We start from the raw sequence: 72,089 nt of genomic DNA, 5'->3' as shown, positions 1-72,089 counted from the left end.
GTGTGATGTTCATTACCACCCCAGGCCTTGCCCATGCTCTTCAGCCAGACAGATCTGCTTTCTGGTACAAGCTGAAAGCTTCAGATTCACTTTTCAAGATCAAAGCAGGAAGAAGCAGGGCTAGCATGTCAGAAAACTGAACTAACAAACTGCTGGTGTGCTAAGATCAGTGTGGACAGGCCTACCTGGATTCCTGGATACTTCCCAATACAGCCTGAATGCTGTTTTACAGATCAAAATGCAAAAAAGCTCCCCCGTGTCAGTGTATGTCTGTATCTTCATCCTGGTTGCTCAAATACAGTACGATGAACAGTGATGTCACTTTTCCAACTCCAGAAATGTGTTCTGCTAAACATCAAACATAATAAGATGGATGGTTATAGAGTTGTATCAGATATAAAGCAATATTTTCCCCATTTTAACATGCAATCAGTTCTGACTGGCTTTGAGCATATGGTAATGCTCAACTTGGAAAGTTTTTCAAGAACAAAGGTCTTCTTTTTTGACATTGTAGGCTCCAACTTACATTCTTTTCTGCTGCTATAAAAACATAACTTCTAAATGCTCTCTTTAGACATGATTTAATGTTTAGCCTACAGCCATTGTTAAAGTCAGAGTATCACATCACAACCGAACCTTTCTGCAGCTTCTCAGTACAAACAGACAGTACAACAGACAAGTCGCCTCTCTGGGGCATTGAGAGAGCCATGTGGGCCTGGAAAATACAGAGAAGCCTCACACAGGGGCAGATACAGATAGCCTTGCATGGCACAATAATTAATCAGACAGCAAGCTAATGCTAACATGTAATGCATCAGTGTGGTGGAGACCTGGATTATGGATGATGGGAAGAGAGAGCTGCTCTGGATGAGACAGATCTGGTGCACCTGGGCAGAAAATCACATGTGCTGCTCCTCGACGCCAGGCCCATGAATCACATCCACACTGAGTGTGGACTGCACTGCTTCCATGTCATTTTCTCTTAGCCAAGCGACACACACAGGCCACAGACTTAATAATGTGGGATGTGTGTAGAGGAAAGCAAAGACACTTCTCACTTTCTTGTTCTTAGCTATTTTGTAATTTAGTTTGTAATACAGTTTTTGTAAATAAACACCTTTGCAAAATATACCATCCATATTTGTTGTATTTAAACTATTAAAAAATATAAATAATAGTAATAATAATATATAAAAAATGCATTTTTAGCTTTCCTGTATATATATTTCTAAATTATTAAAAAAATAAAAAACATAAACTTTAAATAAAGCTTGTAATAACTCATTGAAAAATTATTTATTAAAAATGATTATTTAAAATAAATGCCTTTTTAAAAGGAAACTACTTTGCTATGGAAAATGTAAAAAGTAAACACGCACACAAACATATACAGATTGTAGGAATAAACATCTATGCAAAATACACTATGCTATGTAAGTTATTAAAATATATCTCAAAAACACTGGTCAGTATAATACACAATATAATATCTGAACATTTTATGTATGTTTTTCTGTTATCACTGTTTGTCCTTTTAAATTTGAAAAACAAAAAAACAAATTAAATACAAAGAATCCTGCCAGAAACTGACGGTACTAATTAACTAAAATGCTATTCTGTTTTGTGGTCTATCGACTTGCTATCTTATGCATGATCATCATTTGCACAAGGACAAGCATCCTTTTTAGCCAGTAGGAAAACGGATTGTGTGTCAAGCAGGTGTGTGGTTATCTTCCAGCGACGATCTAACAGAAGGGCATGCTAAGCAAAAGAACAACGATACACACAGATTTTCTGCCTGCTGAGTAAGTGGATACAGAGGCTTTTAAATAGGTTATTGAGGGCGGTCAGAGCCTAATTGCTTTTAATTTCACATGGGGTGTCCACTAGCCCAATTAATTACAGTGCAAATGAGTACTTTATAAAGTCCTTTATACCCGTTGTCCTTGATTTTGAATCATGTAACTGATAAAGTATTCAATGGGAGTGAGTGGCTACTTCTCCAATTCTAATTAGAGCTTGAAAAAGAGAGGTGAGGGTTGGAGGCAGTCATCTGTATATGGTTTTCCTCCAATCGCACCCTCCGCATTTAACAAGAACCAATCTTCACTGTCAGGAAATGAAGCATTACCATTTTAAATGACCTAGGCTATTGCGACGGGGAGAGAGGCAGGATGTATTTGTATGCAGGACAAGTGCCAGGCGCATGACAATGTCAAACTCGGTGACAACACATTGGAAATGACTAACAGAGAGAGAGAACGCTCAGGCTTAGGGCAGCTCGCGGGGTGAAAATAATCCTTTTAGCAAACATTCAGCAGTAATGTGGAGATAATTACTTGGAAATGTCATGGTTTTATCGCAGCCATGCACAGAAATGTAATTTCATTCAGACTGAAAATGTGACAACATTTTTAAATGGGGTCGCTTACACTCGAGTCATTTCAAATGTATTTTGCTGAGGTCTTCTTGTGAGCCTTCAGTGTCTATTCCAAATATTATTCACAACACACGTTTCTGTTTTATTTCTTTATTTAACAAAAGCATTTTGTCAGACTTCACAAATAATATGCACAGAATACATACAAAACACTGGCTATACTTACTCCGAGGATGATACTGATTTGATTTGACTTCACACAATCCCACAGAGGAAGCAAAGCACAGACCAACATATCAAACACAGATGGACAGGTTATTTAATACAGACCATCAAAAGCATGCTGTGTATGTTTGATAGTATTGCAACAAATTGCTTTCTTATGTGGGTCAAATGAAAAATTGCTCCTCAAACACAGCAGCAGCAGAAATAGGGACCATTTGCCCTGCTGCCCTGTTTGAAATCATTTGCTAGGCCTATATCATATCTCACTCCTGTACTAGAGTCCCATTGGGCTGCCCTCTATCAATGCTCTTCACTGACTGAAACCCTTGTATCTTCCCCGTAATGATTTGCTGTAAACAGGCCATGCTGCAAAGACGGGTTCTTATTAAGAACCATTTCCATTATCATAACAAAATCACTGGAACTGAATGACGCTCGGTTCTTTTAAGGGATGTTCTTCTATGTGTTCTTCCTTCATTTCCTTCTTTTTACTTTTTTAACAACAACGCAACACCACTACTGGAGCATGAAACGGCGCAAAAACAGATTGCCTAACTAGCCCCGAATTAATGATTTAATGAATTAATTATTTTGAGAGTGATCTTTTAAGTGAATCAAAAACATACAACGCAATCAGTGTAGTCTGATTTCTGAATAAATGACTCTTATGAGCCACTTCTTAATTGATTACAGAGATAGATAGTAAAATGTGTATTCTGTCATCATTTACTCACCCTAATGTCATTACAAACCGAGTTACTTTCTTCTGTTGAGCACAAAAGATGATATTTTGAATTATGTTGGTTAACTAAACAGTTTACTGTAGCATTGACTTGTATTTTTAATTTTTAACCTGTCGAAAACAGGATAAATGATCTATATATGACTGGAGGTGATCTATATATGACTGGGATCGCTCATCATATTTTAAACTGACAACTGGCAGTGAAGCCACCGGAAGTGTTCGATCTGTCATTTAACTAATCCCTACCAGCAGAGAGGACCATTGAGTCACATTCTAACTGCTTATCTAAAATTACCCGATTTGAAGCAAATCAGTCAAACGGAATTATTTTTTATGTTATGTATATGTAAATAAACTTTTACTTCAGGTGTTATCTGCAATGTTTATGGTCTTTTTTGGGCAGGTTAAGAGATATATTTAAAGCGTTTAGGTGGGTGTGTCTGCTGCGCACTGCTGGTACAGGAAACTGATCCAACACAAAATATAACCAATTTCTAAATGAACATAATTCTTTTGGAATTATTAAAGGGGGAGTGAAATGCTATTTCATGCATACTGAGTTTTTTACATGCTGTTTTATAACAAAGTTCGGGAGGAACAGTCGCAGTTCATTAACCTGATTAACACAAGTGGAGACCAATCAGTAATCAACTCATGACAAGGTATAAATGACAGCAGAACCTATCTCTGTTCATTGACCGTTTTCAGCATCCCGGTTCGCGCTGTCTGTATTCTCATCACAGACACGATTTTCCTTCCAGCAAGGAGATCCATACCGGGGATTTTTTCAGAAATGCTACTTTTTCTGACACCCATGATCATTAAACACGGCAGTTGAGCACCATCAAACGTCATCGCGACAGTTGCTCTTCTCGCCAAGCCACACGTCGTGGCCAATAGACCGTGCAAGCCGAGCTTACCTCGCTCGACACCACGCTCGATCCGATCAAGACCGGGCTCTCTTTGAGCGCTGGAATCGCAGCTCCAGCAGGCACCCAACCAGCCCGCTCCTCAGTTCCTACTGCAGCAGCAGCAGCAGGCCTCTCTCACTTCCCGCCGCGGCTCAGCCCTTCACCGCGGCTTTTCCGGCCGAGGCGCAGTTTGAGGCCGCCTCCTCTAGCGGCACAGACCGTGCATCATAAATTAATACATTTTCAGGTGAAGACGCTAAATACAGGTTTTCGGCTAGAAAGTAGTGCGGGAGCCGCGTGGAGATTCGATCACATACGCATGTGGAATTTCAGATCCAAATTGAGTCTCGGATGCGTACAAATATTTACACTTCCACGATTAGACCGTGGGCGAACGCCCGACCGGATGTGATGTATTCTAATCAGATCTATCGGTGCGAGGTCAGAATTACCTATATCTTGTTAACTATTATTAAATGTATTTAAATTATAAATATTAGAAATAAAAAGGAAAATAATATATTACAATATATCACAATAATCGTAAGGGGGACCCTGTTAATTTTTACAAGCAGCATCTGAAAACATATTTTCTCTCTGTTATCTCGGTCAGTGTCATGTACTTGTCGAGGTACGGCCACGGCGACTCACTCCTCGGGATTAAATGTTCTCCGACCCCATCCTATGCCATCATTTCATCAAATAATTTTTTGCGTGACTGGCCAAGGAGTCGTACCATCCGGAGCAGAAGGCGGTAATGCATCATAAAGATGATTGGTTGCTATCCACCTTAAACGCGAACAAGAGCGTCACTACTGATCCAGGATCAGCGATATTAGCAGTTGTATTTCCCGATTTGAGTTTGAGCTTCAGAAATGCTTGCGAAATGTAGCTTGTGTGGAAGCTACCGCACTACTTGGTAAAAGTAGCTTCGCTACTGAAAAGCTATTCGATTCAGAAAGTAGCGAAGCTACGACCAAGCTACTGAGAAATGTAGTCAAACTAGCTTCGCTGCTTGTAGCGACGCTACTACCCAACACTGATTATTAATTTTACCATGTTGAACACGTCAAGGTAACAGTTGCTGCACGACCAGTATGCGACAATCGTTTCCAAATGCCGTGTGCTGTGGAAAGGAGGCTTAAAGCTGTTAAATGAGGCTATGACGTAGTCATCATCCACACGGAAATGTCCAAAGATATTACCTGCCTTACCGTGCACGTTTAAACCTCACTGAGGTTTTACAGACATAAGTTTCATTCAATTATTCTGGCAGGACCAATTTATTTAGGGGCTTATTTCACCATCTACTGGCGTGATCACTACCCTCGTTTTGCCGCAGGACAGCAGTGTGAGTAAAATTCTGTTGTCTTTCTAGGACTGTAATATGAAAAGCATGCAAGTAAATATCTTTAGAATTGCTTGGAAGTGAATAGCACATAACTGCAATTAATGTTATTGCCATAATCATGTCTTGGTATGTTTTACAGACATAATGATATTCATTGTATAATGACATTCATAGTTTTCAGAAGCCTCTGTTTCCACAGTCTATACTACAACGTGAAACCAGAGTTCCAAATGTATCCATTAGGACTAGTGACGTGTCGTCCATGAACGAATCGTTCTTTTGAACAAATCTTTTAGCTGAACGAATCTTTTAGGTGAACGAATCGCTCATGTTATCCACTGACTCATATTTCTCGTTCAATAAAGTTTCTCCCTCCATAGCAGCGCGGCGCTATAAGCAGCGCATGCGCAGCTCAGTGAACCGGGTAACAACCATTTCATCCTGTCAAAGAATTACTCAACCTCGAGCCGATAGCCTTCGAGTATGAGGTGACAGAGTATGTGATTCGTTGAATGTAGTAACGAATACGCCCTTCAATGAACGAGTTTCATATGAGTCTGAACTAGATCTAGAGATCTTATCGTTCGTGAGTGAAATTACTGAACTGGCACACATGTCATTCGTGAACGAACTGAATGAACGGATACATGTCGTTCGTGAATGAAAATGAACTGGTGCATAGCTTACCTTGTTCGTGAACGAAATTAGAGTAAACCGGGTTAGTCTGCTACTTAGCATGTCAATCTCGAAAATGCAAAGCGCAGTTATAGGTACAGTACTGTGCACAGACGCTCGTTTTGATATTTAGCAACTCCACGTTTAATCCATAGACCGTAAAAGAAAGGTTTAATCCCCGATTTATGGATGTGAATTTATAATATACAAACTGTTTGACCAAACAATTAAAATGCTAATTAGGCAAGAAACCTTGTGCTTTGTTCATCTGAACAACTCAATTAGACTTTATATATCGAATGCGATTACACACACATTTTAATAAAGCCAGATCAGCTTTTGTAACAAGTGAACGCGTTCGTTGACTTAAGACATAATACACTCTTTTTTTTTTCCCGCCTGGTGGCACATTTTGCGTAAAACGAAGAAATCATCACGGGACGAATCTGAATGAATCATTTTGGTGAATGAACTGAAAATGAACGAATCTCTAGAAAGAATCATAATTTCCACCACTAATTAGTGCTGCAACGACGCGTCGACATCATCGTTTACGTCGACTACAAAATACATTGACGCGTGTGAAATGCGTGAACGCGTCACACTGTTTACATCTCGCATAATGGCATACTGCGAATAATAGAATGCAACTTTCTTCACAAACCGAGACCACTGTTATTAAAAGTATGAGAATACTTTAAACAGAGGACAAATAAAATGGCTCTTTGTTCCCTTTGCAAAACCGATATGGTGTACCACGGCAGCACAACTGCGATGAGCGAGCACCTCAGAGAAAACATCTAGGCGCTCTCCGGTGTCTCCATGCAGTTTAACTGGTTACCCTGTGATCTGGTGACCAACTTCCTGGTTCAGGTCTGATATTCTTGCGCTGCGGCATTCTGAAAAGTTGAGATATTTTCAACTCGATGCGGTGCGGACGCGCTGAAAAAAAAAAAAAAAAAAAAAAAAATAAATAAATATATATATTATACATATATTATCTGCTCTGTTTTCCCCCGTATGTCCAGCGAGCACAAGTTTGTCAGCAGACGCAGTAAATATTTATTCGTTTCCACTGCCCGTCCAGCGAGCACCAGTCTCTCAGCGGACGCAGTCAATATTTATCCGTTTCCACTGTCCGTCCAGCGAGCACCAGTCTCTCAGCGGACGCAGTAAATATTCATTCGTTTCCACTGTCCGTCCAGCGAGCACCAGTCTCTCAGCGGACGCAGTAAATATTTATTCGTTTCCACTGCCCGTCCAGCGAGCACCAGTCTCTCAGCGGACGCAGCAAATATTTATTCGTTTCCACTGCCCGTCCAGCGAGCACCAGTCTCTCAGCGGACGCAGCAAATATTTATTCGTTTCCACTGCCCGTCCAGCGAGCACCAGTCTCTCAGCGGACGCAGCAAATATTTATTCGTTTCCACTGCCCGTCCAGCGAGCACCAGTCTCTCAGCGGACGCAGCAAATATTTATTCGTTTCCACTGCCCGTCCAGCGAGCACCAGTCTCTCAGCGGACGCAGTAAATATTTATTCGTTTCCACTGTCCGTCCAGCGAGCACGAGTCTCTCAGCGGACGCAGTAAATATTTATTCGTTTCCACTGTCCGTCCAGCGAGCACGAGTCTCTCAGCGGACGCAGTAAATATTTATTCGTTTCCACTGCCCGTCCAGCGAGCACCAGTCTCTCAGCGGACGCAGCAAATATTTATTCGTTTCCACTGTCCGTCCAGCGAGCACGAGTCTCTCAGCGGACGCAGTAAATATTTATTCGTTTCCACTGCCCGTCCAGCGAGCACCAGTCTCTCAGCGGACGCAGTCAATATTTATTCGTTTCCACTGCCCGTCCAGCGAGCACCAGTCTCTCAGCGGACGCAGTCAATATTTATCCGTTTCCACCGTCCGTCCAGCGAGCACCAGTCTCTCAGCGGACGCAGTAAATATTATCCGTTTCGACTGCCCGTCCAGTGAGCACCAGTCTCTCAGCGGACGCAGCAAATATTTATTCGTTTCCACTGTCCGTCCAGCGAGCACCAGTCTCTCAGCGGACGCAGTAAATATTTATCCGTTTCCACTGTCCGTCCAGCGAGCACGAGTCTCTCAGCGGACGCAGTAAATATTTATTCGTTTCCACTGTCCGTCCAGCGAGCACCAGTCTCTCAGCGGACGCAGTAAATATTATCCGTTTCGACTGCCCGTCCAGCGAGCCTCAGTCTCTCAGCGGACGCAGCAAATATTTATTCGTTTCCACTGTCCGTCCAGCGAGCACCAGTCTCTCAGCGGACGCAGTAAATATTTATTTGTTTCCACTGTCCGTCCAGCGAGCACCAGTCTCTCAGCGGACGCAGTAAATATTTATTTGTTTCCACTGTCCGTCCAGCGAGCACCAGTCTCTCAGCGGACGCAGTAAATATTTATTTGTTTCCACTGTCCGTCCAGCGAGCACCAGTCTCTCAGCGGACGCAGTAAATATTTATTTGTTTCCACTGTCCGTCCAGCGAGCACCAGTCTCTCAGCGGACGCAGTAAATATTGATCCGTTTCCACTGTCCGTCCAGCGAGCACAATCTCTCAGCGGACGCAGTAAATATCTATTTTCATTATTATTTTTCTTTCCTCTGTCTGTCCAGCTAGCCTCAGTCTCCCAGCGGACGCAGAAAATACCTATGTCTCTATCAGTCCGCGAGCACTAGTCTCACAGCGGACTCAATAACATCTATTTTTCCTCTGTTTGTCCAGTGGGCCTCAGTCTCCTAGCCTGGTAATACCAGACTCTGTCTACGAAGCAAAGTGAAGTAGCAGAGTCGGCAATGGCATAATAGAGAAGTGTTTTCTCTCTCGCTAGGGGGCACTTGTCTGAAGTTTAAAATCATTGGTTACCCGTAAGCCAATCAGATACGTTTAGTTATGACGTATGTTATGCGCCTGTACAGCCGCATCGAAGCACAGACATCATGCATCGAACTCAAATCTATGATTGAACTTCCACTGTAAATCTGTTGTTAAACACTCTTCTTGTTCTGGCTTCAGTTTGAAAAAGAGTTGAATGTTCTCCATAACAAAGCGAATTGCATCCCGTGTCTCGTTTCCCATTTCCGCGGTCGTTTCAGTTTTCGATTTCTCTAACCTACAATTTAAAACTCTGTGCTTAGCATCTACGTCACGGCTCTCAGCCCGCCCTCTGCTCGTTGATTGGCCCGGCTGTTTCCAGACCGGTGGCAAACCGAAAGCTCTGACGCTGTATCAGACTGAGTACAGAAGCGAAATAAAATTGAGCGGAAGTAGGAAGTCTGTCGTAGTCAGGCTATCAGTCTCCCAGCGGACACCGTAAATACCTATTTTTCCTCTGCCTGTCCAGCGAGCACTAGTCTCTCAGCGGACGCAGTATGCATCCATCTCTTCCTGTTCTTCGTCCAGCAAGCCCAGTCTTCCAGCGGACGCAGGGACATAATTCGTCTCCCATATCTGTCCAGCGAGCCTCAGTCTCCCAGCGAAAGCAGTAATATCTATTAGTTTCCCCTGCCTGTCCAGCGAGCACTAGTCTCCCAGCGGACACAGAAATATCTATTGGTGTCCCATGTCTGTCCAGCGAGCGCTAGTCTCTCAGCGGACGCAGTAAATACCTATTCATTTCCTCTACCCGTCCAGTGAGCCTCAGCCTCCCAGAGGACACATTACGCATCTAGTCAATATATCATTACACCTCGCAGGCAGACGGTGGAGCTTGTCTTCCCGACATCGTAACCGCTTCTTCCTCAACTATTAACCAACAGGACCTGCCTGCTCCTCTACTTCTGCCAGAGGCAATGTGAGATCTCCTGGTCAAACGACCATACTTCTAAAAACGTCAGCCCGCCAAATCTCTGCGTTTTGGGGGGTTCGTAGTCCGGCGGCTGTCCTTTTGCTCTCTTGTTTTGGGGGAGTACTCTGGGTTCGGGCCACTTCCCGAGCTCGGAGCCCTCCACCCGGACAGCACGCCAAATACGCATAAACTTACGGTATTAATATACGTAGATGTGAACTCGTGAAATGCTGTTTTATAACAAAGTTCGGGAGGAACAGTCGCAGTTCATTAACCTGATTAACACAAGTGGAGACCAATCAGTAATCAACTCATGACAAGGTATAAATGACAGCAGAACCTATCTCTGTTCATTGACCGTTTTCAGCATCCCTCCTCCACCCCATTTCTCCTCACTTATAGATCCATCTACTCTTACCACAACCGGGGGGAGTACTCTGGGTTCGGGCCACTTCCCGAGCTCGGAGCCCTCCACCCGGACAGCACGCCAAATACGCATAAACTTACGGTATTAATATACGTAGATGTGAACTCGTGAAACTGTTAAAGAGTTGGATTCCCATGCTAAACATGGACAAAGTTTCAAAAATGAAGTTGTACGTTTGAAAGAGTATTTCTTACTTCTTCAGGTTTTGACGCCGGATTTGCATATCGTTTATTTCTTAAGGATGATGCAATCACAACGAAAAAGGGTCACGATCGTGTGTTGGAACCGTAGGCGGTGAGTAAAATTGCTTCAAATATCTCTGTGTTGTTAACTTGGCTATCGGCGCGTAAGCACATCAAGTAAACTACATGCGATGTTGGCATCAAACTGCACTTCTCACATGTAACGTCACACCTTTAAAAAAAAAAAAAAAAAAAGACGACATGAAGTGGAACTTAGTAATTTTCCAAAACCGCTAAGCAAATATATACAGTTTCAATACATACCACATAGAGACGTCCTGCTATAGTCGTTGCTGCTGCTGCTCTTGTTCAATTTCAGCCTCGGGATCTCATTCTGGATCATAAATATACAGCTGAATCTGACTGTTAGCCATGGTTTGTTTTGGATGATGGTTTTTTTCCTCCAGACGCTCTCAACGCAAAAGCCTACTCATGCTCGTGATTCTTTAGCTCCACCCACACGTCACGCCTCTAGCTGCTCGTGTTTTTCCGGAAAAAAAAAAATCAGTACAGACTATCTTTCTCTTATGAATGTAATAAAACTAAAGACTTTTTGAAGTTATGAAGGATGCAGTACTACTCTATAGGTACTCAAGATTAACAGGAGATTGAGTGAAAATTAGCATTTCACCCCCCCCCCCCTTTAGACATAAACGTATTAGTATCAGGAATGGATTTGAATATATTACAATTAATAATACGGCATCTGTTAATATTGCTATATTCTGAAATGAAAAGATTAACTTACTATCTTGGAAATAAAGCCTTTAAATGTCTTTAAATCCGTCCTGTATATACTAAGTTATTTCTCTGAATAAATTATGATGTGCATATTTTTAATTTCCTGATTGAGCAACATCTATTTCAGACTCTCCAAGATTGTGCAAATATGTTTACTAGCATTAACGTTACCGTTTCCATGTAAAATATACTCTATCCTAAATGAATCATAATAATAAATAATAAAATAATGAATTATAAATTTAACCACCGTTTAAATCATTACCTGCTTCAAAATGAATGCTGTTAATGAAATTTGCACTTAACGCCGGATTAAGAATAAAAACACTATAACAAAATTATATAAATTAATGAATAACTGTACAAGGCAAATAAAAGTATACAAATCTTTCTTCAGATTTCAGAATGAGCACTTTGTCATTTGTTATATATATGTTGAGGTCGTGTCCATCTGATGTTTATCATGTTCATTTTTTTTAATGAATAAATAGATTTTCAAAAATATACATAAATGCTAAAATATTATACAATATATACAAATATATTGTGAAACATATTTTAGCAAATATATTTCTTGGCCATTTTATATGTATAATTATATTTAAAAATATATAAAAATAGGCAAAAATATATTACATAAATATATTTTGAAATGTGTCATTTTTTAAATAATGTTTTATAAAAATAAATTGTAGTATTGATTTTTATTTTCTTTCATTAAATAATCATGAATAGAACTATGCAAAGCAACCATTGAGTTCAGTGGTGGTCCACTGGAAGTGACTGATAAGATACATACTAAGACAGTACATTTCAGTTAAAAAAACTTTTATAGCAAGCTAAGCAGAGTACACACACACGCCCTCTTATTCTTTCTTAACCTGGCAGCTACCTTTACCAGGAGAGCTCTGGGTGATGTTTTGAGACCCTGAGGGCAGGAATCTGTCAATTAATGGAAGGTCCTGTCACGAAAGACTTGTCAGGCCTCTGCTAATCAAAGACCTGTTCCTTAGCAACAAGTCCGGGATCTCTTCCATCAAGACATTTTCATTTGAGCACATAACATCACAAAAACTTTAAGAGGTCAGAACAGACCCCACAGTAAATGAGCTGTTGGCTACTTGAGATTGAAAAGTGGGAAGAAAGCTGAGAGAGAGTCTGTAAGTGAAAAATGTGACCACTGCAGTGATTGTAAAGAAAATGAAACAAACAAATGAAAAAAAAAAAAAAAATGATTGGTTGGATAAAACAGATGGGGCTCCATGCTACATTATCAGACTGATCAAGATTCCTAAACAGAATAATATTTAGTTTACACCCAACATGAAAAGCAACCAAGGTACTAATCAGTAAGTGAGCTATTCATTTCTATATGCTGTTATAAAAGGCACCAAACACATTTTTCATTTCTCATCCATTCTCTTCCTGTCTTGTTGGCTCTTGTTCTTCATGATTGTTTCCACACATGCAGCTACAACATGGGCTTTTGTAAACCATTTTGAGCACATTATCATGTGGCCTGCATCATGTGACCCACAATCTAAGCATGGACATGTGGCAAGACTCACACTGTAAATAGCCTTTCAATGTAGAATAACAGCAAACATGTAAATAGCCAAATGGAAATGAGCAGATAATCGCTTGAAAGCATTTCAGTAATTTGGGTCATACCTTCAAGTGCCTTTACATGGCTAAATGCTGTCAGAGCTGTTTGCATCAATCTCTGGGGGTTTGTTATGCCTGCCCATTTGAATGCTTTTAATAATTTATCTGTCGATATTTACATTCATTCTCTGGTTTTTGGAGTAAGATTAAGAAATTATCATCATTTTAATGGAAAAAGACTGTAAAAATGTTTTGGTAAAAGCCTGTTAAATGGTTAAGTTTTCTTACTCTAAATACTTCATGTAATTTCACACTAATATATTGTTAAATATTCAATTTATGTAAGTGAAAAAGAAGTCTTCTTATAATTTACTTAACTTACATACACAGATTTTAGTAACACTACAATAATCATATACTAATGCCTAAATTAACACTTAATTCATCAAATACTAATGATTATGATTTGATTATCTATCAAACAGGGGGGGGGGGGGGGGGGGGCAAGTGCTGCATGTTTTTCTATTGTGAAAGCTTTTACAACACTTCTTTTTGCACTTGTCATTGGACATTTGCATGCTAAACATATTTGCCACATTGCATTAAAATTGATAGTCATTATGGCACATAAATGTGTGTGTAAATCTAATAAGAAATGACATTGAATGAAATGTCAGAGTGTCCTGAGGATTTCTTGTCCTTCCACAGCACTCCACTGAAGAGATATTTAACCTGCTAGCAGTAACAATTTAATCTTGATGTTGCATGCTTATCTGAAAGAAGAATAACTGTTACCAAAGGAACATCCAAAGGCCAAATGTCTGGACCACCTTGTCTGGGTAAGGATATCTGAACTAAGAAGAACATACTGTCCTAGAGAAGCACATGGTTCTGGGTTGAGGATAAGGTTGAAGGTAAGTGATGTTAATGATGATAATCACAGTGATCTGGCAGTTAAGACCCAGCTGCACAAACAGAGAACAACCAAAGAAAGCTGTTTGTGGGGCCAGCAACAGGATCTCTACTTCATAGTGCCAAGTTCTATTGTGAGAGCTTTGATAAGAAACACATGGAGCAAATCAGCCTCGTCTTCTCACCTTCCGATTTCAACATGACCCACATAAGATGTAATCAATAGAACCAAAATGGCTGCTTTGATTTATTTGATAAAGAATGTTCCCCGGTATATTCTTTTATCACATTACTTTTGGCCAGTAGTGTATACTATATATGTGTGTATAAACATATATATAAAATGAAAATATATAATTTCCTGAAAGAACTTGTGTGCATTTGTATTAATTAACACACACACACACACACACACACACACGCACACACACACACACACATGAGAAATATATAAATCATTTCAGCAAGTGATCACAGCCATTAACAAACAGCTATATCTATGTGACTCTACTACAGAATGGCATTTTGAAGGATCTAGTCTCAACTTCAACCTATATTGGCCCCTGACCTCTAGACTATAATTATAAGGCTGACCTCTGACCCAGAAGACAGACAGAAATGGAGCAGGATGGGGTGACTATAATTATAGACAGGATGCCCAGCTCATCAGCCAAATGCACATAAGGACAATGGAGACAATTTTTTCCCGTCTATGGGCTACATCAGTCTTGACTGTTAAACTAGCTGGACAAGAGCCCCCAAGTGGGTAGATGTGAACTGCTTGATAAATGTTCTGATAGATTCCCCCCAAAACAAACATCGAACAAAAATAGCTTGGGCTTTATTGCTGTAAGGCAGGACACTTTTTTGGCTGGAAAGGATTTTTATGTGCGCTTCAACAGCTGGAGCCAGCACATTTTTAAACAGTTAAAGATGCGTTTGTTTTTGTTACAGGTAAATATGAAATGCAACAAAACAGGTAAAGGTCATTCCCCCATGCAGTCCAGACTTTGAGAAACAAGCATTAAATATAATTGTATTTTATTTGTATAGTCTAAATAGTACACATTTCACACGCATTCTTTGATCATAAAGCCAAACCCAGAGTTAAAAGTTAAATATCTATAAAACCTTGCATGGTTTTCCAGGAACACACAATCCTGCCTGGAGTACCATTCCAGAGTTGCACTTTTGGACGAAGATGTGTTGTTGAGGAGGCCGGGGAGCCGTGATGGTCCCTGTAACAGTCTTATCCTTTCTGCACAACTGATCAATGCCAAGTTCATACAAACTAAGCTGTCGGGCTGAAAATTTATAGCCGTTCACTGGATTTTCTTCTTCCTCCTTCCATATATTTTTTTTTTACCTTATGGCCCACAGGAATCATGCTAGCCTTGCATGTGAATGACCCATTCTTTACCGAGAGGAGGAAGGATCAAACACAAGCAGCGTCCCAACAGTCAACAGCACTATAATGCAAATAAATTATAGCCGGTTCACCGATTTGGGAGGTCAACAAATTTTAATGGCTGTCAGAAGGCTATTGACAAGCCAGTGACTGAAAATAGGGATTGTCTGAGGAAAAATCATGCTCAGTTTTATCCTATGCAGCCTTTATGGCAATACTGTTTCACGTGTGACTTATGGCCACTCGAGCTGTTAAAACAATGCTACAAGACTTTCCAATATAAATTGAGAAAGCCTTTTAAAGACAAGGTTAATTAAACAATATATGGTCTCTGACTTCATTGACGGCTGATTTGCTGTAAAATCGGAGAACAACTGCTGAGCAGTTCAAAGCAGAAAGGGCAGGTGGGAAAGAAATGATGAGGTTAAGGGTCTTCAGAGACAGAGGGGATGCATTTAAGGTGCTGCTTTAATGCACATCGATGTATTTGTTCAGCGTGGCCTTCATTTCAGATTTGGTGCAGGTGGAGGCACAGGGGTCAACCCACATCTGGGATTGGATGGATTGTGGAAGGGGGAATTGGGAGCCAGCGATTTTTCTCCATCTAGTCTTTAGTGAATCAAGCCTGTGTTTTATCAAAGCTTAGAGGAGAGTGAGGAAGGGGGAATAAAATATTGGCAATTTGAAACCAAAGCTCCATTAGCTTTTCCAAGTAGACTTGCAGATTTCAACCACCACTTTCCATCTCTTTCTTCACTTAGCATCTTCAAGCATGCTTTGGTTGTGATTACGAAGTGAGTTTGTAGTTTTAATTTACTACAAATATATATAGATTTGCCAAGACAATAATAAATTACATATTTAAATATTTTTAAAATAAATATATGTACATATGCTTTAAAAGATTTTGTTAAAAACAGCAATGTTATATATATTAAAAAAAAACTCAAGCCAAGTAATGTAATAAAAAAATATCAGAGAACTATGCTATGAAATGCCATTTTTTTGCTATGAAATAAATGAAAAAGTTTCTCATTTCTCAGTCTCAAGTACTCATTTTAGTAATAACTTAGTTGAAGTTGAACTTATTTGCGTAGAAAGGATTCGTGCACATTTAGCTTTAAAAACATAAAATATTGTGACTTTTTTGTTAGATTAAATAAAAATGTAAGTTAAAACAGTCTTCTTATTTTTATGGTGAATTTATTTTATTGATAAAAATAGTAATACTGTGAATTAAGATTTGAATATATTAGAATTAAAACGTATTTTATGGTAACACTTTACTTGAAAGCTTTATGTATAATGCTCTGCACACATCTGAATGTTTGGGTTGAACTGTTCTGGAACAGTGTTTTAAATACAACTTAACCTCTGATTTCTAATTACGTCTTCTTTTGGAAAAACAAAGTTTTTTCACTTTCGCAATTAAACACGCAGCGTTTTTACGAAATCGCGGCAGCAACAATACTACAGCGACAATCAAAGTTACACCTTCTCTCTTCGAATGAACATTTGGGCGGTTTTATGCAAATCGTCCCACACAGTGATGTAGATATGTGGGGGCGTGTTTAAACAAGGAGTTTTAGGAGGGCATGGACGAGTCTTAACTTTTAAATATAATATCTCTTTGGATTTGAGACTTTATTCTTAGCAAATTTAGGGATCTTATCTATTCAGAAACAGCTTGTAACACTCCAAAGAGAAAGGAAAACTTGAAATTGTATCATATGATCCCTTTTATTGTGATTGCAATTATTTATGAGATAGTGGATTAAAAGTGCATTATATTGCATAATTAATGCAGTAAAACTACTTTTATAAAGTGTTCACTTAATTTTATATTTGAATATTTAAAAATGTCATTTGTTTCTGTGATGGCAAAACAGAATTTTTTGAAATCATTCCGAAATTATTGACATGCTGATTTGGACAAAACATTTGTTAATATCATCAGTTTTGAAAACACACGGTCAGTGAAAGAGAGCCATTAAAAAAACTAAATTAACATTTTATGTGTGTGGCAAGTAAAACATTTTAATATCATTATCCCACTGGACATACTACAACAAAGTGTGTCACTTTTAATCAAAAGTATCAGATTAATAAGCTACACAACATATAAATGGTCACAAACAGAAAAACACAATGCTGTAAAACATATTTACTGTGCAATAACCTATCACAAATTGAGCCATAAAGCTGTCTGAATTTGTCTGCGCTCCAAATCTTGCCTCCAGGAGAAAAGATGTGTGTTTACAAGCACAATTTGTTGGTCCCCCGAAGTATCTCACCATCTCAGATTGTTTTTTCAAGCAAATGAAACCATTTACTATATTTTAACTTTTGCATTTCAGCATTTGGCCTTACTGATAGCAAAAGCAAAAACGCTGACTGGTCAGGCTAAATAAAATGTATATGCTCAGTATATAAATAATAAATGTTTAGTGAAGAAAAAAAATGCTCCAGCCACCTTCGGCTAATTTTGTTTCACCAGACTGTGAGAACGGAACCCCTATTTCTCAATTATATTATACAACTCCAGCAGGTCCTCCTGAATAACAAAACCCTGAGGCCACATCTGTAGCCATGTGCCCTCCCTCTTTCTCAACATGGTTTCTATTGATCTGGTGGTCGCAATATCACACTCATCTTCAGCATGGGGCAAGGTCCTACTCCCACCTTAACCCCCTGCGGTCTTAAGCAGTGGCTGCCAGCAGGAACCCTGAACCTAAGGTCGCTCTGAGTTCTTCTACATCCATTGTATTCCCTCCTCCAAAGCTCCATGCCCCTTGTGCCTGTGTTTCTGTGGCCCAGCAGGGCCCCTGCTGCCGCCGTCTTCCATCTGCTGTGCCGTGCCTGGTGCCCTTCCTCTCAGCCACATTAGCAAGTCAATGTGGAGCAAATCGTAGCCTCATGAGAAAGAGAAATCTCCATTTTTTTTGTGTGTTGATTTGGATGCCACTTTAATAAGCTGACTATTTTTAAAAAATATCAACTGAAGTGAATGGGAAATTTTAGCCATGGAGAAAAGTAATTCAACTGAACTGAAATATAAAGTGAACAGGGCACAGCCTGTTGCTTAAAAATTTTAGTGTGCAAATAAGGAGTTACAGGTAACTAGCACTTGCCATCTGCTGAGATATGCATAGACAGAGAGAGACTGAACGAGCTTAACTGACACCTGTGGTCTCTCATAAGAAATGATCTCAGCGTATTCATTCCAGCCCCAGGACCACGACTGCAGAATATTGATTAGAGTTGAGATTCAGTGTGGAGACAAAGACAGAGATGTGATGAGGCCCTCAGAGACCTTCTCGAATGTTTCCATCCTGTAATGCACGAGCTATATCCATGGGCATGAGTGAAGAATAGGAAGGAAAACCAAGAAAAAAGAATAGAGGATTCTCCTTTTAAATATTTCATTGGACAAGAGACCAAACATGCAACTTTCATCATATCCATGTGATATTTGCCGCTGTGCCCGTGCGAGGAGGGAATAAGACTGGCATGTGGCACATTTGTATCGTGGCATCAGGAATGTGGAATGATCAGGTCATTCCATGATAAACAATCCAGCTTAGACCTGTATGTGTTTCCATACGCTAGACTGGTTTATGCTGCTTTAGTTCTAGTCTAGCTGCGCCCGTGTCTCCACCAGGTTCCTTAAAGGGATATAGTTCACCCAAAAATGTAAAACCTGTCATCATTTATTCAGCTTTATTAGATAACATGATGGTAAGTAAATGACTGAGTTTTCAGTTTTGGGTGAAATATACCTTTAGAGGAATAGTTCACCCAAAAATGGAAACTAAACGAAATTTACTCTGAGGCCATCCAAGATGTGAATAATTTTGTTAGCACATTGGAATAGATTTGAAGAAATGTACCATTACATCACTTGCTCACCAATGATCCTATGCAGTGAATGGGTGCCGTCAGAACGAGAGTTCAAACAGCTGATAAAAACATCACGATAATCCGCAAGTAATCAATACAACTCCTATCCATCAGTAAATGTCTTATAAATTGTGCGAAAAGCTGTATGTTTGTAAGGAACAAATCCATTATTAAGGCATTCTAACTTTAAAACATTGCTTCTGGCCAAAATATCACTTTATAATAAATCTCCGATGGCACCCATTCACTGTTTCCTTTGGTAGCAAGTGATGTAATGCTACATTTATCCAAATTTGTTCCAATGAAGAAACTCATCTCAAATGGCCTGAGTAAATTTTTTTTTTTTGAGCAAGCTATTCCTTTAACTAGCTTTGCCAACAAGACTTCTTTGGTATATTAGCTTTAGGAAAAAGGTCATGCTTTTCCGTTGACCAAGGAAGTCTTGTTGGTTAAGCTAGTTAGAAAGACAACAGCACACAAGCATCATTTAAACAATACATCCATTAAACAGCTGCTTAAATGAGGCAGTTCACAGAGTTTGTTGCTTGTTTAATTTAAAAACAAAGAGATAGCAGGGGTTATAGTTGAATGATGGAGATAATGAGCAACCAGCTTATACAAAAATGCAAGGATCGTGGCTATAACAAATTGGACAACATGGAGTGTGTTAACTCACTTGGTTTTCCTGCTAACATCCTGGTACAATTGTAGGGTGAGCAAGTATGACCTTTTCGTTCCACTGACAAATGCTGGTGGAGAGGAAACAGGGACAGGATCGCTTAAAACAAGACTGTATTTTCAAAGATATACAATACTTAAAGATTTACTGCACAGGACATTGTTTTGACTGCTTGAGTGCTGAAAGGTAAGGATGAACGATTCAGAGTGTGTCTGTTACAACACTGGCCATAACCCTTCACAGAAAACACTATTTTCAAGTGTTTTTTCTCGCTCTCTCCGCAGAAAGTGTCCTATAAGTGCACTTTATTGGTTTGATTTCACTAGGACTACAGCTATAATTTGTCTTTTTGAAATGTAAATGCTGATTTCTAAATGAAATCATACCAGGTTGGTTTTGCAAAGTCAGACTAACAGAGACTTGAATGCTGGCTTCTCCCAGCATGCATACCCAACATGTTTGTGTTCTTGAAAATATTTGATTATGCATTTTGTCATGTATACTTGACTGACAAACGAAGACTGTTGTTCCACTACACAAATACCTGCTGTCGCTTGATTAGAGCTGAAAATATAAACATGCAAAGTCTATATGTGAAGATGATGGATAAAACTAAACATTAACATTACATACACAACTGTTCAAAATGTTTGGGGCCTGAAAGACTTTTTAATATTTTAAATTAAAGTCTCTTATTTCTGCCGAGTCTGCATTTATTTGACTTTTTAGATTTTTATGTAGCTTATTCCTGTGATGGCAAAGCTAAATTTTCAGGAGTCATCACTTCAGCCTTCAGGGTCACATGATTGTTCAGAAATTATTCTTATATGCTGTTTTTGGTCCTCAAGAAGCATTTCTTATTATAATTTTTTTTAATCAGTGTTGTACTCCTGATCCACTTTTTGATGAATAAAAATAACTACATGTGCTTAAAATATAAATCCTTAATTGTAACATAAATGTCTTTACTATCACTTTTGATCAGTTTAATGCAGTCTTTGCTGCATGACAAAATAAAATAAAATTCATTTAAAAACTAATAAAATGGAATCAAGAACAGAGACAGAAGAATTGTAGTGTTTAGTGAGTCTGGGACTCTTTTCACTAACAGGAAGTGAGCAAGCAGTCGAGCCACGAGGCAAACATACCAACTGCCGTCATTCAATTAAAAGTTCCTGAGTTTATTTTCACTGTCTGATAACCACATTAAACAGCGATATGCACAAGTTTCAGATGTTTCATTGAGGTGCACAAGAATTGCACATTATGTTTGCTGTAGCCACATTCTGGTGCCTTTTAATAAGACTGCCTCCCTCGTCTTTACACCGCTCCTCCTTTCTCATCTTCGTATACAGTTTTGTTTATCCAGCCGGTGAAGTGTAACCAAACAGGACTCTCACAGCCAGAGGGGGTGGTTGAATTACCGAAGATTGCAGGGGGTCATTGGCGGACACACTGTGTGGATTGGAGCCTTAGTTCACCTCCTGCTGCCCAAGAGGTTTAATTACCACAGGCAGGACTGTGTGGCGTTCACATTCACACAAAAAACCAAGTGGTGGGGGCAAAGGCCCGCTGAGCTCCACTAACAGATAAGGCGAGACTGCCAAAAAAGTCAACATGGAAAACGACCAAAACAACCCCATATACCTCAAGTGCAGAGACTGCAGACAAGGAACACAGTATTTATATAGGGAAAAGAGGGGGGAGAAAATCTGCACTCCATATCTGGAAGCTGTTACAGACTCATCTCTCGAGTGCCGATTGACCGAGCTGGTGATTGAAGTGCCACAGGGCATGAGAGGAGGAATTACTGAGCACTCTGACACGAGACACCCAACAGTCAAAGCCAACGCCGACATCAAAACACGAGCATCAAACCCCAGGCTTGCGGCAAAACGAGGGAAAAAACCTAAACAACACTTTCTCGGAGCAAGAAGCTACAGATGTAACCTTTTTCCGAATGCCAGGGGCAGGAGCGAGAGCCGGCAATGGCCGCAACAGATAATTTTCGAGCAACTGCCTGGGATAAATATTTAATAGAGTGCAGAAAATATAAAACTGTAGAAACAATCAAAGGCCTGCCTCTGTGTGCAGGTTATCTGTCTGCCGGGTGTTATGTGAATCACTGACCGGCAGATACTGGGGTCCCAGAGGGTCCCTTTCATTATCACACAGAGAAGAGCAGGAACACGGCCAGACCGATGAATTATTCAAGTCCACCTCCAGTCTGCACCACTGACTTCTTTTTCCCATCTCTTCACAACTAAATACTTTTAGAAAAAATACAAGATTTAGCCAGCCTGTACTAAAGCAGTAGAACGACACTGAAATAAACAGGAGTTACACAGGAAACTAGACACAGGTTTTGAGGGAATTTAAAAACAGAATTCATTCAAAATATACAAATTCTGTCATAATTTAGTTCCAAACCTGTACTACCACAAAACAGGGGTTTTATTGTTAACTAAAACTAATAACACATGTTCATTTAACATGTTATTTAGAAAAATTATGCACACCCGATGATGCGGCCATGATGCGAAGCAGAGTTTTAAATATGTGTACATTATAAACTGTATTTGTGATCAAATTCATTTAAAGTATTAAGAAATACTATAATGGTATATTAATGTTACTAAAATGATAATGAGACAAAAGCAGTTAAGTTTTTAAAGCTTTCACATGTCAACAAGACAGAAATTTTTCATAAAAGCTGTCCATTTGACTTACGTTCCAAATCTTAAAACATTCTTTCATGAAAAATCACTTTCTGTGTTTGAGCCAAAAGGTAATGTCACCTAAATTTGGAACAATATAAGGGTAAATAATGGCAACATTTGCAAACATAGGAATTGCATCATATATGAATTATGTGACTCTCTCTATGTACTTTGTTCTCAGAAAATAAAATGTTCAGCCTAGAGGCCTCTGGGCATCATTCAGAGTACTTCTGATTTAATCTTGTTTTGTTTTGTGCACTGATGAAATAAGAGCTTTCAGTATTCTGTCCTGATTGGTTCCTCGCCATTGAGATTTTAATAATTTATCAGTTTAACATATGCAAAAAAGGAAGGCTACTTTCCTCCACTGAAAGGGGGAATGTCATCACATCAACCATTTCAATTTCCCTGCTTGATTGAGCAAATAAATGGCTTATTTAACTCTGTGCTCCCTACATAAATGTGGTTCATAAAGCAGCATGTATTGTAGACTAAACCAGCTGCTATGCACAAATTCTCAATCAGTTGTTGAATTGAAATAAGGGAAGCAAAGCACAACCAAAATGCATGTGCCAAAAATGAATCTCAAAAATGAAACTTAATTTTTTATAATTGCAACTTCATCATTTACAATATGCTTGTTATCTCAATTTCAATTAAATTTTTTTTTACTCTGAGGTGGAGGTGACTTCCATGAGTATGCCTTTTGGCAACACTTTACAGCTTTTTTTTTTTAATAATTTTGTGTCATAAACAGAAAACATGAACATTCATATCATCAGTTGTTAGCATAATGCTAGTTTGGGGTTGACAGAGTGCTTTTTCTACCCTGTCATTAGCTTCAGAGGTTAGGGTGGGGCTTTCCAGCTCTGTCCTGTGGCCTCTATGCTGCTTCGTTATTGTATGAAGGAAAGTTCAGCAGGAGACGCTCAACACAGATTGGAAAAATGACTCCAGCATCTGAGGCTAAGCACATGAACAAGTAGTGCAACCCACCATTTGGCTCAGAGCACCAATGGCTGATTTTAGAAAACATATGGGAGACGTTAAATTTTCCTGCTGGACCTTTTTTTCCCTCTTTTCCCAATAGCTTAAGTACAGCTAATGACCGAGATCTTTCTGCACTGGGTAGCAGATGGGCTGTAGTTTTGAAAGGTAAAAGCTAAATGCAGAAAACAGTGTCTACTCAAAAAAGGAGACCTTCCTTTTCAGATCCTCATCTATAATGCGCACAAAAAAGTGTGTTTCGGTCTTCCCCTGGGCTGTCAGCACTATATTAATGAGACCTTAAAAAATAGGGGATTAAGTCTGTGAACGCTTGCCAGAAACAGGCTTCATAGAACCAACTAAAACGTCTCAAAAATCAATGGCTAAATAGACTTTGCGTCAAGTGATCCATGTTCGTGCAATGACAAAAATTAATTAACAACACCATGAATCTCTTTCACGAAAAGGTGTTTAAATACTTGGCAGTAACTTTGAAATAAAACCAACCCAGGCTCATTGGAAAAACATGCCTGTTCAACATTTCTGCAAAGTGTTATAACATTGCTTCTTGCATGTTTCACAGCACTTTCGGAGTTAAATGGTCAGTGAGTGGCACTAAGTGCATATTCAGTTTTCTCTGAAAAAGAGAAATGTGAATTTGGCAACATTTTATTCCCTTGGTTGTTGTACATTACGGCAGCTTGTAAATTAAATGTCCAGTTAGTGGTGCTAAAAGATTAATGTACTATTGCTCTTAAAAATAACATACCACCTACACTAAATGCTACCCTTAACATGACTGTGTTAACAAAACGCTACCCTTAACCTTGTTAGTGTTAACAAAAGCAAATGTGAGATAAAATGCATTTTAAAATCCATTTTGCTTTATAAGTGCAGTATTGTACCAGGTGAGCTACTGAGCAAGTATGCTATGTCAGAAAAGCCATTCATTTGTAGCTGGTTATGATGAAAACATCAAATGCATATTTAGCTACAAATAATGCACTATAGTAAAAATGTAATGACCCGCCGATTCTATCCCTGTACTCATGATTTGTGTGAAAAGGAATAAAAGTTGCTTTTGTTTTACTTTTACTAGTGGTCATTTCATCTGTAGTTATTTATATGTATGTGTATATATTTGGAGTTGTTTTTTGTTTTTTTATGTACAGGCATGTATTTTATTATTATTGAATAAAACTCTGTGATTCAATTGCATGCTGAAAGTATATGATGAATAATTAAGTGAACTACCAAGCATAGTGATAAATCGACAAGTATAAACAGCTCATAAAAACATCCAAACAGTCTGGGATTAGAGAGCGAAGTACTCCAGGATGTTTGGGCCAGAGAGACGCCCCGCTCCCCATCTACAAACAAGTCCATTTGTTTTGAGAAAGGTGGTTTGTATGGGGTGCTGATCATCCTGTGGGGAGATTTCCCTTGTGAGCGGAGCATTCGATCACATCAGACAAGCAGAATCTGCCTCATTTGAACCAATCCCACCTCACCGCATTCATCAGTGAATGTGCCCTACATTAAGGGTTTGGATGTGATTTTGAGAAGCCTCGTAACACTGAGCTGTTTGTGTTGTTGCTGACTGGGTCCAGAGGGCCAGGGCCCATGGGCTGAAGGGATCACACTGGGGTGTCTGTTGCTGTGCACATGACCCTGCCGAACCCTTGCTCTCTCTGAAGAGGTCAGCCATCAGCAAGCTGATCGTAACGTTAGGCAGGCGAGCAGGGAGCAGGGAGGAAGGGTGTCAGGTGGTGGGGTTGGGAGGTGTTCAGGAAGCAGACATTTGGCCCTGTCTGACCTTGGCTGATTTCTCCCCTCTGTATGTTTTGCTCTGTTAAGACTCTATTTTTCTGACTGCATGCCAGCCCTGATGAACTGTTACACGACCTGCATTCCCGCTGAGGAAAGCGTAAGGGGAACGCAAGACTCCCATGATGCCCTTGAGGCCGCCGTTTGGTTCTCACATTGTTTGTGTGAACACTAAAACAGCTTGAGCCAAACAGGGCAAAGTATGCTTTTTCATAATGACAGAGCTGTGGGTGTTGCAGTGTAAGCTTTCAAGCCTGGCCTACTTAGTCCAGCGTGCAGACGGACAGATCACAAAAGCCTTCACAAGGTATATTTCACTTGTTCCACTGGAGGGAAGCCATCGGAGTGTCCTCTGCTAGTAAGAAAATTAGCAATTTATTTAGGCTCGGCCTAAAATGGATATCACAATCTGTACAGAGCCCAGCAGATTAGCTCATTGGCCTTCTGGGAAATGGGAAGTCTCAAAGCAGTCAAAAGATCTCATTGGACCTTTATCCTTCCAAATGTTTATTCTACTTACACTGGGATACAAGGTAATGGAGAGTGCTCAATTGCCAGCCGGTTGGTTAGACGGGCAGAAAGACAGTGGACAGATAGATAAACAAACAGACAGGCAGGCAGACAGAACATAATATATATTGTTTGATGCATTCAAAAAATGTCTATTTAAAAACTGTTGATAATTTAACAATACATATGTTAAAGGGATAGTTCACCCCAAAATGAAAAAAAACTAAACAAAAAAACATTATTTTCTTACCCTCATGTTGTTACAAACCTGTATACGATTCTGTCTTTTGCTCAACACAGATGAAGATACTATGAATAATTTTGTAGAACCAAACAGTTGTTGGTCCCCATTGACTTCCATTGTAGGGAAAGAAATACTATAGGAATCAATTGGGTCCATTAACTGTTTGAGTACCAGCATTCTTCATAATATCTTCTTTTATGTTCAACATAAAAAAATAAACTCATACAAGCTTGAAATAATGCTAAATTTTCATTTTGGGGTGAACCATCCCTTTAAGATGACACAGTACCAAAAAAGAAATAAATTCCTGGCAGTGTCATTTTCCAAAGCTTCCAAAGCGTCACTGAAAACATTTAGGCATTACTTAGACTGCGGTCCAAAAATTTTAGACCAAATTAAAAGTAACTTTTCAATAAAACTGTTATTATAATTTACAATAAAAAAAAGTAGAACTAGCCTTATCAGATGTTTGGACTTATCTATGTACTGTATATTGCAATAACCCATCTCTTAAAATCAGATCCAAATTCGAAACTAAACACAGATACCGAAATGAAACCTTGTGAAAATCTGATTTAAAAATCTCATTTGTGGAGGCAGCGGCAGCAACTGTTCATGCGAGGCCTCCAGCACACTTGCTCGCTCGCTCACTCACTTACAGGGCATCAGTCGACTCCTGCGCCAGCATGCAGTCAGGCAGCCGTGCCTTCTGAGGTTATTAATGGGCCGAGCAACGTGCAGACTGCAGCCCTGCTGGAAGTGTATAGTAGAATCATCTGTAGCCATGATTAACATGTCTGCAAGAGCAACCACACCAAAGCCAGAGTCTGCGCCAGGGACGGCTGCTCTGAGAACAGCCCTTAAATCAAACTCTCATTAATCGCCAACCCGCCAGTCAGTGGCACCACATGCCCCTCTGAAGCAGAATCAAACCCAGAGTTCTTCCCCTTCCTTCCTTTAGCCTTTATGTCACTCAATTTCCTTCCATCCACAGACTCATGGCTGGCTGGTTCTCTACCAATGTCTCTCTTTCTTTCCGTGTTTTTCTGGAGTGCTTTTAGTCTGTTCTTTCTGTGACATCTGATGTTGTACTTGTGAAACAACTGTGCATACAAGAGCTATCCTTGCATCTATCACATTAGCTGATTTACTTCTGGGAAGTCATTAGTCAAGTATTTTATGGTCACTATGGAGGGAATGATTGTTAAAGGTACAGTTCACACAAAAACATATAATTATTTTCTCAAAATCATGCCATTCCATTCTGTATGATACAGCTTTCATTTTTGGGTGAACTATTACTTTAAAACTAAAAAGACAAGAAATATATTTTGGATTCAGTTTTTCTAGTACACATACATTTTTGAATGCTTGCTATGCAAATAATAGTTTGATTTAAATGTATGTATTCAATGATTTTAATAAAAATGTTCAATGCCATCACATGTATTCAATGCATTGGTTACACTTTATTTTTAGATGTCCTTGTTACAGTGTAATTATACATTTAAGTTCTAAGTAATGTTAATTAACAACATGTTCTTACTAGCTAGGGTTAGGGTTAGGGTTAGGGTTTGGCTTAGGGGTACTTGCATGTACTTATGCATAATTTATTGTTATTATAATAACAAGTACATGTAACATGTAACAAAGACACCATAAAATAAAGACATGACTTTATTACAGTTTCTTTCTGATCCGGGGCTGTATTCCAAACTCTGAACCTTAAAATGTTCAAATGAAATGGACTGGTATTTCATAATTACATTTTTAAATTATAAAATATATTTTTAATAGCAACATTTAACTAGTATATTTATAATAATAATAAAAACATTTTGAAAAATTGTTGTCTGTAAATGTGTATTAGTAAATTACTTAATACGTCCATATTGTATGTTCCAGAGGAAATCTTAACATAGAAAAATGTACGTGTAAACATAACGTACAAATACTTACAGTATAAATACTAATGAAATCAGGTTTCTTTTGCATAAGCAACTCAGCCTGCAAAGAGGAAAGACTGGCCAACAAGCTTGCATATTTCCTGTATATAAATATAACCTTTTGACTTGTAAACTTGTGCATTGTATCAAGCATATGTTATCAACAAATTCCAGAACAATTCATTTAGAGACATGAAATCTGTTTGTGATCATATTTTGCGATAATAATGTCTGATCAAACCATAACAAACCAGTAACTTTAATAATAATAATAATGCTTTTGGCAAATGTATAAGGCAATAATATTCAGACTGTCTCACTGAGTTGCTAACAAATGTGCATGAAATGCCTCTATTGATAACCTCTCACTGAAATTCAGCCCAATTAGAGGCACGGCACGGTACAATTGGCTCTAAGGTATGCTACATAATTCATCTGAGTTTCAATACAAGAGACTAGCAGTGGAAACAGCTGTTTTTCTACTGAATATAAAGCACAGAAATTGAACTGAACCATTACTGAGAGTCTAAGGCTTTCTATAATGAGTTGTCATTCCCAAGATTTCAAGGAGAATCAAGATTTAAGATCAAGGCTGTTCAGCAGGAAGGAATGACAATAAGCCTCTCTATACTGATATCAGTCATTAATATAAACCTCAGAATTACCTCTACATCTACATCGTTTGCACTCAATAGCTTTTATGATGTTATGCTGTATTAAAATAATATAGTTCCACCTGAAAATGATAGTTCTGTAATAATTTACTTACTCCCTTGTTGTATGTAAAACCTGTATGCATTGTTTTTGTTCATAAAACAAAAGTCAGTGGGGTCCAGTGCTGCTGTTTTGGCTCCCATTGACTTTGAGTGCATTGAAATGGTTGTGTTCCACAGAAGAAAGTCTATCATTCAGATTTGAAACAACCTGAGGGTAAGATGACAGAATCTTGGGTGAACTGCCTCTTTAATTGTATATGTGATAGCCTTCATAACATATCGTCTCTGTGTGGTCAAAAGGCTGTGGCAACTAATGATGAATCATGATGAATCATAATCTGAAAGTTGTTTTGAAAGTGCAAATGGATGGATCCACAATATAGATGAATTTTGAATTCTGTTTCTATGGAAACAGATTTACATCAATTTAGCATTACATCACTTGCTCACCAATATAATCTTAACTGAATCAAATAGGAATATACACAGATAAAGCACAATTTTCACTGGAGGAAGCATTATTATGGAATCATATTTTGGCCAGAAGCAATGTTTTTAAGTTAAAATTGCTAAATGATGGATTTGCTTTTCACTTCACAAGACGCTAATTGATGCTTAGCACTTGTGGATTACTGTGATGTATTTATCAGCTGTTTAGACTCTCATTGGGATGGCACCCATTCACTGCAGAGTCACTGTAAGTGATGTAATGCAAAATTTTTCTAAATCTGTTCATATGAAGAAACAAACTCATCTCGGACAGTCTGAGAACTATTCCTTTGTTCAACAGCAAGCAATTTGTTTGCACCCATAAAATAGACACCAGAATCAAAGATGTGTGAACTAAAAAACTAAACAATGTTATCTCAGAAAAGGCATGCCATGGTCCTGTTTTTCCTCTGAGAATAGCTAGTTGTTGTTTGGAGGCTTAAGCAGCCTGCTGTAGTAATATGACAGCTTTAGGAGACATGAAATGCCATGTCACTGACCTATGATGTTACTGGAGAACCTTAAAGACTACCCTTCAGCAGCACTGTCACCACGGCAATTAAGTGCAAAATAACCTCTCACTTACTACAGCCTCCCATGGTGCATTGAAGGTCATACGTCATGCTACAGAAAGAGAGAGAGTTGTGGATGTAGAGGGAAAGAATGACAGCAAGGAAGGAGAAAATTAGACCTACATTTGATAAAAGGAGAAAAGGAACACAGATGCAATAAATCCAAACACAAGGTGAAAAAAGTGTCTAGATACAGATCATTAAGGGGATTCTGACCACTATATTGATTGCACTGAATGAGCTTCTTTCTCTTTCTTTTTTTCTCTTTCAACACTCCCTGAACAAAGATATCTTCCTTTCTGTCTCCCCACTGTTTCTATTGACCTAACCGCTTTTATTGATCATGTTTTAGGTGCAGATGAATGCACCCTTTGACCTGACCTGCATCGGAAAGTGGTCATGTGGATATGCTGATCTTTCAGTAAAAGCACACACTTGTTTTTTGGAACAAACTAGTCACAGATTTCAAACATCAAAGGGTGATGATCTTACGTCTCGTAGTGTGGAATTAGCTTTACTATACTGCAGCAACTGATTTAGCTTGAGGTAAATAAAGCACTGATCTCAGGCCCAAAGCTGGAGCATTATTCGCATCTGTCTTCGATCATTTAAATCTGCAGAAATGCCAGTCTGCGGGTATTGACAGTACTGCTGTTAATGTAAAACCTATGAGTCTGCTACATCATGGAAAATATTTCACAGAAATGGGAATTATGATTGGGAGTCAGTGTAGCATCATGATTCTGCTTCAGTCTAGTGTGTATGTGTGTGTGTGTGTGTGTGTGTGTGCGTTAAGTGATCCGATGCGCTGGTGGGAGAGTCAGACTTCTGATCCTTTGGCTTTCTCTCTAGCCCGTCTTCCTCTCTATCTGTCTGAGTCTCTGATAACACCTGAGACATGCTGACATCACCATTTGTGGTTAATGCCACTGCAGAGGGCACACCAGCAGAGGAAAAATAGCACAGATGGGGGAAGAAAGATGCTCTCTCTTTCTCTCTCTCAATTTCTTTCTGCATCATTACTTACTCTTTAATTTTACAGGTAGTTCTATTCTTTTAAACGTTCTATTCCTCAAAGAATCTTGAAAAAATTATGTCAGTTTCTGCAAAAATATTAAGCACAATTGTTTTTAACATTGATGATGATAAGAAATGTTTCTTAAGTCTAAAATCTGCATATTAGAATGGTTTCTGAAGGATCATATAGAAATAGCTGCTGAAAATTCATCTTTGCCATCGCAGGATAAATTCCTTTTTACAAACACACACACACACACACACACACTGCATATACATATATACATATACATATATATATACATATATATTTTTTAAAAAACGAACCGTTGTTTTTATTGCAGTTTTTTTTTACATGTATTTTTTTATCAAATAAATGCAGCCATAAAACAAAAACTGCACCATTTTATTGTATTATTTGTTAGCTCATGTTAACTAATGCATTTAACTAATGTCAACATACAAGCATATTGTAAAGCGTCATTTATTTCTCTTCTAGACCAAAGCGCATCTGGAAATCAAGATTTTTCCTCTTCTCTCTCTGTAGGTCCAATACATAAAGCTAATGAAGGTGATCATCACAATCTATCAACACTGACAGTAATGCCTCTGTACCCATTGACCTTTAGGAACATGCTAGTTTGCCTCATAACAAGTCTGTACGGAAATCCAAGCACACAGAGACATCCACAGCTCCCTTCCCCTCATCTGATGACAAGAGAACAGGAAGGAAAGCTGTGTCCATGGGGGGATGAACTGCTTTAACCCTGATATGAATCAACTAATTTTGCAATTGTTTAGTTGATTCATGCATCGTGTGCGTTATAATCACAACAAATCCATGCTGCCCACGGTTCTAAATAGTCTAACTCAATTTTAGAGTCAAAAATGTGTGCTTGATACGCTCGGTGAACTGATTAGCGTTGAAGTGCTAAAATGCATTTTAGATTTGTAGGCGCACACTAAAAGCGGAGATTGAAGTCAATAAATAAATAAATAATCATACTGTTAGTTGCCTGTAGCATATGATGATGATTTAGATTGATTATTGTAGATATAAACAATCTAAATCACACTTTGTTTTTTACATTTGATCAATCCAATCAAACTGCATCTTTGCAGATACATCACTTTAAACTGAATATTTTATCAGCATACCATTCAAAACCTATATGGCTTTTTTTTCATGTGGGAAACAAAAAAAAAAAAACCCTGCAGTCAAATTTAATTTTCCAGCTCAGTTGCAATTTTGCTTGGTTTATTAAGAATATTATAAACAAGATTAGGATTTGAAGCCAGGTCCCCTTGCACGCTAATTGAAAAGTGTTTTACTAAAATATCTTACATATCAATAATAAAATACTAAGATGTTATCGTGGCTCAAAAGATTGGTGCATGACGTGCCTGATTCTCCACACCAGTATTACTTCTCAAAACAAGCAGAAGGAGGAGACCGTCATCCAGCAGAGCTCTGATAGGGATGATAATTAACAAATGTTCTTCATTCATATAAAATCTACTCCAAAGAATGTTCATATCAATCTGGCTCACAGAAATGTCTCATCAGCGCTACAGCACATTCAAACGGCCCACTGACAAGAAAGCACCAGAATCCACAATCTGATAAAAACAGGGATGTGATATGTGGTGATAAGATAAAGCCTCTGCACAACCACAACCACGGACAAACAGCCACAATATCTCAGAATTCTGCAGCACCGATCAGTCTGTACTGAAGGTTATAAAAGGATAGAACCTGTGAAAAATCTCTTGAGGTAAGTAATCTGAATTGGTTGGCAATAAGACGTTTTACACAAAATAACTGATCTGTGACCAGAAAATTATTGTGCGTGGAAAAGCACAAGAGACTTTACTGGAAGTGAGCTGAAGAATGACTCCTTGTCATGTTTAAGCGTGTTAAACCCTGCGCTGTAGTCTTTTCATTTAAACTGTGGTTTCTGTACTGGTGGCCTATAATCTCTAGGTTCCTTTCGGTTTAATTTGTCTGTGAGGTGGATCGTTTAGCTTCCTGCTACAGGAACACACACACACAAGCCTTGGAAGTTTTCATTGACATCTGCTGGATTGCCTGAGAGGGTAGACAAACTTTCTCCAGCTTTTGCAGAGCAAAACATGTTTATCTGTGAAAAGTAATGGACCTACCCCCCTTTTTTTTACTGCTGAAACTTGTCTCTCTTTCTTTCTTTCTTTCTTTCTTTCTTTCTTTCTTTCTTCCTTTCTTTCTTTCTTTCTTTCTTTCTCTGCCTCTATCAACTCAGTATTCCAGTAACTTTTCCTTTCCCAAACATAAATGCAAAACCATTACAGATCTGAAAAAGCCACAGTCTGCCTGTGGATAAACACAGGCCTGGTAAGACAGGGAAGGGTCCCTCCCTCCTCATGCCCCCAAAACCTGAGCAAACAAAAAAACACACATGCTCCATGAGTCAGCAGATGAAAGACATTGGGGGCATCACTCACACATGCTTCACCATGACAGTGACATGCACTAACGGGCAACGTGTACTCTTAAGTCAAAAGCAGGTTGCACTCATCAACCTTTTTTTCTGAGTTGTCAAACAGAGAAACATGCCGTTTTTCTTTTGGTCTGTGTGTGTTTTGTGTAGGTGGTTAGGAGACCACAGGTGCTGAGAAGATCAAAAGGCATGAAAAAGTCTGTGTTCTTTGTTTCTAAACATGCCCAGAAACCTCTGCAGTCAGAGTACACTAATTTCTCAATGCTTTGACACCAGAATGAGAGGAAGTGAAAGAACCATGGCCCCTCAGGACAGACTGTTTTTAAAACCCTCATGTTCTGTTGAGACTTAACTATTTTTATGTTTGTGGACCCAGAGACTTAAATGACATATTTACATTATTTAATTGCAATATTTAATGCAAACACAGACATAAAATATTTATATGGAGGATGATTAAAGCAAATTATATAGTTAAGCTATTAACAAGGACCTGGCTTGGACCACAAACAGAATATAAGTTACAAACTTCAATAATATATAGATTTTTTTTTTCATGTTTATGAATATCATAAATATTTTTATGGAATAAATATTAAAGATGTTTAAAGCTACTAATATTGACCTGGCTGGAACCCCAAAATGTAACATATGAAATATTTTTTAAATGCATATGAAACAGTATATAAGAAACATATATTTAAAAAATATATATATTTCTTTTTTAAATAATATAATATAATATAATATAATATAATATAATATAATATAATATAATATAATATAATATAATATAATATAATATAATATACATAGTTACAATAGTTTATTTTACAGTGGTTTCTTATAATTAAGGTTGATTTTATTATAAATTAGAAAATAATAATAATATTATGGATAACCCTAACATATATAGGACTGGACATAAAATTTAAGGAAAAACCATTACAACACATTACAGAGTGACATCAATTAGTGAAGTTCATCAATTATTACATAAGTCAGTTGTCAACTTCTAAAGTAACCCATCTAAAAATTGTGCTGGTGGCTGAGTGTTTGTAACACCTGGAGGAAAAGTGGATTTTTTAGTCTCTTTTTGACTCCCTGCAGATGCGCTCAGGAACTTGAGATGATTAATCCCCTTCATATATGAACTAGTGTGTAAAGGATAGTAAAGCTGTTCTGTTTAAGCCCTGTTTTTAAGATTCACTGAGAAAAATGTGCATGTGTGTGAGAGAGAGTGCAGAGGCTCGTTCAATAGTCTGCCTTCTTTTCCTGTCTGTCTCTTCTAGCCTTTTGCTATTGTACGCTGCTCGCAGAACCACGTATTACCCCTGCAGCTCATTTTTTCTCTGGATCAGATTTCTCAGAACACAGATGCTGCAGAGACTCACAACAAAAAAGGCTTTTAAAATAATGCATCCTTTGATTTCCAGGCAAGCACCGGCCTCCTTGATTCCAGTTTGACCTCGCCCTTCCAAACAGCTTTGAAAAAACAATTTGGCTAAGAAGTCAAAGCCTCTACGCACACATGAAAAAGAATGCATTTGTGATTGGGAAACAAGAAGCGCCATGTTTGTTTGGGGGCAATGTAATGTTAGTTTACCAGGGTCATCTTTGCTGCATGATCAAATGAGGAATGCTCTCCCTCGGTGCCTTTATAGTTCGAATTGTGCTGGTGAAGTATCTTATTACGACATCTCGTTCCTTGGTCCGAACACGTCTGCCGGCTTTGATATGGGCTACGATCATGTCATAATGAGATGGCATCATAGGAAAGGGATCGGAGAGGTACTACATCTGGGAATGGAAAGTATTCACCACTATAACCCAAACATCAGAGCCTGTAATCTCCCGCCGTGGTATAATGTTTATTGTCTTTCCCTTCGTTCAAGCTAATTGGATGACAATGAAAGATATGATAAAGAAGACTGACGATGACTAGTGGAGTGAGTACTGGCAGAGAAGCTGACGTCAGCATGGGACAGACATGCACATGCATGAATACTGCAACTCACTGAGACGACCTCACAATGACCCATACATACAATCACTCACCAGCTCTTTCTTTTCAAAAATCACAGACAGACACATATGTATATGCAAATCAATAACCTCAAACCAATGCAACGCTGTCAATAAAGCCGAAATTGAAATGTTAATTGCAGTAATGCTGACATTTGTATGTGCAGTTAGCATGTTGTGATATACTCTGTCCCAATATATACACAGAGGATAACTATATGGTAAAATTTTGTTCAATGTAAATGCAATTTCAGTGACTGTTTTATTTAGGGTAAAAGTGAATTTACTGCTAAATTGTTTAGAGACAACTTTAGGATGTACAGGATGAAGATGCATGCAGATGAAATATTTGCTAATTTGGTTGCAAAGTAGAAAATCGTGAATAAATTTGCAATCAAATAATCTACTGAATTATTACAAAATAAATGAAATAATAAAAACAATAGCAACAACATTCTGCTCCAATTCGAAGGTGCAATCTTACAGTAAAGGTATAACATTCACTTTTCGCCTCAAAAAAAAAAAAAAAATCTTAATATTACTATACACTGTAAAAAATATTCTGTTAAATGTACGGTAAAAAAATATTTTTATATGGGATAACATTGGTTCCTGTATATTTCATAACCATTTTTTGTTTAACTGATATAAAATATACAACTTGAACTACTGAAATCTGCTTTTTTACTTAAAATGTAAGAGAAAATAAATCATATATATACATATATTTATTATTATTATATATATATATATATATATATATATATATATATATATATATATATATATATATATATATATATATATTTATTTTTTTTTTTTTTAAAGCATAGGCTTTTTGAGCTTGTCATGTTTGTGCAGAGAGATGTCACATCAGATCACATGGTGCTTTTTGAGTGGTTTGAAAGAAAGGTCATTGGTCTTTCCAACTTGAGGATCTGCCTCATCTGTAGTTTTTGGCCCAGTTTCATAATTTCTCATTTGCATAGCATCCGTACGTCCTGTTTGTCCCTCACTCCACCATTTCTCAAGGCATTTTTTCAGTTCACAGATCCTCTGTCATGTCAAGGCAAGTTTTAACACAACCAAACATTTTATTTTATTTAAATAGTGGCTTTATACATTGAGTTAGTTTAGGAACTGAATCATTGGTCTGAGCACATCTGAATCAAGCCTGTGTTCATGTGATATTAAATTACATCATGTTAAAAATGTGCTTTGCATAAGTTTTTTTTTTTTAAGAAGCCTTTCATGCTCACCAAGGCTGCATTTATTTGGTCAAAAATACACTAAATACAGTATTTTAAATGCGTTTTCATCCTGTGATGGCAAAGCTGAATTGTCAGCAGCCATTACTCTGCTAGTTCATCATATGTGGCTGGTCCATAAAACACGGCCAATACTCATATATAAACAGTGCACACTGTAAAATTAATATTAACTAAATAACAGAAACTGTGACACAAAATACCCAAATATACATTATTAAAAAAAAAAAAAAAAAAAAAACAAACACAAAAGAAAAAGAAAAAGAAAAAAAAGAAAAAGCTATTTCAATATCTATATATCTTTTTTATCATGTTTGATAAAAGGAACTTCAGGGCATTAACTTTTCACTACAAATTATAGGGATATTCATAGTCTCTACTTGCAAAAATCATAAATTTGACTGCATTGTACAGTAAAATTCAATTTAACATGATGTTACATCATTTACATATTTTCAGTCCCCTATCCTGCATTGATAAATATACCTAAAAAACCCCATAAAAAAATATGTAGATTTACAATCAAGACAGGCATGATTGAGGGCATACTCGTTCAGTTAAAAACACAGAGGGGGACACTATCTACAACTATGTAAAGCATCTAATGTGAAAGTTCATGAACATTCACAATGACAAAAGCTCTGTCAATCATCAATTATTAAATATTGCCGAGCAATAAGAACAGTATATAGCCCACTAAAACACCTCTTCACTAAGGCCTCGTAAGTGCATGTGACCCCGACTCACTCACCAGTCACGGCTGTTTATAACTGTCCCCATTAGGAGCCAATCTCCGCTCGAGAAGCAGGCAGAGCGCTTGGGCCACTTATCGAAAGACCTCTGGAAAACTTCAGCCATTAGCATGTGTGTGCATTATGATTTGTAGCACAGGAAGAAGAGGGAGCGTAAAGGGGGAACATGGCAGACAGCTCCTTTCACAAGATTGGACTTTAAACCAGCCAATTAGTCGTTTCACACATTGGGAGCATTGTGCAGGTCACACATTAATTTGAGAAATGAGCAGGAAAAGTGGAAGCTGGTGATGTGGAGAACGAGAGAGAAAGAGAGACTGCTGCTTTAATTATAGCAGAATTGCATTTCACAGATTTCCAACCCCTCTTTTCTATTTCTCCTGCTCTGTCACCGCATATTTCACCCAAAAAGGTGACAGGCTTTTCTTCAGCTTTGAATGTCCTTCATTGCCTCTCTGTTTGCTCTTGTTAGTAGAGCTCCTACAAGGATTTGACAGCAAGTAAATTCTCAGCTTCTCCTAATTTGACAGGGAATCTGGTGATCTGTATGCAGGGATTTTGTGATGCATTTCCAACTGTACGCACAACCATTTGTGTGTTCAGGTCTGCCTCTGTATGTTCTTATATGTGTGCAGGCATCTAATTAGCTCTGACTTACTCTCATGGTGTATCAAAACATGAAGAGTTATCTCTGCTATATTGTTACATTAACGAGAGTAAACAGCATAGGAATAAAAACCATATTTCTCATCCGCATTTTTATTTTATTTTTAAGGAAGCTCATGCAACACAAGGTACAGGCAGTATTTCACCGCGAAAACCTTTTTCACTAACTGCTCGAAATCCAGTTTAATCAAGCTCTGAGTGCGCTAAAATAACCTGAAATTAATAGCAGGAAATAAGGCACACAGCTCTTTTCTATGCAAATGAGGGGTTATAGATTGCACCTTATTCACAAACTTCACCACTGAGTGCCTAGCACAATTAACATCACAGAAATTGGTGGTAAACTTATTTTTACTTAAAAGAGACATTTGTGAATTTTTTTTTCCAACAATGATTACAGTACACAATATTGCAGAAGTCTGCTGAAAATCAATCACAACATGAAAACTGCCCAATGCAAATTGCATCTTGGGCAAATTTTGAGCATGTTTGCAACAATACTTCTGTTGCATACTTAATTTTGTGCATTATTAATTTAAAGTTGCTACTAAATAAGCTCAAACATTGAAGTACACAAGATCACAGTAGTCTGCCGAGAATTGCTTGGAAATGGGAAATGTCCAGTGTTTGGGGTGTTTTGCACCAATACTTATTTAAATCATAATGAATTTGGTGATTTGTATATTTAATTTGTGCACAATTAATTTCTAATTACTAATACAACTCCAACAGCAAAGCACACAAGACTTCAATATTCTGCCGAGAATAACCCGTAACATGAGAACTGTGAGAAAATACAATGTACAGTGCTACAAGACAAATTATTTTTCTTACAGTGCATTTATCTGCAAACTTGTGGCAGTACAGCTTCACTGAGGACCCAGAGAAAGTTTACACTGTGGGAGAACGAAGCATATATTCCATCAGAATCAATCTAATCAATCCACTAAACCACAATGGTTCTCTGGCAGGGGAGAGTAGAGGAAATATAGATTGTTCAATTATGTTGTCAGATATGAGAGCAGAGAAAACAAATAACCTGAATCCATAAGTGCCTGAAAACTTTAGCTGGGTAATACATGTACTCATTTAAGAGCATTGAGCCATTATCTTGTGTGACTTGCATGGTAAACACAACAACAGACGTATCAAAAACCTATTAAGGCTTAAGAATGGCTCTGTGAGGGGAATATTTACATCACTATTAGTATTTACATTTAAAAAGACATGCTTAGCTTGAAAACGCAGAGCTGTCATATCTAAGGCACACCGGCCGATTGTATTTCCAGGAATAGATTGACTTGAGGGCCGCACTTAAGCACACACTTTTAGGTTAGATGTCTTGGCATCTTTGAAAGCTTGGTGTCACCATCACTATAGACCCATTCAAATACAGAAATGTGTATTTGAGAACAACCATCTATCAGAAAAATGAGCTTTTCAAGATATGTTTTGAGGCCAGACACTACAGATTGATCTGACGTCTTGCTTTGAAGGCCTCGTTTTGAAAAGATGAGACCTCTGCTCTCTTTAAGAATTCTAAGAAATACAAGAGCTCATCACTGCAACAGTGTGAGAAGGAAAAGCACACATAAGTGATTGAAAGCGATAGCTTTGTCCAAAACAGGTAATGACATCTTCCTCAGTGCTTTAGTGCTTTTGCAGCAGCACTGAATACTTATCAGTCTACGGGATCAGCAGGAAGTAACAGAAAGCCAGGCTTATCTGTGTTTTGGTCTGGAGCTTTGGGGGAAGGGCTGAGGAGAAGATGAAGGGGAGGTTTGGAGTTAGTTGTACTGTTTGGGGTGAAAACATGCCACAGGGCACTAGGCTTGCAGAGGATCTGAATACTAGTAATTGTATTACATAACTAACATGCAGTAGCATAAAAAAGACATAATCTGATTATTGATAGCAAATGTGTAAATATTTGCTATATATTTTTCATATTTGCTATATATATATATATATATATATATATATATATATATATATATATATATATATATATATATATATATATATATATATATATATATATATATATATATATATATATATATATATATATATATATATTAAATAGCAATTATTTGCATATTATTTTTTCTTATGCAAGCGGATCCTTGCATATGTGTTACAGGTTACACAATATTTATGGCACTTCTTAGTTCTGTATGCCACTTTCATCAAAAACAATTTGTTGATCAAGTACAATGCAATGGTTAATCAAAAGTTCATCTAATCTCTTAATTACTACACCTCAGTAAATTACATCTGCGTACAGTTGCTTTCTTGATCGTCATGGACAATAAAACTATCTACACTGCAATAAAAGTAGAAGACAAACTTTAGATTTAATGCAAATTTGAAGTTTACATTGACTTTGCGTGGGTTATTTTAAATTGTAACAATATTTTACATTTCTTTAAAAATAAATTAATATTTTTTTTTATCCAGCAAAAAATAATCAAGAGTGACAGTAAGACATTTATAATGTTACAAAATATTTTTATTTCACATGACGTTGTGCTGAACTTTCTATTCATCCAAGAATCCAAAGACAAAATGGATTCACAAAATTATTAAGCAGCACTACTATTTTCAACTCTGGCAATAAAAAGAAAAGTTTATGAAACACCAAATCAGCATTTAAGAGTAATGGCTGCTGACAATTCAGCTTTGCCATCACAGGAAGAAAATCCATTTAAAATACTGTATTTAGTGTATTTTTGACCAAATAAATGCAGCCTTGGTGAGCATGAGAGGCTTCTTAAAAAAAAAAAATTATGCAAAGTCACATTTTTAACATGATGTAATTTAATATCACATGAACACAGGCTTGATTCAGATGTGCTCAGACCAATGATTCAGTTCCTAAACTAACTCAATGTATAAAGCCACTATTTAAATAAAATAAAATGTTTGGTTGTGTTAAAACTTGCCTTGACATGACAGAGGATCTGTGAACTGAAAAAATGCCTTGAGAAATGGTGGAGTGAGGGACAAACAGGACGTACGGATGCTATGCAAATGAGAAATTATGAAACTGGGCCAAAAACTACAGATGAGGCAGATCCTCAAGTTGGAAAGACCAATGACCTTTCTTTCAAACCACTCAAAAAGCACCATGTGATCTGATGTGACATCTCTCTGCACAAACATGACAAGCTCAATTACAGGAAATTGAGGATAACAGAAATTGCTGAGAGTCAGTTAGAAAAAAGCCAAGACATGCAGACGTACAGTTGTGGGCTGCACTGGTTAGTGACTAATCGAATGACTTCTGAAGGCTTTCTGGCTGAACAAAAAACTATCTCTCAGACCTGAAAAGATCATAGGACTAATAAATAGTCTGATAGCATGTGGTCTTGCTCTTCCGGTTGTTCTTATGTGTTTTATTTACATTTATTTGAGGGACCTTCCTTTGAACATTCATCCCACATATGTGACTAATGACGGGCCAGGATGTCTGTGTGCTTAGAAAAATAAAGTCCAGCGGTATGTGTCTCAGGCGCAAGTGTCAATCAGAAGATTTATTAAGGAGGAAAATGGATAAAGGCACTTGTATCTTCATTTAAAATGTATAATATAATTTATCTTCAGATGAAAGCATCTTCTAATAAACCAATCTACAAGTAAACCGCATGTTTCAGGTATCAAATGATTACATTATTAGATTCAAATGTATAAATTACTCATGTGTAAGCAAATTGTGCACAGACACTGCACGGCGTCAACAGAAAGAGCAAAAAGGGAGGAAAACTGATTAATCCTCAGCCTATTCGATTGCACCACAACTCCCGATTTCCATCAAAAGGTATTTTAACATGTTCAGAATGGGTTTTAATGGAGGTAAAGTCTGGGTGCCTTGCCATTTACATATTTACAATTACATATGCGCAGAAGACCCATGTTAATAGATATCCAGGTCCAACATTCAACATTGTTTAAGATGGTCAAATGTAATGTAAAAAAAATAAAAATTTCATTCCTATAAAGAAAAGTCAGAATTGTGACGTCTATACCACAATTTCAAGAAGAAAGTCAGAATTGTGAAAAGTAACCTTTTTTTCTGTGGCAGAAAACAATACAATTGTGAGTTGTACAAGTAAATCAGAATTTTAAGGTTTAAACTTTTTAACTGACTAATGAAAAGTGGTTTCTATGATTATTGAACAAAAAATTGAGAATCTCCTAATTAATATTGCTCATCGTCGTGAGGCTTAATGAAAACTACCATAATCTGTTTAGATCATATCTGTACCATAAAATGAATTTGTGACTTAAAGAAGTCCTCAAGTTATTTGTGATAAATGCATGATGGACACAACCCGTTAAACCAGTTATAATCATAACATTGCAAGGAAGAGACGAGCAACCGTTAATGAGCAGCTGAAATGTTTAAACTTTAATGTTTTCATTCGTTTATGCAGATTGTCAAATTAGCACTAGAGAGTGTGAATTTCATTTTAGGCTTTTCAGAAACCTCCCACAGTGAATATACATAACATTTTATAATAATACTCTTACTTCCATTCATATAGTTTATGGGCCCATAACTGATACCACAGAGTTCTTTCAACTAGTCCAGACTAAACATGTACTGTAGTAGCACAGAGTGTGCAGATCCCAAGTTTAATCAATAAAGCACAGTGGCATACGGTTTAAGCTGCAAATCCAGTTTGTCTCTCTGTTTGGCTTTAATTAATGGCAGAGACATAAATGACAGTATATCCTCACACCAGACCGCCATCTGTGATAGTGGGAGGTGAGCGATTTGACAGACACATACTTTGTGTTGTATGAGTATGTAAGCTGCTTTGCTTGTTATTCTCTGTCAGAGATACGGCTCCAAAGCAATTGAGTAAGACCAACAAAACCACAAGCATAAGTGAAGTAAAGATTTGCGGGGAGGAGATTGTGGGGGCACCCAGCATCCCAGAGATGAACTGAACTCTACCTCAATGCTTCTCAACAGATTTTACACCAGCCATTAAGTGACCAACACGAAGCATCTATATAAAAAAAAAAAATAAAAAAAAAAATAAAATAAAATAAAAAAAAGACTCCTCCAGGGAGATTTTTCCCCCATGTACGTCAGTTAAATGCACTATTTTTCAGGCTGTTTGAGATAATAGAATGCCTAAAAATCTTTACACTATCTGGGGAAATGATGATGGTTACTCAGTAAAAAAAAAAGGTCTAGAGGAAATTAAACAAAGTTGAAGTTATTTAAAAAAAAAAACTAAAAGAGACGGGCTTTTGACAAAACATTCGCCATTAGCCACCCCCCTGCTCCACCTCTGCGTCACACACCAGGAAGAATGCGCACCCTCAGATCACTTGGACGTGGTTGTGTATAAGAGGTAAAAACTACATAAATACTGTTCGTTTTCTCACACAAACCGCTCGTTTTGTGTCTTAGGCAATCAATGTGAACTTATGATTGGGGAATTGTTTAATTTGGACTTCTCTGTGCATGATCTTTGAGGTGGTGACCATAGACCTCCATTATATAAGTGACAAACAATAATGGTTTGACCTAAAAATATCAAAATTGAAACTACTGCAGAAACAAAGACACCTAAATCATGGATGCCCTTGAGGTAAGCTAAAACATACCAAAATTTTATTTCAAAGTGAACTATCCCTTTAAAGACTCTAATTAAGGAAGTCTGTTCTCATCTTTGTAATGCCATAATTAATTTCAGAGTCAAATGTTGGTATTCTACCTGTTAATATAGTCACACCTTCTGGAGATATTCACTGTGGTAAGATGACACATCAAACATAATTTAAATCTGGAATGCTCATTTTCAGTGCCTTAATAGATAAGATAGAGCAAAAGTTTGCATTCGATTTTTCAGCAAAGATTCCTATTATAGGCATTACGTGGCACAAAGAAATTCAACTCAAAACTTGCCTGCCATAATTAATCTTCCTATTTGAATCAAGCAGCACGCCAGATGTCGGAAAAACTTTCATATTTGCCCTAATGAGAGCACTTCCTGACCAGCACTGAGAATATGTAGCCAAACTACAAGACTGAAAATATATTAGCGGAAAAAGAAAAACTGAATATCTAAGCCAGTTTTCAAAAACATTGATTAGGTGAACAACAGAAGTGTATTACTTATTATTTAAAGCTAAATCAGAAGAGAATCCTCAAAGAGAGCTCTTATTAAGTTGATGGGCCTGGTAGACGTAGAGAAAAGGAGGTTTTTGTTTTGTTTTACATGTTCAGTAACATAATTATTTGATCATTACCTTGACTGTAAACTAGTCTTACAACCCACGTACCATCGGTTTGGGCTGGGTGGCACATGAGTTATGCAGAAACAGATAGTGAGTGCCAGAAGCACAGTTCCTGAAGCCTATTATTAGATCCACTGCTACTCACTAGAATAAAAGCTGAGGTAATATTGCATCATACAAAACCAGATTGCAATGACACAATCATTAATAACATGCCGTGCTGGAACGGGCCTGTATCTATCCAAGCAGGAGGCTTCCCATTTGAATCTTCTTTGAAATAATCTCAGAAAACCTGTGGTTTGTGCTATATCAGTACAAAATGCATTTTGTAGAAATATTGAGTATAAGATTGCAATTTTTTGTGCACTTCCAGAGCAGAATACTTACCAGATTCTGCATTAAGTCTAGACTTCAGAGGCTTGCTGAATGAATGCAGTTAAGAAAAGAAGGGTGGGGGGGGGGGGTAATGGTTACACCAATCAAAATGGGCCTCATCCAGCAGCGCGAGATTTGATTTCTTAAAGGAGCAGATTTCTTTTTTTCCGGTCCAGTGGAGAAGGAAAATGGGAAAAAATAAAGCCATTACTCAAACTGAAAGGAGGGGTGGGAAAATGTTTGCTTGCATCTGGAAACACCAACCCTTCTGAAGGAGCCCAATGGCAAGATCACAAATATCCTTGCTTTGATCACTCAAACACACACATGCCATTAAACAGACATACATTTTCTTATCAGTTCCAGCTGATTTATTTGTGTCAGATACAGACTTCAGCATGACGACATGTAACTCATTTCCTTTGCTACAAAACGCAGATGGTCAATTGAGAGTATATTGCACAAAATAATGAAAAACAAATGTGCCATTATAATGAAAATAAAAAAGCAAAACAAAATCCAGTTTTACACCTGCTATTTGGGACCCATTCAAACAGATATACATAAACTCCTAGCTTTACTATATTACAGAACATATACAATCTTCAATCTAGTACCAGAAATGAGGCTCATGTGTTCCCCCAATTCCATTGTACACTTCCCTATAGAAACGCTTCAGATCTACAGCTGTACATTTGCCTGGAGTAAAATAACCAGGCATTTAAATGCAAGTCGACTTCTCAGTTTAATTCTTGCATGCTTTTACAAATAAAACCGGGTTGAAGTGCCTGAAAAACCTCACTTAAAGCACAGTAAGAACATTCCCTTTAACTGTACAAAAATACGCCAGAAAATATTTTAATTTTTTTTTTTAAAAAGATGAGGTATGTTGGTCATGTATCAAAATGCTTCCTGCCATACCTGTGTGTTCAGAGTGGTTATCTGCTTAAATATGCCCATACTTGGAGGGAAACGGAAATGGTTACACACACACAAAAAAGAAACTTTTGTGGCGTAAATAAATCACATAAGACCTCAGAATAAGTTCCATCCTGAACAGCGTTTCAGAATTGCCTCCATTCGGTCCACCAACCGTTTGCCAGCTCCCTGTAGAGATATGGGTGGGATGGGAATGCATAGTTCAGATTTTACATTTTGCTCTCCACCACAGTTTAAGCAGTTTCACTGCAACCCCACAGAATAACCACACTATGGCAAGCTACTTTAACATTTATTTCTTTAAACTAACTGGTCTCTATTTTTATTTGACTAGCACTTATTTTAATTACCATTAAATGATTCAATAGTGGTTAGCATCTCAGTTTCAATCGAAATTTATTATTTATATACATATTACTCCTACTAGTTATTATCCTATACTAGTACCTATCGGAATGGAAAAGTAGATTTTTATACTGCCATAGTGACTAGCAGCAAAGACATGACATTTACAGTGATCTTATATAAAAAAAAATAAAAAAAATAAAATAAAAAAAAACACCAACTACTTATGGCTTACAATGATAAAAACAACTGCTTGTCAGATAAAAGTAGAAACTGTTATTTTAAGGAATATATGTTAAAAGCGCTTGCCATACACACACAGCCCTGTCAATATGTTGACAATGTTGTCATTTTTGTTCTTCTACGTTACAAATCTCGTAACGCAGGATCCACCGTCTTAACCAGGACAAGCACGGAGACAGAGTCCAAAAATAACCTGAAGATGCGAGATGCCCCCTTGGTTCTGGAGGAGTTAGTAAGTTAGTAAGTGAAAACCAGGTCTGAAAAGTTCGCCTCCAGCCAGTCTCCCGCAATCATCTCACTGAGCTCAGGAGTGCAATAGTCCGGGAACTCGAAGTGAGAACAGAGGCTGCCCTCGCTGTAAGAGTCCAAATCTTTATCCACCAGAGAGAGACAAAGGTTTCCTGAAGTGTTGCCCAAGTCTGTGGAGTGAGAGCCCGCAGCTAAGTTCAAACTGAAGTCCACCAGCAAGTCATCGGAGTCCTCGCTGGAGCTGCTGGACGAAGAAGAGACGGACCTGAAAGAGGATGCTGGTGACACCGAGGCAGGGTAAGCTGCGCTCTGCTTGGTAATGTTCTTGAAGTTGTAAAACAGTCTGCTGCCGGGAATCGCGCTCGCGTGCCTGGACTCCTCGTACATGCTGGCGCCCTCGGACTCCGCGGCGGAGCTCAGCGTGGGGCTCGCGGGGACGTTGTGCAGCCTGACGTGCTCTTCTTCCTCGTAGTCATCCTCATCCTCGTCGTCGTCGTCATCGTCATCTTCGTCGTCAGTAATTTCCCTTTTGATAGACTTGGTCACTTTTAAGTTTGTGAAAACATAGTTGTACCTGCAATCTTGCGAAGAAGCTCTCGCGGTAATGTTCCCCGGTTTGCTCGGCTTGAGTTTCGCGCACTTCTTCCCTGCAGCTCTGACACTTTTACCGATCTTCTCCGGCGACTGCACCGCTGGTTTCGAAGAACTCGTGTCGAGCTTTGGTTTTTTCTTGGGTCTGTATTTGTAGTCGGGGTAGTCAGCCATGTGTTGGAGCCGGAGCCGCTCGGCTTCGCGGATAAACGGAATCTTTTCACTGTCCTTCAGCATTTTCCATCGCTTCCCAAGTCTTTTGGAGATCTCAGCATTGTGCATGTCCGGTGACTGCTCCATGATTTTTCTCCTCTCGATCTTGGACCACACCATAAAGGCATTCATGGGTCGTTTAATGTGGCCGGTGGCTGTCTTGCACCAGTCCGGTTTTGGTGGCACCGGACTGCACGCCACCAGTTCGTTCTCCTCGGTGTCTGTGGTCTCTCGCGACATGCTGCTCTCCGTCTCGCTGTGCTCCGTCTGCTGCACCATGGTCAAAGATACTTTTCTCCCTCGATAGACTCGCAGATGCCGCACTCTAAGACAAACCTCTTTTAAAAGTTACCGACTGCCTTCTTAACTAGTTCCTAGGTTTCTCATGTCGATTGCGTCACGAATAATTATCCAATAGCGGGCCGCGGCTCCGCCCACAAGCCCAGACATTAACCCTTCGCGTCCAACCAGACCTTGCCTAGGCAATTTAAATGGTGACTTCATAAACAAAATGCTGTATGATAAGAAAACAGACATCCTGATCTAAAACAAATTCAAGTCAACTATATAATCAACCAAAACAATCAGTGAAGACTATGCTTATTTGCTTGTGTTATCAGTACAAATTAAGTTATAAGTAAAAAAAAAATCATGTACATTTATAAATTTATTGAATGTTTCATCTAAAGTTTTTTTTTATTGTTTCCTTCACATACAGGATAGTGGTATATAATGATACATATGTTTCTGTCAAAAAATACCCAGATGAAGAGACAGCATGCTATGCAGACACTGGATTCGGACGTGTCTTGTTGCCATCCTGCCTTCGTACACAGCCCAAGATTGCATTCGTGTGCACGCCTGTGGGAGGGATTTTCATTACGTGAGCGAGACAGGCATATTGAATGAACACTGGGTTCGTTCAGTGCAACACAACAGGGGACAGAGATAAAGTGAGAAGAAAAACATATACTGTATCTGTATTTAAAAGATCAGAGCACGTCCTTGTCATGCACCAACTACTAAAGCATTACTTATAAAAATACCTGTTAATAATTATAACTAGTACAACTAGGACAGAACGATTGTAATCTGAATACCTAAATCTTAGCAGGTTTTTAACATGACAATCTGCAGACATGTCACAAACTGCTTAAATCCACCCCCCCCCCCCCCCCCCCCCCCCGCCCGAAACAAAATACAATTCTTAATTAGTTTATTTTAATCAATTTTATTTTATAAATGAAATAAACAAAATGGGACTCCACCTGTTAAGATTTTTGATTCCTCAATTTGAAAACTACATTTACATTCACAATCTTGACAATGTTTTGCAACACTTATTTTTTATTTGTCTGTGCAGGTTGGTTGAAAATATTCAGACTGATACACTAAAAGTTATGGTCAGTAAAACTAATTCCTAACTTTCCCCCTCCTTTTTGCAATTAGAAAAATATACTCGCACATTTCTCAACATCTGTGCAGACTTTATTCAGTGATTCACATTTTGACGATATAATGCCAGTGCTGGTGTTGATTATACCCCTGTCCCACTTACTTTATATTATGCAAGGAAAATGTATGTAGGTTGTTACTCTGAAGCCTGAGCTCATAATAGAATAATGATGTTATATGCAACCCAGTCGTCTTGACCTATATATAAATTTACCTTGCATATTGCTCTATATAATATGATGTGTCCAGACAGCAGACAGGAGAGTGTGTGCAAAGATTTGCTGTGTCAAGGAGGTGAGCGACTCTCTCTCTCTCTTTCTCTGTAGGCCACCCTATACCACAGCTCTGGCTGACAGCCAGCTCCGTCTCTGATAAACCTCTCTGCCATTCTCTCATTTCTCCTTCCCCTAGAGGGCAATCATTTACCCCTTTGAATCAGTCCTGCCCTGCCCCCACGCATCACTTCCTCCCCCACCTCAGACTCATGCTGTGACACATTAGAAATGCAATGAGAGGATTTTGCTGGGCAGTTTTGCATTGAGATATTGATATACAGCCTAAGATTAATTTTCACGGGCAGCGTCTCCTACAGACCAGACCACCCCCTTCCCTCCCATCACGTCTTCCCGCTGGGACTGGCTGCTTCCCGAGTGCTGTCTGCCACAAGCCACATGTCTTTCCAACTCTGAGCCATGGATCATAATATTCTGCAGCCTTTTCAGCTACTGTGTATAGTCTAATTTAAACTTGACAATGTCGCCCCAAGACCTGGAGTTACCAAAGGCTGACATGCTGCTAATGTACGAAAGTAACAAAATAAGCTTATTATCTACTTCATCCATCATGCAAACAATAATTTCCACTTGTTCCATGTTTCTTAAAAAAAAAGAAAAGAAAAATAAATCTGGGTTACAGTGATGCACTTACAATGGACGTGAATGGGGCCAATCAGTCAACATTAAATTGCTCAGTATAGCCACAAGACATGTACGAAATGCACGTTTACATGATTATAGTGTGAAAATTGCTTAGTAACCTTTTCTTTGCAAAGTTATATCCAATTTTACAACTTTGTTGCCATGACAATGCATCATCATGACCCCTAAAACTACTAAAAATGACTAGCACAGCTTTATAGCTCAAGTTTTAACAGAGGAATTAATATAAGTGGTTTTATAAAATGATACGCTTCGCATTTCAGCTTTTAAATCCTCCAAAAATTGGCCTCATTCACATCCATTATAAGCGCCCCACTGTAACCTCAGTTTTAGCCTTTTTTGCACAGAAAATGAGGGATGAAGCCAAATTATTCTTTGTTATTATCAACATTATGCCACAAATGGTGTTTTGAATATTCCTTTAAGCTTCTTCAAGCCAGGAACATTCAAGAATTCTTGCTGCACCCATTTTTCCCATTTTATTTTTATAATAACACCCTCCTGCTCTCAAAGCAGTGGTGCATTACAGTAAATTAGATGAGGCTTGTACAGTGGTAAAATGGGTCTGGCGGAGGGAAGAGGTGAAGAGAAGATGATAGAGAGACAGAGAAGAGCAGACCAGACAGGAATGACTCATCTCCTCCATGGCGTTTATCTTTCTTAGACTAGGAGCTGCCACTCACCCACTGGAGAAGTGCTAAAGCAATGGATCAATAGATAGTCCTGACTAGGAGCTATCTGATATTGAAGATGCAGGGACGTATACCTTCTGAATGGCCCCTGGACGGGCTCGTTCAATACGCCTTCAATCTCAACTGCACACAAAGGGCCAAAGTCAGATTAGGTGACTGCAGGGTTGGAGGGACACTTGCAATGGGTGGAGTGCCACATTCACATAAAGGAGTTAACAAGCCTAGCATCCTGGACATTGATTGGTAACTCAATGGCAAGCTTTGGTCTTACCTAACGGCTGCCGTTCTAGAAGTGTGAACTCAAAACACTGTTGAGTAGGCGTGGAAGCGGACTGTTGCAATTGTTTTGTAAAGCTGTGCAGATTGGTTGGAAATATTTAGTTTAAATATACTGTCAATTAGATAAAAAAAAAAAAAAATTATTCAGAAAACTTTCTATTCATCAAACAATCCAGAAAAAAAGTATCAGTTTCAGCAAAAATATTAAGCAGCACAATTGTTTCCAATATTTATAATAAGCCCCAAATCAGCATATTAAAATAATTTCTGAAGGATGTGAGTCTGAAGACTGGAGGAATAATGCTGAAAATGTAGCTTTACCATCACAGGAATATAATATATTTAAAAATAGATATATGCTTAATATATCACAATGTTTTTAAAATATTTTTTATCATTATGTGCAGTCTTGGTGAGCATGAGAGACTTTTTTCAGGAAAATCTTTCCAACTCCAAACATTTGACCTAGAGTTTTCATATTTTGATCCAGGGATCCTCAGATAAATTACATTTAAAGGAATCCCCTTCCGACAGCTATATTTTCATGTATCCATTAGTTCATGAATATAATACATAATATTGTGTGATACTATATTTCGGTCAACTATTACTGTTAGTTTAACCGTATACATTTTTCAACAAAACAGTAATCTTGCAGGCCCCATTTTGAAAACCCCTGGTTAAACAATTATTTTTGTTTAGTTAGAAACTAAACAGGTCTTTAACTTCAAGCTGTTGACAAAATTTTAAAGTCAGCAGTAGACCGCACACCAAAAATGTTGTATGATTTTCAAAGATGTCTCGAGGGAGCCTTTTTCTGTCATTTTACTCTTTATTTTAAGGACATTTCCTCAACTCACCATGCATGATATTTGATCTAATTCTGCTGTTTCCAAAACATTTTTCCTCATCCTCTAGTGAGAATACCACTGTCGCTGTGATTTGGGGATGGTAAAGGATTTTGTTATCAGGGTTAGATAAGGAACCTCTGAAGTGGAATACATACTGTAATGCAATTGACCCCATGTCTCCACACTTTCAAGGTCTGATGCTTGGCAGACAGGAGTGACTTCACGAGAAGATAAACAGAGAATACTTAACACGCTGGTGTGTGCTTGTGTTAGACGATGTCAATGCAGCAAATGCAATGGCAGATTACACTCCAACACCATAACCTTGTTTTTGTATTCTTACAAAAAACATCTCTGTGTGAATTGGAGGTGACTGTTGAAGTTATTTACAGGATTTCACAACACTCTCTTCAGTGCCTCCGTGTCAAAATGATGAAAGTACTGAGGTAAACGCCAAAAACAACTTACTATTCTCAAGTTACACTACTATTGACTTTGAAAAAAGTTACCAACTCAATTTATGTTAAAACCTGAATGTTTATGGTGTTGTATTGTCAAGCAGCATAGAACCAAGCACTTGGCATCAGTCGTCTAAAAAACAAAACTTGTCTTATAATAATGTATAAAATGCTGTTCTCACTCCCAATACCTCCAAATAGTATGTCTTAGAAAGATAATATTTAAGTGCTTAGTTCAAAGTTCTGAAGATTTCATTGTGGGAGGCAAAACATATTCATAATGCAATGCGATACAATGATGACTGGGGGATGTATAAATAAACGTTCCTCCAATGCCTACTGTAGCATATTTAATACTCACATTTTAATGTAATTTTTCCTAATATTGATGATTTATGGATAATCAAGTAAACCTAAGTTGTTTTCATCATAAAATAATACTAATGGTATAAAAGCTGTTCTTATGTTTACTTTATAAAAAATACATTTGAACCACAAGCTGAAAGTCATTTTACTTGCTAAAAGGTATTACCTATTAATCAGAAGTTATGTAGTAGATCGTCAACAAGTTATTTCAGAAATGTTTTGATCGTGTTTTTAATTTGTGCATCAAATATGATACAGTAGGCTTTTTGTCACTGTCACTATAGGGTTAAAGTTAGAGCTGCATAAACGGACTGGTTTTAGGTCCACTGAACACATTGTTAGGAGGCGTTTACACAGCAACACGATTTTGCATAAAAAAAAAAAAACAGCTTGACTGTGTGCAATGAATCGGAACAGAATGCAGATGTGCTTTTTAAAAACATGTCAGCATGTTAATTAAAGCACCAAAACTACAAAAAATGTATACAAGGGAAATCTAAATAAACTACGTGGGCTCACTAATCAACTAGTTGGCTGTTGGGCCGTTGATGAACCATCCCTAAAAGCAACAACATAAAACTGAGCACTGGTATGTACGGTGCACTTGCTTGCTCTTTTTTGCAGTAATAGTAAACATGTATTCAGAGGTTCTCGTGGGGCCCTGACCCACTATAATGAGAGTGTGTTTAGTCTGAAGGCCAGGCCCTGTGTTGATGGATTGCACTGCCTGAGGGAGAGTTTTTTTTTCTTTCTTGACACCACAGGAAGGCTCGACAAGGTGCAGGGTGGACATAGATTTCTGTGCGTGTGTGTGTGCCCTTTTCAAACTATCGATTACTGGAGCCGATTTCATGTCATAGCTACAGGCCTCATGCATATGTGGTGGCAAAGGGCAAGATGAAAGGCATCAATCAGACAATGCTGCTTTATTATCTTTCTACCAAACCGTGTAAGGTGTATAAATAATAAACATACTCATGCTGATCATTTTGTGTTGTGCCTCGGGCATTTTATTAAATCCAAACCACTACCTGAGTTGTACCATTAAATTGTGTGGAGAGAATGTTTGACCTAGTTTCACAGATTTACAAGGGCTGGAATCGGTCCAGGTCTTTGTCAGAATCAGAAGTACAATCTTGCTTTTAACTGAGCAGCCATTTATAGAGCAACAAGAGCTGAGCTGCTTTCCCAGTGTTGAGCAATTTACTCTTAATTAATAGTTACCTTAAAAAATTACATACTGTCATGATTAGTATTTTCATGCACCTGGCAAGTTTGAGATTTTGGCTTTTTGGTTTAGTTTTTTTTTTTCTTCAGACTAATGGAAAGAAAACAACTAAAAGACACCATTAAGTGTTTCTTTTATAGCACTTTATCTGTTTGTGTCAATAGATTTGAATTAATACATATTTTTAAAGGCCGTTTTCTCAAAATGAGTTTTTTCTTTGACACTGAGCAATAAATCTCCACTTCAGTAGCACTTACACACACCAAACTTTACAGTTTTATTCAAGTCTGTATCCTGAGGGTTGTTCTAGAGGGATTTGTTCATATATAATTTGCTTGATTATATACAACATATTATTCCCCCCGAAATTGTGAAAATATATTGTTTTCTGTCTAAAAAAAAAAAGGTGTTTGAAACTGGGTTCATCCAGTGTTTAGATTTTTGTACTAGAAATATGCAAATTAGTGCATATTTAATTAAATAATAACATATTTGGATATTTAAACACCATTTTACAAAACTTTGAATACAAAACTGTTTGCATTTATCAATGTAATCAGTCAACTGGGTAAGTTAGGTGATAACAGATAGTCTTTTTTTTTTTTTTTTTACCCTTTTTTTACCTCCTGTGTCCCACCATAATATATCAAATAATTAAGTTCTTAATTCATAAGGTAAAAAAGACATATCCATTAGTATACACAAGAAACCCAATGGGTCTTATATGTCTTTGACTCATTAGTTAGTAAGAAGTGAATAATGATTTTAATTCCACTCTGTCATGTGGCTTCAGATGAACTGGAACATCATGCATGAGTCAAAATGACTTATATGATACTTTCACATGCTGTTTTGAAGCTTAAAGTCTTCCGTCCCCATTCATTGTTATAGCATGAATAAGAATGCCTTATGTGTTAAACGAAAGAAAGTAAGTAAGTCAAACAGGTTTGGAATGACATAAGGTGAACTATTCCTTTAAGAGAAGTTCAGCTCATGAAAGGTTTCAGGTAGTTAAGAGATGTTTCCTCCTTAACACTCGACACTTCTTTCTGTGAATTTTTACAGTGCAGCCTTGAAACTCCAGCTGTTACCAAAACCCCCTGAATTAGAAAGCTGTCACGGGTTTACTCGCAAACTGCTCACAGCTACTTCACAGAGTTCTCCTTCAGAACACTTCATCCTGAGGGCAGACTAATTTAAAGGTAAGTAGAGGATGTCATCAATTGTGAACAAATAAGACAATGGTGAGGAGGGGCCGGGTTGAGGGGTGGATGACAGTGCTGGAGATGGGTAGGAAAAGAAAAAAACAAAACAAAGATAATAATCGCGACTCCTGGATAAAAGAAGCTATTATTTCACAGCAGTTCATCTTATGTTGACATTCCAGTTAATTACCTGGTGCGGCGGGAGAGAGGTGCGCTGAGCCCGAGCATGACAAACACTGAAAGGCTAAAGTTGAGGTTGCAGGTGGGCTTATTCAGAACAACCTGCACGTAACAAGATCCACAGCTTGCACTTTATCTGAGGCACCACGTCAACATCCATTAAGGGCACTCACACTCCCTCGCTGTTTAATGAACAGTGAGACACCACACGAATGAGTACGAGGCGAAGGGGGTGGGGTGGGGGGTGTTGTGCTGTTGGATTGCGGTATTTAACAAAATTGGAGTGAAATGTGAAGAGCTCTTTCCTTTTGCAAACTTTTAAAAAACACCAAGGGAGTCGTGCTCCCCATGGCTGTTGGGAGTGAATAATGTGATGATTACAAAGCCCTTTCCGATTACAGAGCAGCACATAAATGCAGTCTTAAAGTGATGCAAATTTCACACTCAATTATACACACAACTATCACTGCTGTCTGCTGATTTTTAAGTATGTTTTACTTTAAAGATGACAAGAATTGCACTGTTTTGTGTGCATAATGTGATATTAAAGGGATAGTTCACCCAAAAATGAAAATTCTGTCACTCACCCTCAAGTCGTTCCAAACCTGTAAGACCTTCGTTCATCTTCAGAACACATATGAAGATATTTTTGATGCACACTTTGACCCTCCCATAGACAGCAAGGGTACTACCATGAACAATGTTCAGAAACGCAAGGATGTCTGTAAAATAGTCCATGTGACATCAGTAGTTCAGCCGTAATTTTATGTAATATTAAATGGAGGCAAGCCACAGCAGGCAACAAAGTTGTTATTTTAGTTTTCTTTGCACACAAAAAGAATTTTTGTAGCTTCGTTAAATTACAGTTGAACTACTGATGTCACATGGACTATTTTACGGATATCCTTACTACGTATCTGGACCTGGATCGTGGTAGTACCCTTGCTGTCTATGGGAGCTGCTGTCAACTCTAAGTTTCTATTTCAGAATTTAACATTTGTAGGACCCTTCAGTCCTGTTTTGTCACAGAATTCCATGTTTATATCAGTGTTTATATTAATATATAAACAGGTATATATCAAGTTTATATCTTGTAAAGCTCAGAATTGTGAGATATAAAGTCAGATTTAAACTCAGTTGAGGTAAAAAGAAATAAAAAATCAGGTCTAAAAGGGTCGCAGCCTATAACCACTAAACAATGCGTCATTGGTCATCATTATTAAACATAGAAAAGACCTCATGTCCTCAGAGTCCCTACAGTCTTAGTCAAGTACACATCATTCTGTGAGATGCTGTGTGTGGTTGTGGAGTACTTTTTCTATACAGGCACCTCTACGTTCAACCCTCACGTCCAAAGAGCCATGCTCCCATCAACTGGCCCCAATGAGCCTGAAACGAACCTGATGAACCTGACTGAGACACAGCTCTGAGGTGCTGAAAGCCTGCCTGCTGCAAACCTATCCAAGCAAAGAGAATTCATTACAGTAAGGTGCTCTTTGCTCTTCTTTTTATGGGATTTAGCTGAAATCACAATATTTTATTTTTTACATTCAATAATAATAAGAAATGTTTTTTGAGCACAAAACCAACATAGGATGATTTCTGAAGGATCATGTGATGCTGAAGACTTGAGTAATTCAGTAAAACAATTCAGGTTTGTCATCACAGAATTTTTTTAAATTTACATAGGAAAGTGTTACATTTTAAATAGCTGTTTTATATATTTTTGTTCAGTTAACACAACCTTAAGAGATTTATCTCAAAAACATAAAAAATCTTACTGACCTCATACTTGTAAACTGTAGTGTTTTTGTTCTTCTCATGCAACCTCAGAAGGTTTGAAGAACTTCTGTAAAAAAGCAATGTTGACAGCAAGAAGAAATACAATTTTGTCCTCCTCACTACCTTCAGAATAAAATTAAATTTCATTCAGACATTATCAATAATGTATATCCACTAGACCAAATTAAATTTGCATTTGTTACTTCCCCATTTATAATTAAATAATAGTTTGTTTTGCATTTACAGATAAAGGAATATAAATATAGGTCTGGTGATATATTCTATGCATGACCTTAAAATATGCACATATAGATCGCTATTTTCCACCAGTCCATATCACAGATCTTCCTTTGCCTTTTAAGTGTCTTCCCCCTCTATATTCTACAAATGTCAGTCATTCTGTCTTATCACATAATCTCAACAGCCGCACATTTATTTATGAGGAAAGGAGGTTCTGCCAGAATGGCATGGCAAGTCAATGTCACGAAATGAAATACTGTATAGAGTTCCACGCGTTTGCTCAGAATATCAAGTATTTCTAGAATAACACAGCCCACTTTTCCTGAAACCTTAGATGTTGTGGAAGAGCTAAGATCTTATATTTATACGACTTATATTTAGAAGGCCCTTAATCTCATTTCCTGTTTCCTAGTCATAAAAAAACTGTATTTTTCAATATACCTTTGTAACAGATGTTCTTAAACGGAAAGGGCCTTTCTGGAAGCTAAATTGGCCCCAGTTGTTTAACGACTGCTTACTCTGTATATTTCTGAAGTGCATTCAGTTCTCAGCAAAATAATCCTCCTTTTCATTTTCAGAAGCACAAGACATGGAATAGGCAATAAAATACTGCACATTCACATCCGCATCCACTCTTAACCTGTGCTTTCCTTCTATTTTGAGGCTGTTCGATATGTCTTTATTCCTCTCAGAACATTTAAGAAACCTGTCTTCTTTTCCCCACTATGCTCTAAGTGTTATCTTTAGGTGTGAAGATACTAGTATTCCCTCACATCTATTGACACAAAGCACACACATCAGTGATGAATGGCCGCTATTATAAGGCAAAGCCCCTGCTACCCCTCAGTACAGGCAGAGAGGCAGGGATTAATCTAGCCCATTACATTTTGGGGGGTGGGGAGGTGGGCACATTGACTCTGATTAGACACACTGAAGACTCCTGGAGCTCTAGGGCCCCGTTTCTACCTGGCATTAACATCCGTCTTGGATGATCTGATTGGTGGACAGAGGTAAAACGAGGTCCAAAACGTTTTGTGCTGGCATTTTGCCAGTTTTAGCAGCTTGTTTTGGCACAGTGACAGAGCACGTGATGTATGCGCTCATGAAATCCCCTTGATGAAATCTGATCACAAGTGGTCACAGGAGATGCTTTTGAGTCACGTGGCAATATCAGGTGTGAATGGTCTGTCTTACCTGATGACTTGTAAACGCCTCACCTGAAATGGTGTTAAAGATGTTATGTTCCTGTAGCTCAATTTTTAGAGCACTGTGCTATTAGGCACAAGGTTGGGGGTTCGATTCCCTGGGAACACATGATAGGTAAAAATTGATAGCCTGAATGCACTGTAAGTCGCTTTGGATAAAAGTGTCTGCTAAATGCATAAATTATTATTTTTTTAATTTAAAGATAAGTGTAAACTGGGCCTAGATGTCTCTGATCTTGCCCTGTAGCCTAACATCTAGGCCTGTATATGTCTACCTTTTAGTTGAACTTTGTGTGTGTGTATATATATATATATATATATATATATATATATATATATATATATATATATATATATATATATATATATATATAAATATATATTTAAATATATATTTAAATATATATGAAATATTTAAGGTATTTTAAACAAATTATTTAAATGTAATTCAAGTTTTTATAAAAATATAAAAAAAATATGTAGGCGTAACAAAAACTGCTTTTGTTTCATCTACAAATGTCACTGTTTTATATATTTTAATAATTTAAGTTAAATTATTTAAATGTAATGATATACATTTAATACAAATATAAAATTATATAAAATATAAAAGCAGCCTTTAATGTTACATTCACAAATTTTATATAATTTAAATGTAATTATTAACATTGTATCAAAAATATAAACAATAAATATAAAATTGCTATTGTTACATTAACAAATTTCACTATACATATTAAATCAATTCTTTAAATTAAATGAATTCAGTGTACATATATATATATATATATATATATATATATATATATATATATATATAGGGTTAGGGTTATATATATATATATATATATATATATATATATATATATATATATATATATATATATATATATATATATATATATATATATATGTATATATGTATGTATATATTTCAATTGATTTCAAGTTACATTTACAAATTTCACTATTTTTTATATATTTTAAAATAACCTATCTATATATATATATATATATATACAAAAGTACTACGTGACATCAGCTTCAATTCACCCAGCAGTATGTCATTGTGGTTGTTGTGGTGACGGCCCTGCACCACAATATGTTAAGCTATCATCCCACATATCTGATCTTACACTGGTAAAATCTGCCGTGTGTCAAGCGATCTTGCTATAAGAGAAAAAAGCTGACATGATGACAGATTAAGTGTCTAATAGCGGAGGAGAAGAGATAGATGGGGATCTCACATGTTCGTGTGAAGCACACCAGTAATTTCCCCAGGTCATTTACACTTACATGTGTACATTTTTCATGTGCACTGAAAGAAAGAAGGAGGGGGAGCACTTTATAATTTCTGAAGAGGGTAGAATGTGAGAGGTAGTTAGAGAGATAGAATGGTGACTAATATTATCCACAAATCTATTAGTGCCAATCTATTGCACAGAGGCAACTTGGACACAGTTTCTTAATTTATCAAACTGGAGATGAACAGAGCCAGAAACTGAATGCAGTGACAGATCCCAGTAAAGTGGGGCAGAAAGAGAGATGCAGAAGAAACGGCTTGAGATGAAGAAAAAGTAGCTTGACTCAACATTGATATTCCTAGAAAGGCTATGCCTGGAGATCAGTCTTCTCCAGTATGGCATGAAACCTACTTTTAATCATTGTCTTGGAAGAATCTTTATCAAGAATGCTGGTCAGATGGCTAATTCCACTCAAGACCTCTCAGCTAGTAAAACTGTCATTAAGTCATTCCTGTTATGTGGCCCCTTACAAACTCTGAAAGAGTAAATACATTTGAATCTTTTTCATTGGAGAAAGGAAAAAGGTGTCAATAACTCCCTTTTCATTTCAGAATAACCATGGCAACAACATAACATTCACCTCCATGTTCACTTAAATGTGTGCAAAGATATATAATAACTGGATGGATCTTATTATATTTTATCTATGTGCAGTTTAGTGATGAGTGAGTTCAGGCTTTATACACCGTGCCCTCTGAGACAGACAAAGTGTTCGGGGGCATACACTGTGACATTCGCATCCACGTCATACTCCTGGCAACCTGTTATTATTTATGGAGATTATTAATAGCATGCCTTTGAAGATGAAAAGGCAGAAGAGCCCTTGCCGATCACGTCTCGGTTGTTTGGAAGTTCAGATTCAAAAGCGAAAAAAGAGTTGTGCTTTTCTCGTGGCAGCCACTCAGATTTGATAGCTGAAATTTGCAAGCGTGGTCATGAGAGTCAGAGGTTTATGGCTACATCCTGTATTCAGATTTACACATCAGAGAATCAACACATCATTTTCAAGGTGAACTCCTTCAGCGGCTGATGAGAGCAGCGCTTCGACAATATTCAAAAGCTTTTTGTATATGCTTAAACAGTTAACCGTCTGCTGGGCTCACTGCCTGAAACCTGTCCCAATAAAAATCATTCCTACATGCCAGGTCATGCTGGCCTCAAACATCCTTATTGCCCCAGAGAGCTGAAGAAAGGTAAAATGAAATGACTGGTGAGGTTTCTCAGTTGGAATGTGGACCGTTATGTGAAAGGGATTTCTCAGCCACATGTCTGAGATTCTCTGCTTATTTTTGGAACTGGAATCTATTTGCTAAAATCTAAAATCTAAGACTGTGGTTTAAAAACAATACCATGGTGATAGCAATGCATGGAAAGGTAGAACTGATATAAAGTAAATGTATACCTTGCAATGTAAGTTTGTATAAACGTGTCTGCCAAATGCATAAATGTCAATGTAAACTCAAATCATTCATTTTAAATGCTATAAGATTAACTTTAATTGAACATTAGATGATGGAAAGTTACAGCAGAAAAAAATTAGCATGAATAATTCATTAATTGGACACTGAATCATGCAAGCTTGTTTCTCCTATTTACTAACTTTCCGTCATCTAATGTTCAGTTCAAATAAAAAACAGGTTATATATACAATATTAAAGAAAACATCTCTAATATTAGTTGGTATCCAAAATGTACTGATAAACATCAGAAATAATAATACTGACAATGATAATAATAATAATTATATATATATATATATATATATATATATATATATATATATATATATATATATATATATATATATATATATATATATATATATATATATATATATATATCTAACACACCCACCCACAGATATATTATTATTATTATTATGATTAAATTATATTTGTATAAAAATTTGGGCAATATAAATATCAATATAAAGGCATAAGGCAATTTTTTTCATTTTATTTAAAATTTTGAAAATACATGTTATTTATTTTATATATTTAATACAGTATATACAGTATCATATTTTTAGCTAAACAATATAATTGGGCTATATAAATACAATACATTTATTCTGAGAATATGAGGAAAAATGTGTTTTTATTTAAAGCATTTATTAAAAGTAAATATTAATTTGGGCTCTGGGAACGCAGCGAGGCCGGTGGAGTAATTAATAATGAGTGACACCTGCACCTCTCACCGGTCTTGAGTCCCACAGAGGAGCTCCGGAAGGATAAAAGGAGGAGTAAACGACTCTGAAAGACGAAAGAGGACCAGGCCTGGATTTTATTTTGTGTTTTGTCTGTGGCAGTCGTACGAGAGGTGCTGCCACTTTACTTTCATTTTTTGTTTGTTTATTTTATTATTAAAGACAATCTAACAAAGTTTGTTGTGTGGGAAGAAGGAGCCGGAAACCACCGTACATTCAAATACTTAAAAAAATTATCATTTTAATAATTAAAAAAACATATTTTTAGAAAATTACATTAACTATTCAGATCACTGTGTTAACTGTTTTGAGAACAGTGACCTGAGTTTGGAGAAATGTATCAAATCGATAAACACTTTTTAAAAACTATATCTGAAAGTGTATTTTTGTCTGGGTTTACAGTGCATGTGATCTATATATCAGGGATTCCGCATAATAATATTGATTAAGATCAATGTAATGCAGTCATTATCTGTTATAGCTTCTACCAATCCACTGCAACATTTCTTCTGAGTATCTGAACACTTCCAGCTGCTGCTATGTATTTAATATCCCCTGTTCTTCGGCAGAATGCATTCCAGTTGTGCCTCCTCCCTCCCAGGGCTACAGGCCTGCCTGCTATTTTATTTTTCCACTCTCCTCAGAAGGATGTGGGTGATGATTTATAAGGGCATATCCAATTGGTTTCTGTGCACCAGCACAGGGCATAGTGTCACAAGTGTGTTGGTACGTTAGGTCAAAATCCAATGACCGATGTGGGCATAAGCCAACTTAGCCAAAAAAAACAAAACAAAAAAAAACATGTTGAGGAAATCAGGTTCACCATCAAAGAGAGTTTTATGCAGGGGCCCGGTACTGGAGGATTTTCAGTCTAATTACCATGGAGACTGGGCAGCCCAGCGTCAGATACCAGGAAAAGAGGCAGTGAAACATAAGAAGTTTCAGGTTGTGAGACCTGCTCACTCTGCTACAGGCTTGTTATAAAACCCCCTTTCTCTACCCTTTTCAAAAAAAAAAAAAAAAAAAAAAAAAAGAGAGAGAGAGAGAGAGATTGCTTGCCTATGGCAAATGAAAGTGTACTGGCACAAAAAGAATCTGTGTGTCCTTTTTCTGAGATAATAAAGACATAAGAAACACTCTTTTCACTTGAGAGAGCCCTGCATTAAGCAGTCTTTGGGATGGAGAACGGGGATTTGTGTCAGTGAAGTGAATGGGGGTTAGCACAGCTGCTGAGGGCTTGGATCTGGTACCATGCTGGCTGCCTGTTTGAAGAGGGCTGCAGCTTAACAGGGCCTTCTAATACCTCCATTGTTCGTCATGCAGGGGTGCAGACCTCGAGTACCAGGCTGAGGTGAAGAGGTCCACAGCTGCACCGAGTCTGAGAAGAGAGATTGGCGTAGGGGAGAGAATGGTGAAGTGTTTCAGTTTGGTTTGGAACTTATTATAATAAACGGGTTGCAAGTTATAGTGCTCATTACAGGGCAGTACAACAGCTCTGGCAAAATATACAAATTGTGTCACCATTTACTCACCTTCATTTTGTTCCAAATCTGTATGACTTACTTTCTTCTGCAGAACACTGAAGGAGAAAATGTGAAGATAGTTATTCATTTATATTAATAATTACTCTTTTCATGCAGTTATTGTAATGACACATGGGTGAGGAAGAGATGAAATACCCATATTTACATTTGTATCATTCTTGAGATTGTCTAAAATGCAAAAAAATGTTTTATTAAAGAATGAGTGAGCAGGAGTGTCTGGAATGATACACACACACACACACACACACACACACACACATAGAGAGAAGGATTGATGGATGGATGGATGAATAGATGTTGTGGGGTAATCCTATTAACATTGGGTGTGAGACATTGACCATTAACAGTAACATGCTCTGAAAAACTAATTTGCACTTGCTAATGAAGTTATCACAAAAAACATCAGTTTGAATTCAGTGAGATTTAAAATAAATAAATAAACATATTCAGCAAAGATGCATTAAATTGATCAAAAGTGAAAGTGCATTGAAACAAAAAAATATCTTATATACATTTAGTTATTTTAAACTTTCTATTCATCAAAGGATTCTGGGTGGAATCCACAAAAATATTAAGCAGCAGAACAGTTCTAAACATTGTTAAAAATGAAGTTTCTTAAGCAGCAAATCAGTGAATTAGAATGGCTTATTGAGTGATTATATTTAAAAACAAGTTATTAAAATATTACTGTTTTACTGTATTTTTTTATCAAATAAATGCAGCTGTGATGAAGCTTTTAACAACAACAAAAAACTTACCGACCCCAAAGCTTCCAAATGGTAGTATGCCTATATGATATAATTCTTCTAGTCAATCCAGAAACCAGGCATGATAAAAAAAGAAAGAATACAGTGCACTGAATAGACTGAGCTGAATCATACTTATCTATGAACCAACAGGGTGATGCAAGAGGAAGAGGAGGAAACAGACAGTCCTTCCTTTTTCAGAGAAAGGGGACAAGTTAAAAACAAAACAAAATCAGCGCTTTAGTGACAAAAATATCATAAGACATTGTGAATTTCAAGCAGCAATGCCCCATTGCATGAGCATCTTTCATTAATGGTTCATCACTGGGATTAAGAAGCCACTTAACTTCATGCAAATACTTGTATGCAAACTTTAAAATCATTTTACGACATAAAAGTTCAGACAAGACAGCTGCATTCAGTTTTTTTTTCTTCCTGTAATCTGAACTTATCCAACATCTGAGACGTTAGTGGGTGGAGCAAGCAGCCACGAGAATAATCGGTCTATTGATCTCTGCCGTGTGTGAATGTCCCTCCTATTGACTTCCTCCTTTTGCAATAGCACAAATCTGGATCACAATAGGATCCCAATGCAAATTCTAAGCACTGTCAAATGTCCAGGCCAGAAGGGAGTTTACAGTTCACTGCATCCAGCACCACTAACCCATACAGCAGGGTCTGGGCAGAATGCAAATACTATTAGACTCTATTTTAGGCAAGACTTGGGTGGATCAGAGTCAGAGATTGAATCTGACCTCGGGTCATGTGGCTGCGTGGTTCTACAGTAACCCAAACAAACACGGTGGAGAGGCTTCCTGGAGTGAATGAAAAGGGAAGTGCGTGGGTGTAGTCGCGCAATCAGAGTTGCAGCTTATAAAACTGTCACAAACAAGTGGAGAAGACTTTATAATGCTATTAAATGTGTACATTTTGTCTCATTTTATTTTAGCATGGATTTTTAAAACACACACACTAAAGATTAGGATGACTATAGGGATCGAAATTGTATTCCAGTTACATTCTTATGGGCCGTTCACAGGTTTTTCAATTACACTACTCTACTTTTCATTAGTTTTTTTTAAGTAATCATGTTAGATGGACATGTTTGACCATTGTGCTTGCATCTCCTACAGTGGAGCCATATTTAACCAAAGCAAAGATGTCTAAGCAGCACATCAGGGCCTATGTCAACCTGGTGAGGGCTGCACTGGATTCCATTTTTAGTTCTCACCTCAAGCGCCCTTCTCGCAGCATTCATCTTTGACTGGAGCATTGTTAAACAACATTAAATCAGGTAGACAAGCGAGACAATTTCATTATGTGTCTAGATGGAGGTGGCAGACAAAAGTGAAGGCGGAGATGAGATCTACTCGATGTAATGCAAATGCAGAATGGGGACCAGCTCAGCAGGGGGACTGGAGGGAGTAGATCTGTAGTATGTGTTTGGAAATGCATTGGGGAAAATACATTTTCTGGTATTCAGAGGAGGAAAAATGGTTGATTTATTTATTTCAAGTGAGTGTTGATGAATTTACCAGTGGAATGTAAAATAAGGTGCAACAAGAAAGAGAAAAATAGTTATATATTTTATAGAAAGTAGGCAAAATTCTATATAATTGCATGTGCAATATAATTTTTTTATTTATATATATTCATATTTAATGAAACTGTGTGTATATACTGTATATCATACATTTTCAAAGCTAAAATATCATATTACAGACATAAATCCAATCAGGTGTGAATGTTGTAATGCATCTAATGGTTCAGTGAGACTATAACAGACAACCATCCTAATAAACAAGTTTTAAAACCCCAGTCATCAGAGAGCTGTCTGGACTTTCAATTAAACTCCACCTAATAAATATCCTCAGCTCTGCAGAGAAATAATGAACCAGTTTCTGTTTAGGTCCAGACTTGTAGGAGGAGCAACCTAGTTTTTACACCGTTGCTTAAATTGCTCTTTGATTTTATGAAGCGGGTTTGACACAGTCCCATCAGGAGAAGGGCATGCAGAGGAGAACTGACTGTTTCCCTTCTCAACCGCCTTATACAGTGAAGCCAAATGAAAGTAACATGTTCTACACAAGCACATATTAAAGATAAACACCTTAATACTATCATTCATGCACAACCATGCACATTTTATATTTCCTCTTTCTTTTTCATTCTATCCACCATATTTCTTTACTTAAGTCTCTCAGCTGCCCCCTGAGGTCACTATAATTGGACCCTCATTTCCTGAGCATGAATCGTCTGACTTCACATAATGGACTCGGATCTCCTCATGGCCTCGTAATGTTCAAATAGGAACCAAATGCAAATAGCCAAAGAGCCATGACCATCAGATAAAAGTTCATGGCGACAGACAGAGACCTGGACAAGAAAGTTTAGGAGCCACTCCACGGTTGTTCAAGTGTGTTTTGAGATAACATCAACAAATCTGGAGGTTTTACCCATTTGACCTAGAATACCTGGGAGCTAGCTAGCACTTATCCCATTATATTTTGCATAATGATAACCTGAAATAGCTCAGAATGTTTTGCATAAACATTTGTTCCTATTGCCAAATGTGGACTGCAGTTATATATAAAACAGATTTTATGATGGCATTAACTTGATGAGCCTCTGCATAATGCTAATATGTTAGTGTAAATGGCTGGTGCTTTGAACTCTCCATTGACATTCCAGATTCTGTTGATAATAAACCAGTTCATTTTATTTTGACCACTTGCATTTGAACAGGCTCTAGTCTGGCAACAACAGATCTTTCCCTCCAGCCACTGTGTTTGCTTTTCCAAAATTAGCATATGACGAAAAGACTTTAACGAGCTTGCGAGACTGCTGCAGTTATCTCAGGAAATGAAATAATCACTTGATTTTGAAATCAGATAACTTTAGAGTTGAGCAAATAGGCTAGTATAAGGTCACTTTGTTCTTTTATTTGTGTTCACTCCCTTTTGAGATCAATTGTTTTGCTTCAATACTGTCTTCCTGTTTTTTTTTTTTTGGAACTAAGTTTGGTTGAAGGGATAGTTTTATATTTTAATATATTTATATATTATTATATTTACATTTTATATCTGCAGACAGATCTTTGTTCTTCACAATCCTAAAGAAAGTATTCTGCAGGAGGTTTGGTTCCATTAAACAATATTGGAGCCCACAGACTTTAAATGTATAGATAAAAAAACATGGACACTTGTGTTTTTCTAAATATCTTTATTTCACACAAGAAAGTGAGTCATACAGGTTTGGAATGGCATGCATAAAACCCCTTCCCCACCCCTCCATTTTTTAAAATTAATTTCTGAAGGCCTTTCTGAAAACATATGCTATTGTTCACAAGTAGTTGTTTTTTTCTTTTAAGAAATTGGTAATTTTATGCACCAAAAAGTGATAGTTAAGATATTGTAACAAAAAAATCTATTTCAAATACATGCTGTTATTTAGAATTTTCTATTCTTCAAAGTATTTTGAAAAGAATCAACGTTTCCAAATATAAAGCAGCACATCTGTGCTCAACACTGAAAATAAGAAAAGTTGAAACAAATCAGAATATAAGAATGATTTCTGAACGATCATGTGACACAGCAGACTGAAAATTCAGCTTTACTATCACATAAATAAAATAAAATATATTTTAAAATATATTACAATTGAACATTTTTATTTTAAGTTGTAATAATATTGACCAATTTTTGATTAAGTAATTCCAGCCTTGGTGAGCATAAGAGAACTCTTTTCACAACATTTAAAATATCTTACTGACCCCTGAACTTCCTAATGGTAGTGTGTGTCTCTGTTCTCTGTGACTATGGCACTATTTTATAGTGAGTCTGCCAGTGTCGTGACAGTTGTCAGGTAAACAGGTGGTCTATCTCACTTGCCTTCACCCTCATCCTGAAAGCCCTCATGTCTGACCAGCTCAGGATCCGTCAGCACTTCCTCTGAGCTGATATCATGCCTGTCATCACCTGGATCTCCGCTCTGGCCTACAAGAAGACTCTTCCTGTAACAGACCCGCACAAACACACTGAATGACTACCCAAAACAGAAAGGGAAGTTTAAAACCTGCCATTACACATCCCGTAAAACAGCACAAGCTGTTTAAAAAACTAAGCATGTTTGAACATCAACAGGTGACAGTAAAATAAGCATTAAAGGACCTTTAAAAGTCATTAGAGAGACATTACAATCTGTGCGGCGGCGTGCCTTTGATGCCGTTGATTATTAGTATGCAGTAAAGCCCTGAATAAGGGGTTAGGTTAGGTTCATGTCTGGGATGCAGGTGATTTATTTTCTTTTGGTAGGAAGCCTTTGGCTCTCTGACATGTTTTGTGTGACCTTCTACGGGCCAGAGTATCATTAATTACTTACTGAACTTTTACAGGATGGATCAAAGCTGGAATGGAAATAAACTGACACCCTATAATGTGTTCGAATTAATTATCTTAAAAAAAAAATCAGTGTCCAAATAGTTTTGAGAATGTTTTAGCTGTGAAGCGAGGGAAAGAGAAAAATCCACACCTCAGGCCAGCCATCTGTTACAGAAGCTGGGGGAAAAGACAAGAGGCCCGTTCTGACCAGTCACCCCTCTCTGTTTTCACACTCTGTCTATCAGAATGTATCTACTATCAACAGCTGGCCATTACCTCAGGCTAGGTTTCTGCTTCGTTAAACATCTGGATCTTGCTTCAGGGGTTCAAATTGGTTTGTCGGCCTCATATTAGGCACTCTATCCTTCTGGGTGTGTAATCTCATTTATTGTATTTAATTTTTTTATTAGCCAATTAATAGGACTTCACAGCAATATTGTAGTTTAGTGTAACTGAACACATCATATTATAAGGTTTGTGCAATGTTAATTGTGTTTTCTCTTTAAAGCAACTAAAAATTAAATGTTAGTAATAATAAATAAATAATACATTATGAGCTGTATTATTTGAACAAAATACCAGTAATTAATTTACATAAAATATATATTTTTTTTTTTATTAAAATATTTTTTTTCTCAAGTACTACAGAGGGAATCTAGTAACAAATTAAAATGAAAATAAAACATTTTATTCTGTTGATTACTACCCCTTGCAGTACTCTTGAACAACAACTATTCTGTAGCTATTAATTAAATCTGTTTATTTAGACAAAAATATTTTTGACAATTTTACTGAAGTACTATACAGACAAAAATCTACCGAAAAGAACATAATAAGAAAATACAATATAAAAAATAAATCTAAATTCTGCAGATTCTCTATAGTACCAAGTAGTGCTTATTAATGCATACTTCTTCTCTTTAGTGTTTTAAATGAAATCTAAAATAAAATAAAATATAATAAAATAAAATTATGTAGATTCTCTCTAACGTACTTCAGTAAAACAATCTAGACTGTATCTTTTAATTAAATTTGTTAATTTACATCTTTTTTTTTTTTACTAAAACGCCAATTTTTCTGAATTACTAAAGAGATCATATACACACCCGATTCCAAAAAAATTGGGACACTGTACAAATTGTGAGTAAAAAAGGAATGAAATAATTAACAAATCTCCTAAACTTATATTTTATTCACAATAGAATATAGATAACATATCAAATGTTGAAAGTGAGACATTTTAAAATGTCATGCCAAATATTGGCTCATTTTGGATTTCATGCGAGCTACACATTCCAAAAAAGTTGGGACAGGTAGCAATAAGAGGCCTGAAAAGTTAAATGTACATATAAGGAACAGCCGGAGGACCAATTTGCAACATATTAGGTCAATTGGCAACATGATTGGGTATAAAAAGAGCCTCTCAGAGTGGCAGTGTCTCTCAGAAGTCAAGATGGGCAGAGGATCACCAATTCCCCCAATGCTGCTGGGAAAAATAGTGGAGTAATATCAGAAAGGAGTTTCTCAGAGAAAAACTTCAAAAAGTTTGAAGTTTTCAACATCATCTACAGTGCATAATATCATCCAAAGATTCAGAGAATCTGGAACAATCTCTGTGCATAAGGGTGAAGGCCAGAAAACCATACTGGACGCCCGTGATCTTCGGGGCCCTTAGATGACACTGCATCACATACAGGAATGCTTGTATAATGGATATCACAACATGGGCTCAGGAATACAGCCAGAAAACATTGTCGGTGAACACAATCCACTGTGCCATTCATTGTTGCCAGCTAAAACTCAGGTCAGAAAAGAAGCCACATCTAAACATGATCCAGAAGCGCAGGTGTTTTCTCTGGGCCAAGGCTCATTTAAATGGACTGTGGCAGAGTGGAAAACAGTTTTGTGGTCAGACGAATCAAAATTTGAAGTTCTTTTTGGAAAACTGGGACGCCATGTCATCCGGACTAAAGAGGACAAGGACAACCCAAGTTGTTATCAGCGCTCAGTTCAGAAGCCTGCATCTCTGATTGTAAGGGGTTGCATGAGTGTGTGTGGCATGGGCAGCTTACACATCTGGAAAGGCACCATCAATGCTGAAAGGTATATCAAAGTTCTAGAACAACATATGCTCCCATCCAGAAGTCGTCTCTTTCAGGGAAGACTTGCATTTTCTCACATGACAATGCCAGACCACACTGCATCAATTACAACATCATGGCCACGTAGAAGAAGGATCCGGGTACTGTAATGGCCAGCCTGCTGTCCAGATCTTTCAATAGAAAACATTTGGCGCATCATAAAGAGGAAGATGTGACAGAGAAGACCTAAGTCAGTTGAGCAACTAGAAGCCTGTGTTAGACAAGATTGGGACAACTATTCCTAAACTTGAGCAACTTGTCTCCTCAGTCCCCAGACATTGGCAGACCATTATATAAAGAAGAGGGGATGCCACACAGTGTTAAACATGGCCTTGTCCCAACGTTTTTGAGATGTGTGATACCATGAAATTTAAAATCAACTTATTTTTCTCTTAAAAATGATACATTTTCTCAGTCTAAACATTTGATATGTCATCTATGTTGTATTGTGAATAAAATATTGTGTCCCAACTTTTTTGGAATTGGGTTTGTACAAAAAAAAAAAAAATATATATATATATATATATATATATATATGTTTGTAAAATGGTGGGCTGAAACTGAAATCCTCAATCTATAATAGTGCAAATAAAATAAAAAAATATTCTGTAGATTCTCCCTGTAGTACACAGGCTGGAGCTTGTTAATTACCAGACATTTGCTTTTGAGGCAAAAGTATAGGCCAGCAGTTACATAACAATATGTCATAGATTTCTTCAATGAGCTTTACATATATTATTTAAAGCCAGAGAGGAATATCAGACATTAAACATGAGCAACGTGTTCAGTGTGTTAAAAACTATTTGGTTTTAAATTATCTGTAATTCCCATCCACATTCACAACCGTATTTGCATCGTTTTACCAAAGGGGACTCTAAAACAATGATATACCTGGGCCTCATAAATAAACCAGCCTTGAGGAACAGTGCGAATGTGGTAAAGCAGTAGTATTATGCTTAAAAAATGCTGACGACCGTCTTAGTTACCCATATAGAAGCACAAAATAGCAGAAAGAACGGAGGACAGAAGCACGAAAGGGTGGGGCGGGGATTGAACCTTGGCTATCCTAGAAGCCTTCCGGGTGCATTCATTTGCAAAACACTTTGGAATGGCCCATCCATTTCACCCTTGCCTCTTCCAGACCCCCCACTGGAGAGATGGTATCTTGTCACCTTAATAATGGCTGTGCATACAAAAAGTGGCTTGAGCTCCACTGCTTCAATTGAGTGCTGGAGGAGGGGGGCATAGATAAACACCTAGAGAATGACTTGAATGATAGCACCAAAGGCCAAAGCTTTGCCTTGGGATTCACTTATCTGAATAGTAATAAGAAATGCAAACAGAGCGGAGAGTGCAAATAAAAAAAGGGCACTGTCTTCATTGCTCATATAGAAAAAGAAAGAAAGAAGAAAGAAGAAAAGAAAAGTAAGAAAGAAAGAAAGAAGGAAAGAAAAAG

General features: G+C 37.5%; 1 protein-coding gene and 1 long non-coding RNA gene across 2 annotated transcripts; both read right to left on the bottom strand.

Annotated features, from left to right (window-relative positions):
- Nucleotides 1-45,202: 45,202 nt before the first annotated feature.
- Nucleotides 45,203-47,807, bottom strand: sox11b (SRY-box transcription factor 11b). Its single transcript, XM_052587254.1, has one exon. It carries the CDS (start codon nt 47,711-47,713, stop codon nt 46,619-46,621), a length of 1,095 nt encoding a protein of 364 aa, XP_052443214.1. The 5' UTR covers nt 47,714-47,807; the 3' UTR covers nt 45,203-46,618.
- Nucleotides 47,808-61,540: 13,733 nt separating this feature from the next.
- LOC127983631 (uncharacterized) lies at nt 61,541-64,280 on the bottom strand. Its single transcript, XR_008160469.1, has 4 exons — nt 64,126-64,280; nt 63,513-63,583; nt 63,356-63,402; nt 61,541-63,201 (listed from the first exon to the last, which is right to left on the bottom strand). It is a non-coding gene; the product is annotated as an uncharacterized LOC127983631 (long non-coding RNA).
- Nucleotides 64,281-72,089: the final 7,809 nt, after the last annotated feature.

The sequence above is a fragment of the Carassius gibelio genome, chromosome B20, assembly GCF_023724105.1.
Source record: "Carassius gibelio isolate Cgi1373 ecotype wild population from Czech Republic chromosome B20, carGib1.2-hapl.c, whole genome shotgun sequence".
Classification (NCBI taxonomy): domain Eukaryota; kingdom Metazoa; phylum Chordata; class Actinopteri; order Cypriniformes; family Cyprinidae; genus Carassius; species Carassius gibelio.
Note: the sequence above shows the minus strand (reverse complement) of the source record. Positions and strands in the feature narration are given on the sequence as shown.

Excerpts from the sequence above, each read along its gene's own strand:
- sox11b (XM_052587254.1), bottom strand. The coding sequence starts at position 47,713 with ATGGTGCAGCAGACGGAGCACAGCGAGACGGAGAGCAGCATGTCGCGA.